Raw genomic sequence first — 72089 nt, forward strand, 5'->3', positions numbered from 1 at the left:
CAAGAAACAAGATCCATCAAGAATTCAAGATAATCAAGACTTCCAAAGATCAAGATAATCCAAGACTCCCAAGATTCACGGATTAGATCCAAGGAGATCCAACGGTGGAGATCCAGCCAGAAAGTTCGATCCTATCAAGACCAAGAGCAAGAAGAGTTCAATCCAGCTATGAAATTGAGATGTTTAGATCAACTACAGTTTTCTCTCCTAGTTATTCTATAATTTCCAGATGTACTATAAATACTGTTATTGTTTTCAGTTAATACACACTTCAGATTTTCTCTTCAATTATCGCCACATTTTCTCTCTCCTCTAGAGATTTTCTCTCTTTCTTGTTTCGCTAGAAACTTGGTTCGCCCGGTGCTTGCATAGCCAGCCCGGTTTATTGCTTCCACGCTGTGTCACTTAACTCTTTTTAGAGACTTCATCTTGTCACAAATCACTTATTTTCACTTGTGCTGAAGATTAAAAGGAAAAATCAACTTTTAAGAACAAGAAAGATATCATCATAACTAAAGATCCAACTTGTTTAAGGGTAGTGTTGAAACTGGGGTGGAATTGAGGAAACCAATTTCAAAGGCTTATGGACTCTGCCTTTGGGATCATTTTCTTATTAATGATGGATTCAGAAATTCGCATATTTTAAGACTTCAATTCCACATGTTTGGTGAATGTCAAATTCTTGCTTACACTATTTATTATATATTGAATCTAGAAACTGAAGCTAGTTATAGCATTTTCCATTGCTCATTTTTATTTTCCTTGAAGCGTTTGGGGAAACGATGACCAAGTAATTAAGACGGCCACTTGGCATCCCTTCGAATATAGAGGCATGGGATCAAACATTCAAACCCATGCCAGGCTCTCTGTGGTAAGGTTAGTGGATCTCACACTTACCCTGCTCTATCCCCACTCTCTAATCCCTATGATGTGTAATATATAGTGGTAATACCCAAGAGAGAGAAGAAGAAGAAGAAATTGGAGAAGAGGTCATGGAAAATTTGTCAACTAGGAGTGTCAATTGGATTGGATTTGGTCCAATCCGATCCACTCCAATGTGAGTCCATTATAAATAGACCAGGTCCAATCCAATTCAATGAATGTTTTGGACCAATTTGGATCGGTCCAATTCAATGTTTAGACCCTCCAATCTGTTCAAATTCATTTTTTATTTAGATTGGCTTCAACCCAAACTCGGTCCATTGACACATATATTCTTATTATATCAATGGACCAGATATTGGCTTTATCCAACCCAATTCAATATAAATTTATCATGGACAAACCATGTCCAATCCAATTTAATAAATATTTTGGACCGAATTGGTACAATCCAATACGTCTTGTTGGTCCATCCAATCCATCCAAATTGATTTTGGACTGGACAGATTCAATCCAAAATCGATCCATTGACACCATCCTTTTTTATGGTACTAGTTGACCTTGCCAAACTCATATCCTAACATGTTCTGCATTTTCCACAACGGAAAGTAGCTCTTAGGTTTTTTGTTACTTTCTGATATGTGAAGTGAGTAGATACTTTATTATAAGGTCACCGGGTTGGAATTTGCCAAGTGGAACAATGGCATGGAGAACCACCTGAACCCAAGTGAGGTTGCCACCTCTAACTACTATATGAAAACAAGTTTTCTAAGTATAATTCTTAATTAATGTTGTTTTTTTACCCAAAATTTATTCCAGGTGGAAAAGTGGTGACCTTAAAATTTTATTAACCATTATCAAAAAGAAGGCAAATAATGACTGTATTTCTTAATGCTGTTCCATTCGAATTTATTTCTTTTTTATTTTTTTTTAAATGTGAGTTTATTTTACACATTTCAGTTGCAAATCAATATTCTGAAAAAGAAAATGTAAGTTGTTTCACTTGTATTTGCGGCAAATGAAATTCTGAAACCTTTTTTGAAAGTTTGATATTATAAATAACAAAAATAATATTATAAATAATATAAATTGTCATTTTTTTTGAAACTTCCAAAAGACCATGCCATCAAAAAAACCATCAAACTACTTTTATCCTATTATATTTGTGGCTTTTGTTTTTTCTTTTAGGGACCATGTGATTAGCAAACTAAACTGTTGGGAAAATTGTAGTTTAAAAGAATAAAAGTCATCTCCACAAGACTCCTTTTCATTTGGCAATTTTTATTCTAGTAGTATTTTCCAAGTATGAAAAATATGAAGTTTTGTATCCTTAGACAGGCTACTCTAAACCATGGTTTTCAAAATCGGACTGGACCGGATGGTTGGACTGGGAAACCCAATAACCGGTCAGGTAACCGGTTTTGTTTCACCCTAAAACCATTTTTTGACTAAAAACTGTTAATTTAGTCAATGACCCGGGCAGTCAAACCATCAATTAGGACAATGTTTTTTGCCATTTTTTTTCATTTTTTAAATCATAATAGATCATTCGATATGGGACTGTTCGACCAGGAACCAGTCTCCAGAACGATTTGCTATCCAGTTCAGTTTTAAAAACCTTGCTCTAAACAACACTAAACGTGTTTCTTCTGAACATACTCAACAAGATGCTTATACAACGGTCTTCAATATGACCATCTTATCTGTCCATTGTCCCATGTATATAGAACATCAGCGCATTCACTGGTAATTGGTTACATACATTGAAGAGCTTGATAATTCACATAATAACAAAACAAACATTTACAAACAAATGATTTTCAAATCAAACCTGCTTTGTGTATATATCAGTTCTCGCCATGGCTCCACCTGTTTCAACCTAAAAGGGAAGCACTCTTAAGTACTTTCTCTATTTCGGTGAGGATTTTGTTTCATCACTTATCACATAAAAAGAAATGCGGCATATATAAAAGCTTTTATATTAACTCCAACTAATTGTTGCTAAAGAAAAACATAAATATAGTTGCATTTACATGATTCGATTATTGAGCATCAATAATTATAGTAAAAATCTTGTATGTGGACCTGCACCATAGATTTTTCTAGAAGAAACAACTTCACATTAAGCTAAGGAGATTGTGATACTCAAACTCAAAGGACGTGATCTATCTTTTTAAAGGGCCTTCATTGATTGATATCAGTGGTTGGTCTCTCTCTTTAAGTTTTCATAAATAAGAAGATAGATTAATGCCGCATAAAAACAATTACCATGTGCCCTAAGGTTTTTCACAAAAGTAATTAAGATTTGTAATCCAAATGAGGGAAAAATCTATAATGTTAGAAAGACTTTGACCAAACAACCCTGATCAGTGAATTTTGATGAAAATCCACCTGATTGATTATTATTTTTATCCGATTGATTGGTTATACGTTCTTCTAGTATCAGATTTTTTCGCATCATAGTCTGAACCACAAAATGAGACATCCATGAATATATAGTACAAATGATATGGTCTAACACAAACTTTGTAAAGTGCACAAAGCTCTTATTTTTAATTCTAATGACAAACCCAAGATTTTAAACGATTGGCAAACAAGGAAAAAAACTCAAGAGCACTCAGAGATTTAGTGCGGCATGACCCATGGCCTATGCCCACGGGGAGGAGCAGAAATCCACTAAATCAAAAAAAAAAGTAGTTCATCTTTGTACACCTAATGGCTATATCTATGTTATTTGTAAGGGCAAACAATGTAATTTGAATATTATTATTAACATCATTCAATTCCCTTTTATTAAATCCAGCATTTAAGGTATTAATTCTCACTCTCCCTCATTGAATTATATATTTAAGGAGTTTTGTATCTCATCATTATATTCCATTAACCAAATCAATACATATATAATAATGGGCAAATTTTTGAAAGCTCCCCTAGAGTTTCTGATCATTGCTGAAACCCCACTTGAAGTTTGATAATTGCAATCACCTCCCCCGACCTTTCTAAAACAATTGAAAGCAGACCCTCTTAGGATCTTCTAACAAAAGGCATGAAAATGTCCAAAATACCCATGTAGTTATTTAAAATGTATTTAGTATGTTAAAAAATATATATTTTTTACAAAGTATCACAAAAATACAGAAAAAATATAAAAAAATTGGGCATATATCTGATGTTATATATTTATAAAAAAATAGAAGATAGCTATGTATCTAATATTATATAATAGTTATGTTAAAAAATAAGTATTGATGGAGGGTGATTTGACCCGACCTCATAGCACGGGTACACGTGGGCGTGACCTTGCTCAAGCGATGACTCAGCATGACAGCACAGCAAACGCAATCGCAGCTCGGTGGGAAGGGCCCACCGAGTTGAGTCTGGCAACTCGGCGGGTTAGGCTACTCGTCGAGAGCCGCCTGGTTTGCGCCTCCTTCCCAAGGCTGAGGCACTCCGAGCTACCTCCAAGCTCGGGGCCCCTTGACCTTTTTTAATGCCTGAGCTCCTCCTAGTGGATTTTAGGTCACTCTCAAGTAGGAACACCACGATCCGCCTCTAAATACCCCCGAGGTAGAGACACCTCGAGCCAGACAGCTTGGTATAGTTTGCCACAGGCAGCTCGCCACTTGCAGGGTAGCTCGGTACAGAGTAGCTCGCAGAAGAGCAGTTTGACATATCACAGGAAGGCCTCCTACCCGACCACCGTACCCGACAAACCTGGAGACTGCACCCACGTCTCTCGTCAGACAGTGTCGTGCCCGCCACCTTTAGAAGATGTCTTACACTTGACAGGTACGCACCCTGCAAGGACGGCCCCGCACGTGCCACCTCAGCCCTGGCTGTAACGGCTACGGCAGGATGATAGTGGCGGTTATACTTGCCCTGTCAGAGGCAGGTGAGCCTGATTCGACAGAGTTCTGTTATAAGTAGCCCAATCCCAAAGGACAGGGGTAATGTCCACATACTCGCGCTATCTGCACTCTTAGCTTTCCTCCTCTCTTTGCATCTTTCACAGAGCTCTAACTTAAGCGTCAGAGTGTTCCTGTCGGGCAAGCCCCTGAGGATTCTTCATCTTCTCCATCTCAGGTACCTTTCAGGATCCACACAAGTGCCAGCTAGGAGTGACTGGATTGGCGCACCATCAATTGGCGTCGTCTGTGGGAACATGCTACAAAAAGCTAAGTTCTCATCCTACAAAAGCTAAGTTCTCATCTTACCAGAGCTAAGTTCTCATCCTACGAAAGCTAGGTCCTCTTCTCCCAAAAAGCTAAGTCCTCACTTTTTAGAAATTGAAGCTATCGCTTTATAGTTTACATTTTTTATGAACTCAAAGACTATGCAGGGAGCTAACAGACTAAGTAGCTATACCAACCTTACTTTCAATTCAAATAAAACCTCATCAGTCCTCTCCGCAAGGTCCCTTCTACAAAGATGAGCTCTTCGTGGCTTCCGCGGAAGTTGGCGGCCAACGGACTACATAGGCACCCTTGTTGGTCGAGCCTTCCAAGGCTCCCGTGTGAGTTGATGACCTAAAGTTAGTAGTGCTGCCCTCGAAGGTCAAGCTCCTAGTAGCTTCTTGTAGGAGTGGGTGACCGGCATTACGAGGCTGATTCAGCGCAATCACAGGTAGCTCGACACCTGGTCAGCTCGGCACCTCACAGGTAGCTCGGCACCCGGTCAGCCCGACACCTCAGGTAGCTCGGCACCTGGTCAGCTCGGCACCTCACAGGTAGCTCGGCACCTGGTCAGCCCGACACCTCACAGGCAGCTCAACACCTAGTCAGCTCGGCACCTGGTCAGCCCGACACCTCACAGGTAGCTTGGCACCTCACAGGCAAAGCCTACGAGCCACATTACTACTTAAGACCCAATCACCTCTTCGGCATGGGCAAAGTCAAGAAGAGTGAACTAAAAGTCGCTCCCAAAGCCTACGGGCTACATTATTGCTAAATACCCAGTTGCTTCCTCAGCATGGGCAAAATCAACAAAAGTGAATTATAAGTTGCCCCCAGAGCCTAAGGGCTACACTACTAAACTGGCGGAGACCTCCTCACCTTATAGGCAGCTCGCTACTTGCAGGCAACTCGCCACATACAGATGACTCCCAAGGCCTAAGGAATTGGATCGGCACTTACTAGCTCGTCGACTTACAGGCCAAAAGAAGAATACTTCCTTCACTAAGTTACTCTCAGCTCGGGAGTGGGGGGCAAATGATGAGGGCAGATTTGGCCCTCCAGTGAAATTGTGACATGTGGCACCTCGTGACAACTAGGCGACACCTAGGCGACACCTAGGCAACAACTTACCAAGTTGATGTCCCACCCGTGGCCAGCCTGGCGCGGCCTACGCGCTGCCTGGCGCGCGGCTTGCGCATTGCCTGGCGTGGCCTGCGCGCGGCCTACGCGACCTGGATCAACCTGGCACATGATCCGACCTGGCCGACCTAGCCGATCTGGATCAGCCCGGCACATGATCCGACCTGGCCGACCTAGCCGACCTGGATCAGCCTAGCACACGACCCGACCTGGCAACCCATAAGACGTGCCCACTGATAAACTCGGCATGCATACCCCACGATCCGTGGAGGCCGGCCCACGTTCCGGAAGTTGGTCAACGTGCATGGCGGTTACCTCCAAGGAGCTCGGTAGCTTACCAAGGAGCTCGTCAAGGAGCTCGGTAGCTCACCAAAGAGCTCGGCAAGGAGCTAGGCAACTCTCCAAGGAGCTCGCCACCAAGGAGCCAGGCAGCTCGTCAAAGCTCGCCACAAGCAGCTCGGCATAACCCAAGGAACTCGGCGTAGCTCCCCCGAGCAGCTCGCCACTTGTAGGGTAGCTCGGTACAGAAGAGCAGTTTGGCGTATCGCAGGAAGATCTCCTGCCTGACAACCGTACCTGACAGATCTGGAGACCTGCACCCATGTCTCTCGCAAGGCGGCGCCTTGCCTAGCAGAGCCGTACTCTACAACAGCTGCCTGCACCCGCTACCTCAGCTCTGACAGCGACGACTGCGACAGAGAGACAGAGGTGGTTATGCCTGACTTGACAGAGGCGGTCACGCCTGATTTGACAGGACACCGCTATATAAGGACTCCAACCCCCAAAGGCAAGGGGAGAGAATGAAAAAATGGAGGTAATCCCTGCTCTCTAGCTCTCTCATTCCTCTAGTATCATCTTCAAGCTCTTGACAATCAGAGTGCTAACTTAGGCATCGGAGAGTCCCGTCGGGTAAATACCCCCGGGCCCCCTGGTTCAGTTCTCGCAGGTTCCTCAGCTCCCGCCGCCTACAAAGAGGAGGAAAGATGGAGTTCTCGCAGGTTCCTCAGCTCCCGCCGCCTACAAAGAGGAGGAAAGATGGAGTTCTCGCAGGTTACTCAGCTCTTGCTGCCTACAAAGAGGAGGAAAGATGGAGTTCTCGCAGGTTCCCCAGCTCCCACTGCCTACAAAGAGGAGGAAAAGATGGAGTTCTCGCAGGTCTCTCAGCTCCCGCCGCCTACAAAGGAGAAAAGATCACTTCATGCAGAGGGCAGTCAAGTTGCGCTACACTAGGGAGCTCCACCATCCTCTGAGTTACAGGCTGCCTAGGAGCAGGTCAAATGACGAGTCCACCAAGGTAGCTCACCACCAGAGAGCTCAGCATAGCTCTTCCCCAGGCAGTTCGCCATCAAGGAGCTCGGCATAGCTCTCCCCAGCTCAGCATAGCTCGGGCAGCTCAGCATAGCTCTCCCCCAAGCAGTTCACCACCAGGGAACTCCACCATCCTCTCCTAGGAGCAGGTCAAATGACAAGGTACTTAGCCAAAAAATAAAAAATTGGTACGTGACCAAAAACGGTTACATCAAGTATTATGCATAAAAAGTAATTTTATTAACAAGGGAAATGGAACACATAATTTAAAATCAACCTAGAAATAAAACAAAGTTTCCTCTTTGGGTGATGGGCTAATGGTTTGGGTCAAATGGATCAATGTAATAGTTAAATAATATTATTTTAAAAGAAAAAATACAAAAAATCACAAAAATGTAAAATTTGTAGAAAATTTTGGATATATCTTTAATATTATATATTAAGTACATCAAATGAAGTTAAGTGTGATAAGCAAAATGTAAATTAAACATATAATTTAAACTACCTGAAAATGGTATTTCCATCTAGGTGATGGTCGAGTAGTTAAATCATCTAGATCAAATGGGTGAACCTATAATGTCATATGTGGATGTATTTATATTAATGTATATTTTTCATAATAATAATAAGAAAAATTATTGTAATTTGAAATTTCTACATGCAATGCATGTGCCATTTAGTAGTAACCCTAAAAACATGATGCATAATAATGGAACCCATATATAAAACAGGTTTACTCCATACCATGGGGGATATGGGCCCAAGCCCTGCACATCTATCACAAGGTCCAATGGAAATTTCCCATCTGCTGCTTCTCTACAAATATCAAGTCAAATCATAGAACGGGCTGCATAAAGAAATTCAAGGCACAAGTTGATCAACATTAATATGGGACAAACATTCAATATGAAAATGTCTACTTTATTAGGTCTATGGGGACTGGGGGCTTACCTTACCTGAACCGACCTACAAAACCAGTATTGATTGACCTTGGTGGAATCAGCTTTGATTGGCCCTGGTGGAACTGAACTTGGCAACTTGCCTTATAATAAATTTCAAAATACTCTAAGGATGTGAATTTGAACTCAAGTGGCAAGTACTCATGTCTAAAAGATCATGGTCTCACTTGACCATTAAACAACTTATACGAATTGATATTTTTCTTCATTTGAATATTTGAATATATATAATAAATAATGTAAAAAGTAATATTTACAAATTTAAATTATAATAAGATTTCAATCATGCATTATTATTTTTTTTGAAAATCTAGTTTAAAGTTTAAACATTTGGAAGTAATTACAAATCAATGTCACAATTTGGAATTAATTATAATTTATAATTTGTAATGTTAAAGAAAACGGCTTATATGGTATACTATATATCAAACTCAACAATATATATATATAGCTATCTAATTTGATTTTTAACGTTATGAAATGTTTTCTTAAGAAAAGGTTATTTCTTTTTTTTTTCTTTTTTAAGAATACCAAAATTAAAAATCCATCTTGACAGAGTACATTTCTGCTTTAAAATCAAACCAAACCAATTCATGCTCACCCATAAAAGAGCTTATTTTAGAATATGATAAAGACTGTCGGACATTTATATACTTGCCCTCGACTAAATGGCAAACCAGACAACATGTGGAGCACTATTTTTTCAAGTCACTTACTAAGCTGATTTGGAGAGGACTCTTGGGTTGTTTGGGTCCTTGGCTGCTAGATTGGTCCCGTTTTTGTTTTTGTTGTTGTTGTTAGAATTATTACTGAAACGCCGAGAACATGCAAAACATTCCAATAATACGACCGACAGGTTGTTCAAAATCTAGAATACCATCTGTCAACCTGAATCAAATTGCACCGCCCTCTGTTAAATTAATGTCTGTCAAAAGTTTGAAATTAATTATATACAGACAACGTCAATTTCCATTTCATGTGACTCGATTTGCCTGTGTTTTTTAGCGAGGGAGTCTTCTTGTTCTTGTTTTATTCAGGAACTTCTCTTCTTCCATTAATTCATCAAAAGATCTTTTAGAAAGAGTGACTGAGAATCAGAGAACGTGCTAGCTAGGTGGAGTGATCTCTAACACAACATGGTTGTTGATCCAGAGTTTAGATTAAGAAGAGAAGAAATTAATCAGTGATTGATTTTGGGTTTCCCTCTTCCAAATGCTAGTGTTCTATATGGATATAACTTTCAAATGGAATATCTGTTTGTCACATTGCCGGATTGCCCATGGCCGACGTCTTGTCTGGGTTGCATACGTTGTAACTTAAAGACGGTCTCAAGTCCCAACCAAATGCTGAACTGGTTCATGATCTTGTTTATAACAGAAAAGGGTTGAGCATGCCGACTGTTATACCAATTAAAAGTAGAATTAACCCACAGAAACGAGAACAAATAATTTACTTATGTTAATGCATGGGCGAATATCCATAAAAGTCTAAAGTAATTAATCTCAATTAGAATTACAGCCCAATATACCTACTCTTGCTAGTTCACAAATAACAAGAATTTTTCTCTCTCAGGGAAACTAGTTAATGGACTGGAGAAAATACTTGTTGCCATGCATGGTATGTATTTGTCAGGTTGAGAGGGAGAGAGAGATATATGAATTAATTAGGATATTTCTTTAGTCCATGCTGTGTTAATAATTTTTCAATCTTTTAACCTTTAACACAAAAAAGCTTGTCTCAAGAGTCAAGGCTTCGATCAGTTCAATGGTTATATTATCATGCCATGAATTATACCCCCCCCTGTAATTTTCTTTTAATATATTAACTTGATTAAACGTTTAGAATTGAAGCCAACTAATTTCAATCTTGCACTCAACCTTTGCAAGTGGAAAACCGTTGAAGATGGGTCCCAAAACCCTAAACGAAATGATTCACCACCCATACTTTGTCTTGGAGGCATTTTATATAGGTCTCTGTTCATGTGGCCAGAGAGGGAAGTGTAGGCGATGAATAAACTGGGTGGCAGGCTAAAAAACAAGTTTCCAATACTTTTCATTGCTATTAATCTTTCTACTGATTACTATACATTGGAACTCTTCTTTTGGGGTCCCTACTTATTATGAACTTTTGAAGACATCATAGAAATCATTCAGGTGTTGTCGGAAATGAGAACCCAATTTCACACTTATAAAAGTGTACAATCCAGGAACTTTCAGCTGTGAGGCACCTATTTAATAATAAATAATCGGGCATCTTAATTATGTAATTAACAAATTAGATCACGTTGGTAAATTTGCCCTAACTAGTAGTTGGAGCTCGCATTTCCTATAATAGTGGTTTAGGATTGATGTTGTTCAAGCTAAGGTGGATGAATAGTAGATGAAATGTCTATATGCTCATTCGGTGAATTGAATTGGATCCAGCGACGTGTGCATACAAATGGTCAACAGAGGCCCCAAGGTGGATCATCGGGGAGGAGTGTTTTGATGCTCAAGTCAGTAAAGGAAAGAAGTGATCGATTAGGCTAAGCTGCTTAGGACAAATTGAACTATTCAAATGATATTAAGAGCTTAAGTGAACAAGTGAATTACGAGAACTCTGCCCACGTCTACCCACAACACACTATCCCCGTGAATTGGGAACATCTCTCTCTGTATAATACTATGTAGGAGGCCGAGATGTTCTCCATGTGTGGCTGCGATGTTATGTGGGTAGATGTAGGCATGAGATCTGGACTCGATCACCCCCGACTTGCATTCTTCACATGTCCCACCTTGTAGGAGATGTGCAATATGATGTTCTTTAACACGAGCTGGGATCTTCTGCCAATAAAATGAACTCCAACCCTCTATCAAATTGATCTAACACCGCACATCTCACCATAAGACTAGGATCCATCATAAAGCGGGACCCGCCATGTATGGGATGTACGGTGTGAGATTATGTTTGTAGAGGGTTGGAGCATGGTTTGTTGACAAGTGATCCAGATTCCTTTAACACTAGTCTGTCTACTTCGATGATTGGCTAAGGGGCACCATGTCATTACTCATTGGATCGTCCAAGCCCTAGCTTGATGACTAGGTGGCAGTCCTCGGCTCGACCACTTGTCAGCTTTTGGTTGGTCCACATGGCAGTAATGCCCAAGCCTGATGATGTGCTGCCACATCAAGGACAATCCAATATCCAAATACATCTTCAATAAGATGTAAACACATCAGCATTTTCAATAAATTTTAAACATTGCACCAATTGATCATCTTTTATTTCAAATGATTTTCATTGAGGGTAGTAAGGGGTGGATTCAAGCCGAGTTGAGCCAAATAGTACCAGGCTCGAGCTCGGCTCGAGACTATTCTATAAGGCTCGAGAGTCAAAAGGTCATAAGCTCGAGCTCGGCTCGACTGGTTTTATATTTTATAAAAATATTTTATTATATATTTTATAAATATTTTATTATAAAAATAAAAATCATATATAAAAAATTATTTTATATTTAAAAAATTAATAATATAATATTTTTATTATATATATTATTTTCTATAATTTTATTATATATTATATATATTCGAGCCGTCTCATGAGTCTCAGGAGCCGAGCTCTAGTTTAATAATCGAGCCACTGAATTGGGCTCGAACTTGACTGAAACTGAGCCGAACCAAGCTCAAATAACTCATGAAAAGTTTGACTCGTTTGCACGCAGGGTACGCATGTGATACGGTCGCAGAATATGTTTTCTTGGATTGATATATTATCCATTACTTGGGCCGAAGCTCTTGATCCCATTACATAAAATATGTAAATGCAAGCAAGACAGAAGAAAGAAAGGGACAGTTGTTATTTTATATATGGTGCAAAGTCGTGCAACTCCAACGGACCCTACACAGTTCATCCCTGCATGCATATGTTGTGGTTGGCTTGTCGGCTCATGAGACCATTATCATTCGTTCATGTACTACATACATTATGACATCCGCTAGCTCTTTGTGCTCTATTTATCTACTTTTTCACTACACACTGTTGCAATGAAATGAGATTCTTCCTTTTTCCTTTTTCTTTATAGTATAAAGTTGACATGCATGTAGAGGACGCATGATAATTGGTCTCTACTACGTAACATGCTCAGATTATTTGGAGCCTTGTATAAATTCTGTTCTTGCCTTTGGTTCTTGATGAACTGAACCATATGTTCGTTTATGACCATTCTGATACTTGGCATAGAGCCATGGACAATCCCATCACTAAATTTGTAGAAGAACTTGCTTGATATTTTGGGTCCTGATCCTTTGCATGAAACCCATGGCGGCTGAATAGAGCAGCTCATAGCTTTGGACGAGAGAACAGCCACGCAACCTCATTGTATTATTGTTCCCTTATTGTTTAAATTTCAAACACAATTTGCAATCGCTAAGCATTTTGTTCTAAATTCATCGTACTAGTTAGTTTCTAAGTCTTGGTGCATATATGGTTATACAAGTAAAATCAAAATCAAGGATAAATCCATATGCACTGATACCAAAAATTTGGTATCAATCAATATGTATCCACTGATATTCTTTTCTATAATTTTCTCAGTTGATAATTGGAGAGATCCTTCAAAATCCACTATTAAAGGAATGGATACTTATATATACATACATATATAGAGAGAAAGAGAGAGAACACATTTTGATTCATTGGGCTACACAATTGGGATGGCCCATCCTCCATACCCATAACCCCCAACCCCTGGTGGCAGTGGGATTAAGTCCCAAGTCTCTCTACTGCGACAAGCCCCGGCAACCAACCCTACCGACTAAAAAAACCCATCAGTTGGCCACTGTATTCATGTTTAGTACATATAATATATACAGAGCAAATAGGAGTTTGTCTAGGTTTTCTAAATTTTTTAAAGATTACTCTTCTTGTATTAATCCAAGAGGAAGGTTTGTAAATGTTTTGGAATACTAGCTTGATCCAGTTGATTCATATGTCAGCATATTTGGGTGGGTAATTAGGTTCATGAACCAAAGGAGATTTAGCATTCGTGTTCTATGGCATTTTCCAAATTAATCAAGAATCTCAAACTATTTTCCGTCAATCAGCTGATCTAACAAGTCACAACTAGTGGCAGAGACTCGGATCGCATGCACCCTGTGCCTAGATATGCCAATGAGAAAACAAACAAGAGAGAAAGGAAAGAAAATTAAAATCACGTGTCGTTTAATGTAGGGTCATGTCACAGATCATCCAAACAAACTCTAATCTATATAAATTATATTAATAGCATTATTCGATGCCAAATTATTCTCTCTCCTTCTCACAAGACCACAAATATAAGACTATTTAAGTTCACCCACAAGGCCACAAAACCTTAACCTTTCTATTAGGAAACTGAATGTAATTAATCATCCTCAGCACTGAATACTATTTTGGATGTTATTTACTTTAAGTTGGGATAGTGACCATGATGATGATGGGTTGTCCCTAAATGTGCCATTCACAGGGCCGACCAAGTTAAATAGCTAGTGTATCAATTCAAGGGGCACCTTACCTTACACCTTTGGCTTCTTGCCCGTAAAGTTAGCCTTTGGAAGCCTCCTCCCCTTATTTCTATACAGTAACTAGCCCCTCAAAATAGAAAAGAGCCATCATAGAGTGCACTCTCATCAAGTCATGAGCATGTCACTGTGTAAATCAGACAATAAAAAAAAAGAAAAAAAAAAAATTCTCATATCCTTCCAATTTGTACCCATTAGGCCACTCTCATTGGGATTACCACTCTAAAGAATAACATTGCAAAGTGTGCCTACGTGGATGTGACAAAAAAGGGCAATGTCAATGCTTTCCATTTAGGGTACTGACTAGAGCACATCTCATTTTTGATGAATGGGTTGGTGCATGGCTGTGCATGCATGTGAAAATGACCAAAAATGCCCTCTTTTTAACAATATTAAAAATTGGCATAGAGGGTTACTTTTGTCCTTTAAAAAGTAGTTTTGACCATTAGTGGGGGTTTATTAATGGGGATATGCCCAAATCACCGTCTTTTCTTCTTCTTCCTTTTCAAACTTATAAGCAATTATTAAGTATTTATTATTAGTGTTAATTATCAAATTCTAAACTAAAATATTGTATTATATAGGATTATATATACTGGCATGTACGAGCACTGTTCATTCTATAGGGTATAAAAACACCTGTGTCATTTCATGGGAGCTGAGGTCATAAAATGGGACCCCGAGTCATATAGAGGCACATATATTAATACAAGGGAGGGTTGTGTGGTAACACAAATTTTGGTTTACTTGGGATCTTCCATGCGTAGAAAAGAAATAATTTATCTGTTAAGTATTAACTGGGTCACTCTATTAACCATGCACGCATATTAGTACCACACGGTCCACACAGCGCGCCCTCACCATATAGCAAAGCTTTCTTCTTGGTGTTCCTCTTAATTATTGCCCATTTGAAACTTAGACCCATAGATTAATATTTCATTAATGTGTATTCAATAAAAAACAAAACAATTAGTCATTCAGTTTAGCTCTTGAGCGAAAAAAAGAAAGCCATTTAATTTAGCAACTTCAACCATTATCAAACGACCCCTAATACGTGGAGTACAGCCCAAATGCATAATCAATTTTGAGAGTCTTAATTTAATTGGCCTTTTTCGATTTATATCATTCTCCACATGTCAGAAATGGATAGCTTATCTAACGAAAAAAGAGTGTAACAAACTACTTAGAAAACTTTTTTTTTCTTGCTTCTACTTTTTCCTCTAACTTTGTCAAGTTTTGACTCTGGAGACTTGTTCTTCTGGGAGCTAAAACAAGTAGATTTAAGTCTTGTTGGTTTGATCTTCCTCCATCAAATTTTTTTTTTCACTTAAAAAAATCGGGCTCGCTTTGATGAACTAAATCCATATTTTAGAGCCAAATCTGGTTAGTTTAGTATTCAAAACTTCATATCATTCTCCATATATAGCTGAAACAGATGAGATTATCTTTATTTTCAAATATAATTTTGCTTGAGTTATTGTAAATATGGAACTAAGCTTCATGGTTCCTTTTTTTTTTGTAAAATGAAAAAAAAAAAGTGAATATAAGAAAAGCTGATTTTCCGCTGGGCATTAAATAGGCCAAAATTTTAGTTGAGGTTGGAAAATGACTTGTTTAAATGAATCAAAACTAAACAAATGTAATTCGTCGTTTCATTGATTATCTTGTGCCCTCATTGATTGATGAGGCTAAAACAAAGGATGCGTTTTCAATTTGAGGGGGGATCTCTCATGTCCTCACGTGAAGGGAGCGCTCTCTTATCTATGCATAGATAGAGACTATTTTTTCTACAGTTTTTTTCCTTTTTATTTTTAAATTTTAGGGTCTATTTGCTTTACAATCAAAATTCGAATTAAAATTGAAATAGGAATGTTTTAGAATAAAAATGGTCTATTTTCATAGTTGTTTAATTTAGGCAGAAATTGGAATGAACATGGAGCGAGAGGGAATGTCTATTCACTCAAATGGGAGAATGCAATTCATCAGGAATGGGAATCCGAATGGCCATTTGATTCTGATTCCACCCCTATTCCCGAAAACCAAACGGGCCCATAATTATTTAAGTTATTTTCTTAACTTTTTGTTCCATCAGAATCACTATTTGGCATAAAACTTATTGCGTCAAATCACTGTCATCCAATCGGGATCACCTTTTAATTTAGTAAGGGTCCCATGCGTGAACAGCCACTATTAACCACTCGATGGGCAGAGTTAGGTGAGATAGGCCAACTGACATGTTAATGGCGTCGGGTCAATTGGGTATGGATGATCAGTCAGCTTCCTGCTTCCTTCGATATATATGCTTCCACAGTCAGTGCAGTGGTAATTAGCTTCTATGTATGGACCCACTAAGACATCCTTCGACAGCCGTTGATTGCATAAGTGGAGGGTGGAGGGTGGAGGGAGCTTATTGCATTTTTCTCATATGGCCAAGGCTATATATGGATCGGATCATATCACCCGAATTGGACTCTTAAACTGGATCCGTGTAACTTTTGCCGGACAACCCAATTCAGATGTAGCTAAACCGGATCCGCTTTGGGCCCATGCGTGGCCTCATTGATTGATTCATATCCAGGTATATATATACCTAGAACCGATCCGAATCATATCCACGTACCAGTCAAAAAAAAATGGTACTTGTTTTTTTAAGGGTAGACAAAGATGGTTGGTAACTTGTTTTTTTTTTTTTTGCTTCAGGTTGGTAACTTGGTATTTAGAACTTAGAAGTTGGTCTCTCTAGAAATGATTGATGCAGCTGGCCGACATGTGGCCACGCAAACAGTCATGATTCGGTGGGAGTTCCCACATTCAAGTTCCCATACATCATCAACCATCAGACGTCTTCTATATAAAATCCATGCAGATAGGTGAAATCGATACCAAATGGACGGTTTGAAGAGGGAACTCATAGTCTCATATCAGGCAACCTCTCTGTTTCTAGCGAGACCACATCGAAGCCAAACATGAAACGCCCTTTACCATTCTGCCTTCGGCTGAGCTAGCATGGACGATTTGAACGTCGATGTCATACGACCGTTCACTTAGGGGGTCCCACATAGAAAATCTCCGACTCCAACATCAGGAATCTTCATCGGATGATCTCATTCTTTTGAACAAACAAAACAAAAAGAACAAAATAAAAGCAGTCATCGTATCGGACGGCTTCTGTGGCTTCACGATAAATCAATCTGCTCAGAAACCCATTTGTGGGTCCAGCCCCATCATCACCATGAACACATGGATCAAGGTAGGTCGCCTGCCAAATCTGAGCTCGCAGTTCAATACATTCCTCATTTCAAGGGCAGTTTTGTAAATATCAAGACCAGCTCCACAAAAAGCAAAGAAAGATCACAATTATGAATTATCATCTCCCTTTATCCCAATAAAATATCCTAAATAAGAACGTCACCAGTCACCTTTCCTCAATTTTTGTAAAGTACCGAGACGACCCGAAACTCCATTCAACCCGATTCCGATACATCCAATAAATTATATATCTTTTTATTAGAATTATTTTTTCACTCCTATTATTCCGAAACTCCATTCGCTTTTTCATTTTGGTAGTCAGGCGATTTCATGTTTTTTCATCTTTGACTGGTACTTACACGGACGCGACCGCGGAGTTAAATCCGATTCTCTCTTCTTCAGAGATTTTCTCCTCTCGGCTCTCGTCCCCCTCCGTTTACTGCGCTCGGTTTTCCGACGACGGGAACTCCGGTTTCTTACCGGAATCCTGTCCGAAAACCGTTCTTTTATCTCCCGCGAAACAGTCTCTGTCTTGTCGGGAAACCGCTTCTCTCCAGTCTTCTCTAACGGCGGTCAACTTCAAAGACACTTTATTTCAGTCCAAAACGATTTCTGATTTCAACTGTCACAACTCTCAACGGCTCGCATTTCTCCGCACCGAAAAGACTAAATAAATAAAGAAAAATAAAAAAGGGAACCGTTCGAAGACTTCGAATTGGATGGAGCTCTTAGGGTTTGGCTTGTCTGGATTTTGATTTCGGTTTGCAGAAGAGTTGCAGATCGGGAAAGCTGTGTATTTCTAGGGTTTGGAACTGATTAGCTTGCGTCTTTGTCGACTGTTTTTAACCATTTTGGGGGAGACGCGAGGAGTTCTTTTTTCTGGAGCTGTACATTGATGGTAGTTCACATACAAGTTTGTCATCTATGATGATCAGAACTCTTGAACGATCGATGCGGGAGGTGGTTCGGAGAGTCTCTCACATGGAATGGCAGATCTTGTTAGCTACGGAAATGTAGAACGAGACGTCGAGCAGGTGAGTCTCGAAATTTCCGCATTTTGTTGTAAAGCTTGGATTTTTTTTTTAATGTTTCTTTTCTTGATTTCTAGCTATCTGTTTCAGTGTCAATCTTGACAGTCAATTGCATTAGTAGATCTTGGTTTGTAAAGTAGATGATGTAGAAGCACTGAAACTTGAATAGACTATTATTTTATTTTATTTTATTTTATTTTTTGATAAGTAACTTGAATGTACTAATGAACTAGTAGGGATTATACTTCGATGATCAAGGAGATAAAATGAGAACTCAGTTGTTCCCAACTTATGGAATATCTCCTGGGCTTCATGGGGAGGGTGTTATGATTATATTATCTAGATATTTAAATGTGATTGATTGAGGTTACTTTGTTGAAAGAGTTCATTGAGTACGCGAATAGTATTTCTTCTGTTCTGACACCTGCGGGAAAATTGTAAGCGAGGTGTATGGGAACAGGACTTACATGACCCCGGAGACTACTGATTAGACATAGAATAGAGCTTGGAGGAAACATGCAAGTGGAGTATTCAAGTAGACGTGGGGGATTTCGGCTATGGGAAGGGGAGAGAATTTATTGATTTATTGATTTTTGGATTTAAAAAATCATTAAATTGATGGATTCCTCAACAATAGAATCAATGAAGTGCCCTCCCAATATGTGGTGCATGTTATATTTATAATACATTATCCCTACAAAGCATTTACTGGGTTCTTCATGATCATATAATGATTTTTATCCCCCTTTCGTTGGCCTCTAAGTAATTCAGATGGTCTTGGGAACATTAAAGACGAAAAAAATGAAGGTATACAATTTCCAGATTCAGCAGAATGCCTGTATGAAATTATTGGAGGTGTGCTAAAAAATTTGGGAGAAGGCACTGAGATGCAGATCTGAGGTTTAGAATATCTACAGAGTTTGAAAATGATAACAAATATGACATACAGTATTCTGTGGGTTGTGGAGATTGAGGCAAAGTCATGGTCATTCCATCACCCATACTGATTTATTTTGAATTCGAGAAGGTTATATAGCAGATCAAGACAAGAGTTCAGAGAAGTAAACAGAGTGAAGAATAACCTGGAAAACTTAGTGCTGGAGATTTCAGATGTGTCCATCACAATGTTCACATTTTATGGTTGAATGGCTGAACTTCTTAACCCTAATAACTTTTTTATTTGACTGCATCTTTTCAGTTTTCTCATCCATACAGAGATTCTACCTTTATGACCTCTAGATGAGAAATTCAAGTTACTTTTCACTACCTGACTACCATGGGAACTTAATGAATCATGACAAATGCATATAGTCAGTCAAGCTGACCAGGAAGCATTATACACTTGAAGAATATTAGGAAAGACCATGACTGATTGGGGACAACAGATTTCATTGTCATTGTTTAATCATGGCCTTTCGATTATTAAGACAGTGACAACTAAATGTGAAATGTCAACTTTATCGTGTAGAATACACTGTTCGGCACATGTGGTCCTTGTTGATCCACTTCAACCTAAAGAGTTACTTTGTTGATTTCTATGGTAATACCATGTCACACTGCATATTTTCTTCTGTAAGCTTTCTCAGGTTTCAATTGATCCTTGTATACAGGCATTAGTTGCTTTGAAAAAAGGTGCTCAACTGCTCAAGTATGGTCGTAAGGGAAAGCCAAAGTTTTGCCCATTCAGACTTTCAAATGTAAGCTTAGTGTCCAGATTACTTTCCTCACGAATTATTTCTTTAGGTTAATAATGCATTTTTTTGTCTACCTTTCATTTTTATATTGTTGAATTGTTATGGATGCTGTTACTAATCGTGATTAGATGTGCTGTAAAGTTTTAAAATGGTTACTGTACGAAGATTTTAAACAATAAAGATATTTAATTGATCATCAATTGTCAGTGCTAAGAGAAGAGTAAACTTCACTTGCTTTTATTTGTCTCCCGTTTATCTATATGTATAGTGAAATAAATGATGGGCTTTTAAATATGATGCGCATTCAACCAGAGCCTTGTATTGTTTATAAAACTAGTTCCTCATGGGAATCTGGCAGCAGTCTATGGATTTTCTCATTTTATGGGTGGTTTGAGAAGGAGAAAACAACCAGATCTTTCAAGGGAAAGAAAAGTCAAAGGAGGAATTGATTGACAGCAATGGATTTATTTAAGGAGTTATCAGTTGACGATTTATCCAGGAGTTGGAATGCAGTAGCAACTTCATCAAGGTCTAAACCTTTAGTTCAGGAGAGTTGGGCACCTTCTACACAGCAAAAGTTAAGCTGAATTTCAATGGGAATTTACTTGATAATGTGGGGCTATTGGGAGTGGGAGGAGCTCAAAGAGATGGAAATAGAAGACTCTTCGCCCTATATTTCCAATCCAAAAAAAAAGTCGATGGCTTTTCTCCTCGTATAGTTAATAAATACATTTCCATTAGTTCATTGAATATTGATTGAAATAATTTTTTACAGGCTTCTTATGTATTTCCAGATTTTGACATCATTGTCAATCTTAGGGTTCTAAGTTTATGTATTTGACAAATTTTTAGGACTCAAAATGATATTATTCTGATTTTGGCTTTTCTGAACCTTTGTTTTTCAAATGAAATATGGGCTCCTGTTAAACATTTACAATGAGTACTGCTGTCTTTGTGAGAAACATGGGAAGATACTAGATAGCTTCTGATGGCCCCTTTGGTTGGCAATAGAGATTATTATCCTAGTATATATTTAAATGTTACACATGCTGGGTGGTGAACAATAACTTTCATTGGTTTTATCTGGAGTGTCTCTTGTGCTAAATTTTAGGGTGGTTTAATGAAACTATATTTCAGATCTTTTAAAATATTTCAAATGGTCGTGAATAATTTCCTGAACGGTTCTGATTGGAAATGTCTAAAATCGATGTTTATTGTTATTTGATGGATAGGTACATATGAGTTGGCTCTGAATTGCTAGACTAGGAGGGCTAGGAGTTCTGAATGTTGTATAGATGGGTTCTTCAGTAAATGTCATCTTGCATCTCAAAGCTTTAAACCATAATAACTAAGGATGTGGGATTTCTAGTTGGCAGATAGCTTTACAAATTTGAGAAGAGACAAGGAAAAAACAGAATAGTTGAGAAGAGGATTTGCCTTTTTTTAAAGAATCAGAAAAAAAAAAGATTTATTAAAAGAAAAGAGTACAAAAGAAAGGTGATAAGATATCACCCAAGAAAGAGGCACATCCAAAAGACCCTTACACAGCGACCATAACCAACCCAAAATACAAAAACCACACATTACCTAAGGACAGCTACAAGCCCCAGACGCTAAAAAGGAAACCCCTAGAGCTGAGACCACCACCATACTGACTGCCGAGCCAACTAAGCCTCTACTTGCAATATGAACACAGCCTCAATCTTTGTCCACTAGAGCATCTTCTTGCCCAGAATCTTCCTCGTCCCAAACCTTGCCTTCTTTCAGTCGAGCTCTTTTATTCAACTTTTCATCCCTTCTTTTCATCTCAAACTCCTTGAAGGCCCTTCTAGCAAATTCCTCGCCGCCCCAAAAACATAAGCCTAGGCCTTTTCCGATTGTTACCTCTCTTTCTGCTAATTTCTGGATAGACATGCCATCTGAATCATCCTTCTTTTTGTCGGTTGTTTTTTTACATGTAAACATGTATTTATTAAAATTTAGATTGTAAGCAGTTTAGACATTTAAAGAACACTAATGTGGACCCCACTAAGGTGGTCCCCACTGTTCGTATGTCAGCAATAAGTTATGATTAGGATTAGTTCTTTATGATAAGATTAGGACTAGTCTTTTATAAGATTAGGATTAGTCTTTTTTTTCAGCTTTATCTTATCTTATCTTATCTTGCCATGTAAGCAATTCAGTCCTTTTACAAGTATGATACTATGTATATAAATTTAAGAGGGGGACGGTTGTTTAAACACATCAACCCAACTCTCTTTTATGAAAATCTCTCTCTCTCTCTTTTCTCCCTCTTCTTTTCTTATTTTTTTCCTTCTCCTTTTAAGTGTTTGTTCAATCTTGGGTGACTACTTGGTATCAAAGCATTCGATCTAGGGTTTCTCATGTGGAATTAATTCATCCGACCACATGAGAATTATTTAGGGCTGAGTTTTTTCATTCGACTGATTCTTGGAGATTAGAAGAAGTCTTCAACAATTGTCCCAGGATTGGAAAGTGCTCCTTGTAATCAGGAAGAACCAAAGGAGAATTAAGTGATCAAGGTTAGGTCTTTGGTCAAGATTGGAGGTGCCAATCAGATTTTTTGGGTTTCTCATCAAGATTGAAGTTGGCGATCAAGAAGATTTTTCTCCGAGATCAGTTCTGTTTCAGAAGTTTCTCGGGTTGATCAGAATCAAGATCAGTTTTGAGTAAACTGAAGTTGGCGATCATAATTTCAGCAAGAATTTTTTGAATCAAGATCAGGTTTTTTTCTCAGAAATTCCTGGGTAAGGTCTTATTCCTTTTTGAGGGCAGCAACAAGGATAGCTTAATCTGTACCATGGGGGGGTACAGATATTTCCTACTGTTTGTTGATGATTATACTCGTTTTTCGTGGATTTATCTCATGCGTTCTCGAGATGAGTTCCAACATTAATCCGAGTCTTTCATTAGATGATTTTAACCCAATTTAGGGTCAAAATCAAAATTTTTAGATATGATAATGCGAAAAAATAATTTTGCAAACCCATTAGCCTCCTATTTGCTTGAACATGGGATTATCCATCAGAGTACCTATCCTCATACACCACAACAAAATGGGGTTGCTGAGAGAAAGAATAGACACATATTGGAAGTAGCCAGAAGCATTATGTTTACCTCCAATGTGCCATACGTTTCTGGGGGGATGTTGTTCTTACAGCAGTGTATCTCATCAATAGGATTCCTTCACGGGTTCTTGACATGAAATCTCCATTTACCCTCTTATATCCTGATAAAGAGTTATTTACCATTCCCCTTAAAACCTTTGGTTGTACATGCTCTGTTCAGATTCTTGGCCCTCATCGTTCCAAGTTTGATCCTAAGGCCTCAAAATGTATTTTCCTTGGTTATGCACAAACTTAAAAGGGATATTGCTGCTATGAACCTACTTTTGGGAAAGGATTTGTCTTAATGGATGTCACTTTCTTTGAAGATGTACCCTATCATCCAAGGGTTTCTCCTCAGGGAGAGAGTAATAAGGATGGAGTTCATTAGAAGTTCCTTTACTTATCCCATTAAGTGAAGAGGGGTGTAATGGGGAGGGCTGTCAGAGATGCAGAGATGTGAGAGTATATCATAGACGATGGAGACAGGTTGACTTCGGACATCAACAATGTAGGACAATCCTAGTTTCCTCTGCAGATCCAAATCCCGATACCATAGTAGCCCCAGTTCCTTCTGCAGAGCCAGATCCAGGTACCACAGATACTACAGATGAAAGACATCCCACCATGGAGCCTTCACCTTCATTAGATGATCTTGATCTTCCCATAGCAGTTCGTAAGGGCAAGCATCGTTGCACCACATGTACAACTCACAGCATTTATCAGTTTTTGTCCTATGATCATTTGTCTCCCTCCTATAAGTCTTTTCTCGCATCCATTGCCAATGTTCCCATGCCTAGAACGATATAGGAAGCTTTGGAAGTACCAGAATGGAAAGATGCAATCAAAGCAGAAATGGATGCCTTCATCAGAAACAATACTTGGGAGATAGTTGATCAGCCTAAAGGTAAGAAACCGGTTGGATGTAGATGGGTATTCACTGTGAAACATAACGCTGATGGTTCTATTGAAAGGCATAAGGCCCGGTTAGTTGCAAAAGGATTTACTTAGACATATGGTATTGACTATTTGGAAACTTTTGCACCAGTAGCAAAGATGACCACTATCAGAGTCTTATTAGCAGCCAATTACTCTTGGCCGTTGTATCAGATGGATGTTAAAAATGCCTTCCTCAACAGAGACTTGCAAGAAGAGATTTACATGCAGTTGCCTCTTGGATTTTATGGTACAAAGACAGGAAAGAAGGTTTGTCGGTTGAATAAAGCCTTGTATGGACTAAAACAGTCCTTCGGAGCTTGGCTTAATAGATTTAGGCAAGCCCTTGAAAGGTTCGGATATGTACAGGCCCAGTCAGACCACACCTTGTTTATTAAGAGAGTGTATTCCTCCTTAACCTTGCTTGCTGTATATGTGGATGATATTGTAGTAACAGGAAATGATAATACTGAGATTGAGTCCCTTAAGCAACTCCTTCATCAAGAGTTTTGAGGTAAAAGATCTGGGAGAACTACGATACTTCATGGGCATTGAGGTAGCCAGATCTAAGCATGGGATTTTTGTTTATCAAAGAAAGTATGTTCTTGACCTGTTGGAAGAAACAGGAAAGCTGGGTGTTAAGCCTGCTGACACACCCATTGAACAAAATCACAAGATCAGTGCAGAGGGTGGAGAACCCCTTGAAGATAAAGCTATGTTCCAATGGTTAGTTGGAAAACTTTTCTATCTTTGTCTTACTCAACTCGACATCAGTTATGCAGTCAGTGTGGTTAGTTAGTATATCCACTCTCCTAGGATTACTCACCTCCTTGCAGTTGAGAGGATACTAGCATATTTGAAGAGGTGCACAGGTAGAGGCATTTTATTCAAGAATAATGATCACAAGAAGATAGAAGTTTTCACAGATGCTGATTGGGCTGGGTGTGTTGATGATTGAAGATCTACCTCTCGATATTGTGCTTTTGTAGGAGGTAACCTTGTCTCTTGGAGTAAGAAACAAAATGTTGTTTCTCGTTCCAGTGCTGAAGTTGAATATAGGTCCATGGCAAATGGTGTAGCTGAGATCTTATGGTTGAGATCATTATTTGAAGAGTTAGGTATTGTTTATGATAAACCCTTGATACTGTACTGTGATAATCAAGCTGCCATCAATATAGCCCATAATTCGGTACAACACGACATGACTAAGCATATTGAAGTGGATCGACATTTTATTAGAGAAAGGGTTACATCTCAAGAAGTATGTCTTCCATACATCACCTCCGACATGCAGTTGGCAAACCTTCTCACCAAGGTGGTTTCAAGGAAGAAGTTAGAAGCAGATCTATGTAGAGAACACTAATGTGGACCCCACTAAGGTGGTCCCCACTGTTCGTATGTCAGCAATAAGTTATGATTAGGATTAGTTCTTTATGATAAGATTAGGACTAGTCTTTTATAAGATTAGGATTAGTCTTTTTTTTCAGCTTTATCTTATCTTATATTATCTTATCTTGCCATGTAAGCAATTCAGTCCTTTTACAAGTATGATACTATGTATATAAATTTAAGAGGGGGGCGGCTGTTTAAACACATCAACTCAACTCTCTTTTATCAAAATCTCTCTCGAGCTCTCTCTCTCTTTTCTCCCTCTTCTTTTCTTATTTTTTTCCTTCTCCTTTTAAGTGTCTGTTCAATCTTGAGCACAACTTGGTGATGGAATTGTTGATCCCCTTTAATCACTCTATTCTATCCCCCATTACAGTGCAGCCCAAAATAATTGTTGTCTCAATGCCCCCCGTTTTGCTAAACCACCAGCTAGCCCATTTGCACTTCTTCGGACCCATTTAAATTCAACCTCAACCTCCTTTGCAATCTTCTCCACTTCCCTAATCACATGTTTAAACGTCCATGGGGTATGTCTTCTGTTTGCTGCCCATGAAATTACTACTTTTGAGTCCCCTTCCACTTCAACATGTCTGCACCCTAGCTGTTTGGCTAGCTTTAACCCTTGCAGTAATGCCAATAGCTAAGCCTTCAGCGAGTTTCCAGTGCCAATCGGTCTTGAGAATAAACCTAACATCCTCCTTTCAGAGTTTCTTAATACTCCTATTCCTAAGAGGCCTAGATTTCCAAAGGAACACCCATCAAAATTCAACTTTACTTTATTGCCTTTTGGTGGTTTCCACTCCAGCCTTACTTTATCTCTTACTCTCGAAGATTGTGCTACTTCGGACCATGTTCTTAGAATGTTTGTGACTGAGAAGACTTGAAAGCTATCCAAGGGTTTTACCCAATGGGCTACTTTCACCTTGATACTATCAATCACTTCCTCTATACTACTTTTTTCCAAGAAAAGTCTATTGTTCCTCTCTTCCCATATTACCCAACAAATTGTTGCCTTTGTTGCTTTTCACATTAGCATCCCTCTTTTCTTTCGTTGTCTCAAGAATTCGTGGTTGAAGAGTCCTGCTACATCTTGAGGGGGAACCCACATGCAGCCAAAGAGAGTACAAAAGAATTCCCAAATTCGGTGCACAAAAGAACAGGATATCATTAAATGAGAAAGGGTCTCACCACTTTCCTTACACAATGAACACATATGAGGAGAAAGGCAAATATATGGCCTTCTTTTCTGCAACATATTGCAAGTGTTTACCTTACCAAGGAATATTTCCTAGCAAAAGGCTTGGATCTTCGGGGGAATAGGCTTGCACCAAATTTCTTTCACAGGGAAAACCCCATCTAAAAGGTTGGGGAAAGCAAGTACTTTGAAGAAAGAGGAGCAAGAAAAGAGGCCGTCTAGAGATCCTACCCAAATTCTAGAGTCTTCCAATGAAGGGTCCAAGTGGATTTGCCCTAGGAGGTCCAATAATCGGATTAAAGACCCACACTCATTTTCCCTTAGTCCCCTTCTAAAGCCCAAATTCCAGTTCACACCGTTTGGACACGGTGTTCCCAACATGGATATAGCTTCCCCCTTGAGGTTAGATAGCTCAAAGAGATCAAGAAATTAGTCTTTTAGTGGGGTTTCCCCTACCCATAGATCTTCCCAAAACAGAATTTTATTACCTTGTCCTACATCGAACCGGATGGAATTGAGGAAAGTAGGGTAGATTTCATGAATTGCTTTCCAAGGAGAAGCTGAAGAACTGTGAGGGGAAACTTTTGCATCCTAGCCATTTCCAACCACCCGATGAATGCTCTCAATCACTTTGTGCCATAGTCTGTCGCCCTCAAAGGGAAACCTCCAAAGTCACTTACCTAGTAGAGTTGTGTTCCTTAACAAGATGTTCCCAATTCCTAAACCCTCTTGTTCCTTAGGTTTGCTAACCTTCTCCCACTTGATCAAGTGGTCCTTCCTTTCCTCTCCTGGGTCCCAAAGGAAATCTCTCATGTACTTCTCTAAGCACCTTTCTACCTTAGAAGGGATTCTAAGGGTTGAAAGGAAATAGGTGGGGAGGTTTGCCAGAGTGGCTCTAATCAAGGTTATTCTTCCACCCAAAGAAATATAATTCCTCTTCCAAAGGGCTAACTTCCTATCAAACCTTTCTACAACTGGTTTCCAGAACCCAACTGACTTGGGATTTTCTCCTAAGGGTAGACCTAGGTAACTGATAGGCCAGCTTCTGATCTCTGCAAATCGTATTAGTTCTCCTTTCTCCAAATTGAACCCTACAATTCCCCTTTTGGTCCAATTTATCCTCAGCCTTGTTACTCCCACAAAATTATTCAGCAGCACCCTCAAATTTTACACCATTTCCTCATTGTTTCCTTCAAAAAAAAAAATATGGTGTCATCTACAAATTGGAGATGGGTAACAATCACCCGATTTCTACCTACCCTCCAACCTCTAATAAGGCCTTGAGCATCAGCTTATGCCACCATTCTGCTTAACACTTCTGCCACTAGGGTAAAAAAGAATGGGGATAGGGGGTCACCTTGCCTAATTCCTCTCCTAGTCGGGAAGAAATCCTTTGTTGTACCATTGATTAGGATTGAGTAGTGAACTGAACTTAAACATCCTTTGATCCAAGACCTCCATCTAGCTCCAAATCCTAGTCTTTCTAATACTTTTAGAAGGACTTCCCAATTAACCAGGTCATAGGCTTCTTCTAGATTTACTTTACACCCCAGCCCCTTTTCTCTACCCTTTCTTCTTTCCACGATGGATTCATTAGCCACCAAGATTTGATCTACAATCTGCCTTCCTTCTACAAAAGCACCTTGGAAAGGAGAGATGATTGAGGGTAACACCTTTTTTAGTCTTTCTTATAAGACCTTTGACAGAATTTTAGTCTTTCTTTTTTGTCGCTTGTTTGTAACGGCAAGTTCCCACCAGAGTCAGCACTTTCAACACCCTCCTTGTTTATTTGTTTTTCTTTCCCTAATTCGGTATCCGATGATTTAAGCTGCAACATAGGCCCTCTTTGTTCACTTCCAATTATCACATTTCCTTTTTCACTTTTTCTCCTATAAACCCGTTTGTAGTTCTTTGTAGGGCCTATCCCAACCAGCCTGAGCTTTAGCCTGGAAAAACTTTTTGTTACGTGCACAATGTTATGGTTTCTTGAACTGCGTTTTTTTTAATATTCACCTCATTAGACATCTCCTTCTCCTTCTCCTTCTCAATCTTTTCCTTCGATCCAAGTCTACACCCAACTTTCCAACCAGCACCTCCTCAAAACATAAATGCTTGCCGATATTACTCTGATTTTTATTACCTTCATCCCCTCCAGCAGCTGTAATCCCCTCTTCTCTGGCTGTGATTTCCTTTTCGGAATTATCTTTGACGAAAGACCTTTTGCTCCCATCTTTCTTTTTTTCCTCCTCCATCCCCATGGACCCCTTAGGACCATCCTCCTCTGGGCTTGACATAACTGTAGTAGTAGAAACGGATCTAAGGTCTTGAGAATCCACCTCTGCACCTCTAAGTTCAGAAATAGTGCCACTCTCTGCAGGCCTTGGCATGTGAGTGCCTTCCAAGTTCGCTCTCCACCTTGGGTGGCTGGCCATCATCAAGCAACTCCCTTGATCCCCAGCCAACCTCTTCTTCCCACTTTTATCATATCTGGTGATTACCCAGACCCACCTCTCCTCCCTTCTCTTTTTAAAATCCAACAATACACACCCTCCAAACTTTTTTTTTTATGCACATTGATCTATTGGGGCTTAATTTCAATCTCTTGTCCACTTTACCTCTTTGCAACCTTCGACGACGATATCTGCTATTTATAAGATGAGCCATGTTAACGTGACGACAACTTTCTCACACCCGTTATCTGGGCCCGCATGCGCATCTTGGGTTGGTGCAATGTCCACTGGCCCCGTAGTAATTGAGCCCCCAGAACTCTCTAGCATTGGATTAGATTGGGCTGGGCCCCCATCCGGTTCAGATCTGAAATTGTGTGCCCCACCCCTATTAACTTTGAAAGGAAATCTCACTCCTCACGTTAACATTACCACTAGATAAATAAACAACACTTTCATTTTCGAGGATTTGCCTTTTCCTGAATGCATAACACATCCAACTATCTATTTTAAAGATGTTTCATTTTCTTATGTCATTGTTTTATGTCATTTTATGAGTTGAACTGTAGTAAATGTATATCAAATCATATATAGAAAACTCTTAACTTTATTTTTCTTACTATTCTTGTATCTGAAATTCACAGGATGAATCATCTTTGATCTGGTTTTCAAGTGGTGGAGAAAAAAAATTGAAGTTAGCTTCTGTATCAAAAATTGTCCCTGGACAAGGAACCGTGAGATAGTTTTGCACTTATTTCATATTATTTTTGTGCTTTATACTGACATTTAATCTAATATGCTGAATCAAAGAAAATAGAGAACAATAAAAATAAATGATAGAAGATATATCACTAAGTTCTTTGAAACTAAAACCTTTCACCGTTTTTTGGTTATATGGTAGTCTGTTTTCCAACGATATTTGCGCCCAGAGAAGGAATACTTATCTTTTTCTCTTATATACAACAATGGAAAGCGATCCCTTGATCTGGTTAGTGCTATTATTATGAGAACCTATTTACAAGTATGTAATTGATTTCTTTTCAGATATATTAAACCAGCATGCTAATGAATTTCAGATTTGCAAGGACAAAGTTGAGGCTGAAGTGTGGATTGCGGGCCTTAAGGCATTGATTTCTTCCAATCAATGTGGACGCTCAAAAATTGATGGATGGAGTGATGGAGGATTGTACATTGATGTAATTACACGTATACCATCTTATGGAGTCTAGTTCTTTAAGTATTATATTCTGTGCCTTATCATAAAATTATATTTCTATGAACTAAACTGCCCCTTTCTGGCATTAAACCCCACTTGTTTCTTAAGTGCTGGGCAAAAGGTTTCAACATTGAGTATTTTGATTTGATTAATGTGTTTGCATGATGATTTTTTTTATAAATAACATGATTTCATTAAGATTATATAAACATCAGATATACAATGAAGTATACATCGCTGAAGAGAGTAATGTTTCTCTTCCCCCTTAAGAAAACATTAAAATCCAGCCCAAAATAACTGAGTTCTGCTTTCTCATTGTTTTCCAGAGTATCAGCCATGGAATTGGCTAATCTTTGAATCCGTTGCACCTCTACCTACATTCCTTGAGTTGGCCACTTAAACTTCTTGATTTCATTCCTAATTTCCTATATATCCAAAGGGCTTCCTCCTAATTCATTAGCCAACCCACCACTACCTTAGTCCTTCTATTACAAGCTCTTCAATCTTCATATCTTTTGCTTTTTGTATCCCCTGAATCATGGCCGTCCATTCTGCTCTTAGTGAGACACCCACCTTTATTGGCCCAGAAAAAAGAGCCTTTATAATGCTCTTCTCATTTCTAGAAACTCCCCCTATCCCTATGCCTTAAGGACCTGGGTTCCCCATGCTACTTCCATCAAAATTCAAGGTAAATTTCTCAATTAGGAGACAAGCACCAAGAAGGCCTTCTCTTTTGTAAAATATCGAAAATATTAGTCTTCTCACGATAAATTTCCCAACAAAAAGATCCCAATTTTAGGAGGAATAGGTTTGCACAAAATCTCTTTGACAGGGAAAAAAGCCAGAGGAAGTGAAGGGATCAATGCTATATAGAAGGATGCATGCAAAAAAAGATCCTGATGGGTTACAAATTCATAAATGGTATTCTGGATATGAAGGATCCAAGAAAACCCCCACCCAATGAATCCAATAAGTAGATGATATCTGAAAGTTCTGACTCCCTACCCCTCTTCTGAAACCCAAGTCCCATTCCCACCCAGCAGATGTAGAAAGGATGGTAAATTTGGAAACACTTCCCCTTTGAAGGTTTAGAGTTGGAAGCAACTAGGAAACCTCTCCTTCAATGGAGCCTCACCCAACCAAGTCAGAGTTTACATGCTGATTTTTACAGCATAGATTTTCAAATTCAGACTATAAGAAATATGGTTTGAAGGTGATACTTGGTTTATTATCTATCCATATAAACAGATAAATGTTTTCATGTCATTATATCCCAAATATGTCACAATATCTCATTATTTTAGTTTCAAATATCTTAAAGTTCTTTAATTGTAAGACTTCAAAGTATTGTTCCATTCAAATTCTTAATGTCCGTTATCTGGTGCTGTTTGTCTTTAGTATATTTTTCTTCTTATTGTTTTCCCTTAATCTAAACCTTGAAAATTAGACAGTCATCGAAAACTGTGGTAGAGCAAACACGAACCTTTTTTTGTTTTGTTTCGCATAATGTGACTTTTTTACAAGTAATTGAAAATTTTTGTTAATTATAAAGGACATGCAAAAAGGAATAAAAGCAAATACTTCTCTATAGTTTACCACTCTTTTCAGCCAAAACAAAGTTCTATCTAAATGTAAAATCTCTGCTTTTAAACAAGTTGAAATCTTCAAGAACAAGAATTGATGAGATAACACTTGTACCCTACATATTTGTACAGAAGATTTTTCATTTCCTTCAAACATTTTGTTTTCGCATAGTAATTTTATGTTTCATGCATCATATTTTCCTTAATTTTAACTATTTGTAATGCATGATCATGGTTTAATGATTATTTTCTTTCAGGACAGTAGAGATTTGACATCTGCTAGCCCAAGCAACAGTTCTGTCAGTGCCACACGAGATATTAGCTCTCCAGAAGCATCTGTTGGTGCCAGCAATAGTTTCCCCAAAAGTTGTCCTCCTGATACTTCAGTGCATTCAGATAGGTCACATGTAGCATCAGATCACACAAATATGCAAGTAAAAGGATCTGCTTCAGAGGTTTTTCGAGTTAGTGTTTCAAGTGCTCCAAGTACATCTAGTCATGGCTCTGCTCAGGATGACTGTGATGCTTTAGGTGATATGTACATATGGGGTGACATTATATGTGATAATTTTCTCAAGGTTGGAGCTGATAAAACTGTTAATCCTTTAAGCATTAGGACTGATGTACTTCTTCCTAGACCATTAGAGTCCAATGTAGTTTTGGACGTACATCATATAGCCTGTGGTGTCAGGCATGCTGCTTTAGTCACAAGGCAGGGAGAGGTTTTTACATGGGGTGAAGAGTCTGGTGGACGCCTTGGCCATGGAGTTGGGGAAGATGTTATTCAACCTCGTCTGGTGGAATCCTTGGCAGTCTCAAATGTTGATTTTGTTGCTTGCGGAGAGTTCCATACTTGTGCTGTTACCTTGGCTGGTGAACTTTATACATGGGGGGATGGCACACATAATGCTGGGCTTCTTGGTCATGGCACTGATGTTTGTCACTGGATACCAAAGAGAGTTTCAGGTCCTCTTGAAGGACTTCAGGTTGCTTCCGTTACTTGTGGTCCATGGCATACAGCACTGATTACATCTACAGGGCATCTATTCACTTTTGGTGATGGAACATTTGGTGTTCTGGGCCATGGCAACAGGGAAAGTGTAACATATCCAAGAGAAGTGGAATCTCTGACAGGATTGAGGACAATTGCCGTTGCCTGTGGTGTGTGGCATACTGCTGCTGTGGTGGAGGTTATTGTGGCACAATCCGGTGCTAGTGTTTCATCAGGGAAATTGTTTACTTGGGGTGACGGGGACAAGAGTCGTCTTGGTCATGGAGACAAAGAACCTCGATTGAAACCCACGTGTGTACCTTCACTAATTGAATATAATTTTTACAAGATTGCTTGTGGGCATAGTTTAACTGTTGGCTTGACCACATCAGGGCATGTTTTTACCATGGGAAGTACAGTTTATGGCCAGCTTGGCAATCCCCACTCTGATGGGAAGCTTCCTTGCTTGGTGGAAGATAAACTTGCTAGTGAATCTGTTGAAGAAATTGCTTGTGGTGCATACCATGTAGCAGTTCTAACATCCCGCAATGAGGTTTTCACATGGGGAAAGGGAGCTAATGGAAGACTGGGCCATGGAGATATTGAAGATCGGAAAACACCAACACTAGTAGAGGCTTTGAAGGATAGACATGTTAAATATATTGCTTGCGGTTCAAACTTCACAGCATCCATATGCCTCCATAAATGGGTACCTGGAACTGAGCAGTCCCAGTGCTCAGCATGCAGACAGGCATTTGGGTTTACTCGGAAGAGGCACAATTGCTACAATTGTGGACTTGTACACTGCCATTCCTGTAGCTCCAGAAAAGCTTTAGGAGCAGCTCTGGCTCCAAATCCTGTTAAGCCATATCGTGTGTGTGATTCTTGTTATGCCAAGCTGAGCAAGGTCTCAGAACCTGGTGGTAGTAATAATAGGAGGAATGCTATACCCAGGCTCTCAGGAGAAAACAAAGACAGGTTAGACAAAGCTGACCTAAGATCATGCAAGTCTGCAACGCCTACCAATATGGATTTGATTAAACAGCTTGATAGCAAAGCATTTAAGCATGGGAAGAAATCTGACACATTCTCTCTTGCTCGATCTTCCCAAACATCCAATTTGTTGCAACTAAAGGATATTGCCTTTTCTAGTGCTATTGACCTGCGCCGAACAGCTCCAAGACCAGTACTTACGTCAGTTGGTCAGTCTGCAATCAGTTCCAGGGCTGTATCACCTTTCTCTAGGAAACCAAGCCCACCTCGTTCTGCAACACCTATTCCTACAACATCAGGCCTTTCTTTTTCCAAAAGTATTGCAGAGAGCTTGAAGAAAACAAATGAGCTTTTGACTCAAGAAGTGCAGAAGTTGCGTTCCCAGGTATGCTAGTCTGATCACATTCACTCCTATTTTTTTCTTAATTAAGCATCAAGTGCAAAACAGTCTCCTTATCCTGTTTTTAATGGACTTGGTTAGGTTGATAGCTTAAGACAACGATGTGAACTACAAGAATATGAGTTGCAGAAATCAACAATGAAAACTCAAGAAGCTCTTGCATTAGCTGCGGAGGAATCTGCTAAATCCAAAGCTGCAAAAGAAGTTATAAAATCCCTTACTGCACAGGTAATGCTCCTATTTATATGTGTCATCAATTTTTTTTTTATGACTGACTACTATTGTAAGAGCACGTCTATGTTCATGTGCAAGTAAGCATTAAACCATATATGATATATGGTATTTAGATTTAGGGCCCATTTGGCGCGTCTTTCCATGCAGTCTTTCGGCTGTTTACAAGTCGGGAAGACCGATTTCGGTCTATTCCCATTTGGCTCGCAGAAGATCTAGCCACCAAAAGACGGAGCACTGAAAAGACGCAAGAAGCCCATTTTGGGCTGATTTCGGGAAGCTTCAAATGAAGCTTTCTGCATCTTTTGCGTTTTATTCTCGTGCGGAAAGACACGGGAAGTCGTACATCTGCCAAACGTACTTCGGGCTGCTCAGATCTTCATTCCAAAGCTCAATGCATCTTTTGCATGTCAGAGCTACGAGAAGATCTTCCCAAAAAGACGCGCCAAACGGGCTCTTAACTTTTATGACTTGCATTGAAACCAGTGTTTTAAAAGCGCAAAGCGCAAAAAAGGCGCAGGGGTCAATTTGCACCTAAGGCACAAGGCGAGGCGCATGCCTTTTTGAAGCAAGGCGCAAAAATACAAAAAAAAAAATCAGTAAATTCAAAAAAATGCCAAAAATAATATTAAACATAATATTAATACAAAATATAAACTTAAATTTAAAAATAATGTTTTAAAAAACCTATTATCTAAGATTAAAATACATAAACATAAGATGGGAAGCATATTCAAATGAGAATTTAAAAATAAAATCAAACATATAAAACATTTTCAAGCATGTAAAACCTCTAATCTCTTTTTCACTCAATTGCATTACTTCAAGTAGCTAATGTAATGTAAAACATATTACATTCCTGATTCTACGAGCCGCCTTTGTGCCATGCCTCTCGAGGCAAGCCCAAACAAGTCCACATTAGGTCTTAAATTCTTACTCTTCACACAAAAAACAATGATTTTGTAATTTTAACTGCTTTTTAAGAAGATATTTTATTAGGATGAATGAATGAACAGCATTACCAAATTGGGGGGTCTACTCCACTCTAGTTCGCTTGCTTGCTGAAGCTCCAAGAACCCCCAATTTGGTAATGTTGGGCGTGGCACGGGGGCCCGGGAGCGGAGCCCCCGGCCCAGCCGCTATGTTCCAAAAAGGCAAAAGAGCGTCAAATTTTCAAAAGGCGCACGCCTGGGCTGAGGCGCAAGGCACATCAGGCACACGCCTAGGCACACCAGGCGTGTGCCTTTTGAAAAGGCTGCACCTAGGACCTAGGCGAGGTGCATACCCTGAAATGCACCTAGGACCTAGGCGAGGTGCATACCCTGAAATGCGCCTCGCCTGTGCACCTAGGCACGCCTTTTAAATCACTGACTGAAACCAAGGCAAGTATCCACTTTATATAGTATAGATGTACAGATTCATTGAAAACCAACTTCTTAAGTTGTAAACAAGTAATGAAGTGTGCCAGTGCTTACTATGGAACCTACTATTCTATGAGTTTATCTTGCATATCTTTTGTAATAGTACTATTTGAATAAATAAACTATCTAGCCTGAAGGAGCATAAAAGCAGTGATGACCAACCATGATTACTCTCTCTTTTCCTTCCTTGAGGTTCATGTTTGAAAATTTAATCAGTGGATAGGAGGTCAGCAAATGCTTTAGCTGACAACCGTGCAAAGCAAGGGGTGAATCAGGAGGTTTTGTTTTGGGCAGTGTTGTAAGTTGTTTTTGTTCAGGGGTCACCTTTCACTTTAGTAGGTGACAGTTGTACTTTGGTCTTTTAGCTAATGAAAGTTATCATTTCCTATAAAAATAATAATAATAATAATAATAATAATCAGTGGATAAGTTGTTGTAATTTGAATTCTATATAATCGAAGTTACCGTTGCCAATAAAAAAATTATGTCATGAATCATGATCCATGTTTTTCAACTGAAATATAATAATCTTTTTTAATTGGTAATGATGAGTTCTTTTAAAGGAATAAATAAGAATGAAAGGGATCTGCAGTCTGCACTCATTGACAGTACAGTATAGATTGAAGTCCTGCAATAGAATTCAGCTCTAGAGATTCTGCTTTAAGACCATTTTGTATTGTGATCAACTGATCTTAAGCATCCATTGGAATATGATGTTTTACCCAACTTATCAAAAAAAAAAGATGAATTAGCCTTTTCAATGGGATCAGGTAATTCCTGTGGACCCTGGCACCTTTCTAAGCCATCTTATTTCAATCACAGAATCATTTTTAAGCATGCTTTTCTGAAAGATCTTGATGCATATTTGGTCACTCCTGTTTTCCCTATAAACAATGCAAAAAATATTACCAATAAAGATTGATAAAAACTACCCAACAAAGAAATTCCTCAAAATTAGAGATTTGGAGTCGAAGTAAAGAAAAAGGAAAAAAAAAGCTTTTTTTTTGAAAAGTAGAAAGTAAAATTCATTAAAATAAAAGCTTAATACAAACATCAGCGGGTGATGAGGCAACACCCAAAAACTCTATCCAATCACAACACAAAGGACACACTGCAATCTCTTCTTAAAAAAAAAAGGAAAAGAAAAAAAAAAACTTCTTCCTAAAACTCCGGAACCCCAAACTCCCGAACCGATGCACGAAGCCCTCTGCCAGACCTAAGCTCCTACCAATTCTGACATCTCTTGCAGTTAAATCCTCAATCTCCACCAATTGAGCCTCTGAACTTCCTTCCTTTTTTATTATAAACTCTCATGATTTTTTTTTTTTGTTGGACCAGGCCCTCTTGTCAATCTAGAGAACATTTTAGTAGCATACACTAAATAAACTTAATTTGCAACTCAAGGTTTCTTCAACACATCCAACTCACCCTCAATACCATCTGAAATTGCAAATCTCCTTTTCCAACCCAAATCAACTCCCAACAACCATTTCAGATATTGAAAAGTCCTCACAGCCTCTTACCACACCATTTTCTCCTTCCTTACCAACATCATTAGGCTGTGTTTGGTTTGAAGGAGTAGGGAAAGGAAAGTAAAGGTAAGGAAACCTTTACAAAACTTGTATAGGTTTCCCTACCTTTTCCTTCAAACCAAAACATAGCCTTTGGGTCACAACTTACTTCCGGGCTTCCATCTTCAACCTTCTCACCTATCTCTCCATCTCCCTCTTTAGCACTTCCACCCCCTTACATCGTCCACCACTTTTCCTCCCAAGTCCACCTTCTCATTCTCTTTCCTCCCTTCTAACCCTGCAACCCACTAAATCACCGAACCTCTCCTCCCTTCCTGAGAAACTCCTTGAAGCTTGACCCAAAACAAACCAAAACTTAAGCTTAAAGTCATACCTACCCGCTGGCTATCCTCCTTATCTGTGTCAGAAAACCCCACTGTTTGCACTTGAATCACTTATCACAGACAGCAACTCATGGTTAACAGAGTTCGCTGCTCAACACCATTGCTTCAAGAGACCTCCAGCTCCAAGAGCACCTTTTCCTTCTCTGCACTATCATATCTGATGACTTCCCAAACCCACTTCTCAGTCTTCCATCTTCGATCATTGAAGCAGACCCTTCTCCTTCCAATCCTTGAAAACTTAACCTTGAAGCTTTTTTCTTTTGAACATCCTCAATTTTTCCATCGAGTTTCTCTGTCTTTATCCCTAACCTTTGAATTTAAGAGGTGGACCCCGCTCCCAGGGCCAACAACATTGAAGGCCGGAAAACGACCCTTCGACAACCTCCTCTGGCCTTCCCATCTCAGTAACCCATGAGTTCAATTCTTTCTGACCTCCAGCCTCCACGGGTCCCACTAAAGAACATTCCTCCCCTCTAAAATTACTTCCCTACCCTTTTGTCTTCCTCTTCTATTGTCTTCAACCTCCAACTGACCTATTACCTTCCCCTGCATCTCAGGCCTCTGTTCCTGAAACTCTAGCCCCCTCTCACCTTTCTCTTCCACAATCCAACATTCTCCTCTCCAACTGCAGCCTTTTCTAGCCCTGAAAAAAGCATATTCTTCTCCTTCCACATAAATCCCCAGCTCGTAATCTTCACCTGTGAAGAAAAGGAAAAATTTATCTGTCCTTGGGTCTTATTGATAAATCTAGTTGCTTATTTCAAAATAATCAATACAGTAGCATGAAGAAATGAGCCTCAAAGAAACATCTAATAGTTATCTTTCTCAAGAAAGGAATATTAGAAAGTACTATATTAAAAATATGTTATTCAAAAGAGCCTCCTAGATTAGTGGATAAAACTAGACCTAATTTTATAATACTTACCAAGTTATGAAAGGAAAAGGAATATCTTCTAACTTTTAAATAAAATAAGACTTGTGGAAACTAGCCTAAGACCAAATTAGTTCTGAAATTTACTAGAAGTAGTGAAGTTAACCTTTTGCGGTAATACTATAATTTACTAAAAGTAGTAATCACTAGTTGCTTTAAATAGTAAATCCCATGAGTTACTAAAAATTAAAGAAACAATTCACTAAAAAAGGTTCAAATAATAACACCATGCATGTCTTAGTGACAATACTTTTTGAAAATTCATCCACAAAATGAAAGTTATCCATTAATGGAAGATGAGCAAAAGGGTGGAATACCAAAATCGGAAGATATAGTAGCTGGAAGAACAACATAAATAGCAATTAAATGTGCTATTTAGTATTTACTTGGATGTTAAAGTTGCAATACAACATAAATAGCTTGATTCTAGGTTCACTATCTAGTTTTGCATATCCAAAGGCAAGCATATAAATAAAATAAATGAAAAAAAGCAATGCTCTCTGCTAGATAAACAATGAAAGGATTAACTTTAGTAAGTACAACAAGAAATGAATTGCTGCAGCAACAACATTTGCCAATAGCAGCTCATTTTTTATTCATCTAACAAGGAAATAATGTTAAGTAAAAAAAATGCAAATTATACTTGGATTATGTATGGTTGATCCAATAATCAGTTGGATGGATCTTCTATGTAAAACCAGAGGAAGGAGTGCCTTCAATTGAAGCACCAATTTATGAATGCAAAAAGAATCAATAAAAAATAATTTGACTAATTCTAAAGGAAAACAATATAATCTTGATCCCCTTGTTCAATTGTGAGGGAGGGAGGGAGGGGAAGTGCCACTGTTAGAGCAAGGAGGGAATAGAGAGTGAGGGGTGATGGAATCCCTATTTTACATCAGATAGAGATGGAGAGGCCACGGAGGGAGGGGTGCTGTTTTGGGTGAACTGAGATGGAGAGGGGAGAACCCCTGCTTAAGGTTCAGTTTGTTTGCAGTATGAATTTCATTTCCACTGGCATATATGCATGGAAATGTAAATAGGCTGAGTGTGAACTGGTTCACTTTTGCTTCAAATTTGAACTTTATTTGAAATAGAAAGAGAACGATGTGGTCCCCACCTTATTGGCAGTAGGAGGATTATTTGTTTTGAATTAGGTCAGAAGCAAGATGCTGTGATCCCCAGTTCCCCACTTTAAATGGGAGAATTAATGTAGGAGGATGGTGGTGCAAATTCTGCATCAGTTTAGATATACAAATTCTGCATCAGTTTAGATATACAAATTTTGCACTGCTAGTGAGTGCAAATGATGCAAAATGTACAAATTTTGTATCAGGTAGGAGAGTGAATCATAGGCTCTGTTTGTGAAGAGTGCAAATACAAAAGTTCTGTATTTGCTTTTTTGTATTTGTACTCTTCCCAAATGAAGCCATAATAGGCTCAGTTTGGAAGGAGTACAAATACAAAGCAAAACCTTGTATTTCGTATGTATTTGTACTGTGCATATTTGTATTTGTACTCTTTCCAAACTGAGCCATAGGCTCTGTTTGTTTGCGATACAAACGCCGAACCAGGGTATTTATGTACCCTGGTTCACATTTGTGAGCGTTTGTTTGATACGTAAAAAAGTAATGATTATCAGAGCAAAAATGTATTTTCTGACACTTTTGTACTCTGAAAAGAGAACTTTACTGTACCTTTTTTTAATACAATTTTGTGTTCTTTTGATAATTAACTTTTTGACCAAAATTAAGGCATTGGAGCATAAGATAGTTGGAGCATTTAATGATGGGCCCACACTTCTGCACCGATTTCAAACAAACAAGATGAATGCAAAAACGGTTTAAAATGTGAACCGTGTTTGCATTCATGAACCGAAAAATAGGTAAATATGCAGTGTACATATTTGCACTTGCACTGCAACCAAACGCAGCCATAGTTACAAACATACTGATGCAAAATTGAACTAGGTGCAAAATTTGCATCCAATTCAGATTCGCACTGAAAACAGAACATATGAAGAAAGAAAGCACTTTTATTGTCCAAAAATCAACATCAATCTTCTTCTCTTCAGTTCCAAAACCCTTGTCAAACCATTGCAAACCCTAATTTCCTGAAAAATGGGGAAAAGAAGTACCTTAAGGCTATGTTTGATTTAAAGGAAAAGGTAGGGAAAAGAAGGGAAAGGTAGGGAAACCTATACAAGTTTCCTTATCTTTCCCTTCTTTTTCCTTCAAACCAAACACAGCCTAAAGGCAAAGTGCACCACCATATCCGTACCCAATACCCATATGGAGCCTGCTCAGCCTCTTAATCATGCATAGGCCCCTATAACATTAGGCTGTTGGCAAGTGCCTTATATATTAAGTGGGCTCAGTATTATTATTCATGATGATCCTTGAATACCACCTGTTTGCCTGGGGAATACATTAACAGCTATGGTGTAAAGGTAAAGTGAATCATCGTCATCATTGTCGTCGTCGTCTGAGCCTTTGTCCTAAGCATATGGGTCAGCTATATGAACCCTGTTTCGCCATTCTATTCTGTTCAGTCCCATGTCTTGTAAAATGTTGAAAAGTGTGGCTGTCATTGGCAAGTGTGTAGCAGATTGGGTGTTTATTCTCCCTGAATTTGCACAAGTGTGCCATTCAGATTTAGGAGTTAATTTTTGGGATGTTCTTGAATTACAAAATTGTAATTCTTAAAGTTTCTTTTGATTTGTTCTTCCTTAGTTTTACCTTAACACCTGAGTAGATTGTAATTATCTTTTTATATTTTAATGAAAATTTTCTTTACTATCAAAAAAGAGCCCCTAAATCATTTCTTACTACAATCCAAGTCCTTTGTGGTCTGCCCTTGGCTCTTTTAGCCCCTTCAACTTGTAATAGATCACTTCTTACTGGTAACACAGATGATCCAGTAAATGTTGTTACACATTTGGTTAAGCTAGTCATGTTTGATCATCTTATTGATGTTGGCCTTTTGCCAATATGGTTGATAAATGGATTACAAACCGCGCCACTAGTCTTGCATGTTGAAATCTACCTGCTTCGTGTTGAAAAGAATGCATTTCTGTACAACTTTAAAAAGGCAGCTACTTATCAAAAAAAAATTAAAAAGATAGCTGTTTCATGAACTATCCTTTTACTTGGACCATTAATCATTTCTAAAAATCATTATTTTATAGGTTTGAGTTGCCTTTTATTGTAGAATTCATTCTCCTTGAATCCATTAATGGGTGTTTTAGAGTGATTCCTGATTTGTATATACTGTGAGTATTATCATCTATCCGAGTTGCATTATCTCTTATTGAATGAAATTTTATGTGCCAGAAATGTTAATTGTTTTCATCTGCGAAGGCTTCTGCATTACTCTTTCATTACTTTTTTTGGCAATACCATATTTTTTTGCTGATTGGGCCTTTTATATACTGTCCAGCTCAAGGACATGGCTGAGAAGCTTCCACCTGGGTCCTATGAGACTGAAAGCATGAAGGCGGTTTACCTACCAAATGGCTTGGATCTGAATGGCATCCATCATCCTGATGCAAATGGAGAGGTCCACCCAAGATCTGATGCAACCAATGGCTCTAACCTGGCTTCTCCTGCAAGAATAGACTCAGGCACCACCAATGGGACTCCAAGTCAGACTCATTTGCCAAGGAACATACCTGGAGCCCATGAAACCAATTCCTGCCTACAAAGCCAAGGAGTTTTGTCCCCCAATGGGATGGATGACCATGAAGATGTAGGATTGCGGAATGGTAGTGGGGATGTACATAGCGGTAGCAATGGTAGGCCTGAGGCTGCTGATGGCAGGGAACCTGAGCCTTTCCAGAATGGTGAGAATAGTATGAACTCTAGAAGTCCCTCTTTGACAGGTAACAGCCATCAAGTTGAGGCTGAATGGATTGAACAATATGAACCTGGGGTATATATAACCCTTGTAGCCCTCCGGGATGGAACTAGAGATCTAAGGCGAGTGCGATTCAGGTACTTTGGCTTGGTTATCTCTATCTAATTTTTCTTGGTAGTTACTTTTCACACAGTTATCATAATTTCTATTAGAGCCTTTTGATATTTGTTGACAATTATGTCAGAAAAAAGGCAACTTTTTGTGGTTGCTAACTCATCATAAAGTCTTAGAGCATTAGGTTAGGCATTAAAATTTAATTCTTCATTTGTAATGTTGCAACTGAAAATGGAAATGTGTCTGCAGCCGGAGGAGATTCGGTGAGCACCAAGCAGAAACTTGGTGGTCAGAGAACCGTGAGAAGGTTTATGAGAGGTATAATGTCCGGGTATCAGACAGGTCATCAGGAGCCACTGGGCAATCAATGCGTAGACCTGAAGATGCCATTTCACAAACTTCTCAACCTTAGCAGCGGAGAGAATGTGCCTGTGTCTTTTTGGATCCTTTTTGTGATAGCTTATGAAGGCTGTGCAGAAAATCCCTGATCAACCAGATGGGATACTGCTTTTTTTCCTCGTGCCTCTTTTGATTTATTTTCTTTGTTCCTTCATTTTATTCCTGGGTCTCTGCCCTTGCCTTCCTGTTGTATTGTATTGTATTGTATTGTATATAAAATCATCCTGTGAGATAATATGGGCAGGAAAAATTTTCCACCTTTACCCCTCATATAGTATACATCTCACCTGTCACAATTTACCCCCAGTCGTGTCGTGTTATTTTAACCTTTTCAATCTTCTTCCCTGACCTTCTGTCTTCCTTGAGAATCCTAATGTATCCACTGTTGGTCCCACTTAGATTTCATACTCCGAATCAAGTAATCAACTAGTTTTCCCATTCTGTGCATTTTATTTTTCGTGGACTGCTTTGCAGACTTTGGTAAATGCTGGGAGAAATGTTTTCTCAGTGAACAGCTCTACAGACTTGACAGAAGCTGGGAGAAATTTGAGCCTTAGCAGTGTCTTCTCGTGGCTCTTTCGTGACTATTGACTATTGTAGGTGTAGGTGCAGTTAGCTGCCTGCCAGCATCTCTCAAGTTAAAAAGGGAGAGAGAGGGGAGAGGAGAGAGAGAGAGAGAGAGAGAGAGAGAGGTAAGGTAATGCAATGGGTCTATTGTTGTGTTGGTAAGGTGATGCTTCGAACTCCATACTTCTATGCGTGACTCTTAACGGTTCCACATTTTGGAGCGTAATGGTCGGAGCCATGGTTTTTAAAACCGACCCGGTGACCGAACCGGTCAGGGGTCCGGTTACCCATTCGACCCTAAGGGTCGGCCTGTTCCAACAAAAAAAAAAAACTAAAAAATTTGAAAAATGGTCAAAACCGTTTGAATGGTTAACCAGCTGGTTCAGTGGTTTGCTGATCAAAATCAACGGTTTTGGGGGAAAACGAAACCAGTCAGGTGACCGGTTCCTGATTTTTTTGGTCTGACAATCTAGTCTGGTCCGATTTTGAAAACCATGGTCGGAGCGGCTTGAGCCTTTAGAGTTGCCATCGGAATTATTGCTGCTGAGGTCCAAACTCCAAATGCTGATTTATAGCGGTTTGCAGTTTTGCACCAATGTCTGGAGAGCTGGATCGGACGTCGTTGATGGTCCCTGGTCAGGGTTGATTGGTTCGACTGTGATTACTGTGGTCGTCTTTTTCTGTAAGTGCCATTGGGCTGGATCATTGAAAAAGTTTCTGATAAATGACATAAAAATAAAGCAAGAAAGTATCTATAGTTCTACACCATATTAATGGATTTAATTTTTGGAAGGTGAAGCTTAGTCGATTATTGGGCTGATTTTGATGCGTGGAATGAGACTTTCTTAGGAATGGTGTGACATGATCTTCCTATGCATCTCCACACCATTGTAATCGGCATTAGCAGTTGGGGGTACTCATAATTTGCCATGTGTTGTATACTTAGAATATCAGGTCCCACTGTTAAATAGCTCCTAGCTATTGGGGCTTGGGGGTACTCTATATATCAGGCTAGAACTCGATCCGAATTTCAGTTTAAACCGAATTAAGCTAGATCCTTGAATCATGGAATAAGTGGCAAGTTGTAGCCGCCCAAAACCCGTCTACGCATGTGACAAGGACCCAAGATGTGATATCAGTATAGCATCATCCAGTTGGACCTTTTTAAGGTAAGGGGGCCCATTCTCACATATTCTTTCTGTCTGTACATATTATTGATTCAATGAACAGTGGGCCGTTTATTGGGAATATCTCTTACACTTATGTAAAATTGATGGAATTCTCGTCACCATTTTTGTAGGGTTTTTTCGGGCCTTGAGGAAATATCGTCTCATGAACAACAGAAAGTATCTGAAGCTCACCAATGGGATAAACGTGAATAAAGCAGCCCAAAAAATGGGGCATTTATCACATGAAGAGGTGCGTGAAACCAAAGCTTTCTAGTTTCTACAGCTCAAGGGTGAGTTGTTGGGTCAAAAGATCAGTTTCCATAAACTGGCACCAGGTGTGGAGAAAAATGCTTGCTTCGACGTCATGCAACATAAACCCAAGACAATTTGTTGGAGTCGGAGCGCTTGCAGCCTCAGACTTTATACTGTGGATGGAGGAAGAACAACTCTAGCTGTGGCGCATCCTATTCAAAATGGGCGATGCTTGCAAAGGACAGTGTCCCTATCAATCCCAATCTTTCAATGCTAAGATGGGCAAGTTGCAAAAGTGCTTCTAAAGGGGCCAGGCTGCTGCCACTTGCAATTGGATCAAACCTTTTTGTGCCCCTCAAGCTATTGCAAGGCTTTGAAAAGTGAAAATCCATTCTCACACAATTTCTGGATTCGGTTTTTTTCAGGGAAAATTATAGTCAGGGTTGTACTTTTAAATTTATGCTGCAGGTTGATTTAGAAACCAACAAAATTCTTACAATGGACACATTTCAAATTTATGTTATGGAAGAAGATTCTACGTCAAAACTGTGAGACAAGCTAGAAAAACTTTATTTAGGAAAAAGTTAAACTACAAATTTATATTTGAAGTGACAATTGTACACCTAAGTTTGTTTAACAATGTCTTGGATAAACTAAGGAACGTTAATGTCAAGGTGGAGAAAGAAGACATGCCCTTTTACTTTTTACCTTACTTTCTGATTTGTACAAAAATTTGGTGATAACGTTATTGTATAGGAAAGATACAATGAAGTTAGAATAAGTCACCAAATTTCTTTTATCCAATGAGGTTAGGAGGAAGCCCATGTATGAAAGTGGGCAAGATTATGCATTGGTTATGTAGAGAACGGGTCGAAAAGAAAAGTTGTCTAATAGGGGATCTAAGAGTGATAGATTAAAGGGCAAAGTACAATGTTACAGATGCAAGAAATTTGATCGCATTAAGAGAGATCATCTTACACAGAAAAAAGAATGGGGATGAATTTGGAAGCGTTGCAATTGCATCAGATGATTTCAAAGACGTTCTCATAGTCTCCGAAGGTATGTACATTTTTTCTCTAAATGATTAGGTTTTAGATTCTGTGTGTTCTATGTATATTTATTCCAAGAGAAAATATTTTTGTGCATTCCAATAGAGGAAAATGGGTGATCAATCTATGTAAAACATCACATATATTGAGATGGTGAAAATCAACATTTGATGGAATGCTTCGCACTTTGGGTGGTGTGGCGTATGTAGGAATCTAATATACTTAGTCGATTGGATTGTTGCAAGGTCTTTGCTACATATAGGTGGAATCATGAAAACTATACACGGTAGTATGATCCTGATGAAGGGGAAAAATGCAAGGACTTGTATTATCTGGTTGGGAGTATAGTGGTTCCTACTATCTCAATGGGATATTGAAAATTGAGTGCACAAGGTAGTGTGGTCATACAATCTCTTTCGTAGATGGGGTAGAGACAAGTGCTATAAGTTTCCGATTACAGATGATGGTGAGAGGAATGTTCTTGTTGGGAGAAAGGAAGGACTGAGGTTCCTCTCTAGAATTAACTAAGGTTATTAGCTAAGGTGTGGTTACATAGGTGCATTGGTCGTTTTTCTGAATCAGGTGAAGCCAAGACCAAGTGATTCAGGTTTTGTGTAATAGGTGGTGTTTTGTTAAGGCTAATGGATGCTTATGGTATTTGTGAACAAGTGGAAGCATAAATGGTAGATCTCCAATGTGGTTGAAAAATAAGCCAAGGTATATGCTAGAGTTGTGTCTTATTTTTTCACTATTTGATTATGTTTTAATCTAACAATTAGTGTGGTTCTTCTTTTAAGTTAAGGAAGGTTTTACATATAAAAAGGTCTCTTTTGTATATAGAGTTTAAATAAGTGAGAAAAAAGTTCTCTTTTTCTTGTTAAAGAAGAAAAAACCAGAGGTAAAGAGAAATATGGTGTTTTTGGTGCAAGACTGGAGTTTTTCTCTTGTCTTTTGTTTATTCAAGTTGAAAGAGAGGAAAGAGCAAATAGGTGTATAAGGGCTAAGGATTAGTTTGAGTTGCAAGCTACAAGGTAACATATATTGTTTCTCATTTTCTTTTATAGTGAAGAACAGTTTTGGTCTCTCTTGTGGATATAGATAATAAAGTCGAACCACATAAATCCTTTTTGTTCTTGGTAGTACTTGCTTTTACTTGTTTTTGCTTGAATTTCGTTATTTTGTTATTATATTAGTTTTTTTTTTTTTACTTAGTTGCTATTTCAAATATTTTGCAATTTTATCTTATGGGTGATTGTTGTGAGGCCCCAACAAGAAATGTCTCAATATAACGTTGAAAGGGATGTGAGGACAATGAGGATGGATTTTGTGAAGACTAAATCCAAATTCGACAAGAGAGTTGTTCAGTTGTACACATAACCCGAAGCTTATTTGTTTATTGCTTATTCCAATGCCATTAGGCAGAGTGCCACATAGGATATGAAGCTTAAAATGCTTGATGGCGACTATGGCTTATGTGGGGAGGAAAAGGATTTTAATCATATATTTAGAAATTGCATAATTGTGAAGCAAACTTGGATGGCGGATACTTTTAATTTTAGAGGGATAGAAGACCAAAAGTCTTCACTAAGAGAATGGTGGTTCAATATAAATAAAGAGGGTGAAACATGTATTCATCCTTTGGTAGGTTTGGAAAAATAGAAATCAAAGAATCTTTAATAACACATCTACCCCTACCTATATGATCATTGAAAGGGCCCTAAACTCTTTCATGGAATACCATGATGCTATCAATAATCAATTAGCCTAATGAGGAGAAAAATTCTAAGACTTGGAAGCACATTAGGTGGAACTTACTTACGATTGGAACGATTAAGATCAATTTTGATGCTTCCTAATGGTGGTATATATTCAATAGCTAGAAACCATAAGGGGAACTGATCGATGTAAAAGCTGATAATCTTGGTGTAGCAACTATTAATTTGGCCAAAGCATAAGTTACATGGGAAGCCCATAACCTAGTTCTAAATTTGAAAGACTCAAAGCTTGTGATTGCTTGCCTGCAACAAGTGACAATCCTGCCTTGGAACCTCAAAAAAGCATCATTCATGATTGTATGGGGAATGAAGGAGTTGTTCAAGAATGGCTAGTTTACAGGCATGTCTTCCATGAGGTGAATCAAGCTTGACTGCTTTGCTCATGAAGCCTAGTCAATTATGCATGGTGTGGTATCTATTCATTTTTGTAAGCTTTCTTGGCATTTGTTCTAGTGGTTTGTGGGGATGTGCTACCCCTTTTGCTGGGGAAGGGGATCTGTTCCTCACACATAAGCGCCTCATAGGCACATCCACCATGCATTGAGAACATCTCCCGTCGGTAATAACTTATAAGTACGAGAGATGTTCTCAATGCATGGTAGGATGTGCGTGTGAGGTCGGTGTGAAGAGCAGATCTGGTCTCCTTTTTGCATGCTTATGTGGAATAAAAACATAAATGATTTATCAAAAAATTATCACAGTACCAAACACCACTTAAGGAGCGGTTAAGAGTCGAATCGGCATTTTGGACCGAATTAAGATAATGCACTCTTTCCTGATCTAACGGTTAAAAATTGCTGATCACATGTGGGTCTCATCGTAGATTCGGTATCCAAACAACCCTTGCTAACTTGGATTCTTCTCATAAAAGAAGCTCTTTGTAAAATGTAAACTATGGAAGGGAGACAAGGGAGGGGCTACTAAAGCAGAAAAAATACCAATCCGACGTGTGTAGTAATCTCATGCGCAATGGACGGCTCAGATGCTAGAGAGGGGCCTTACGTGATTATGGTGAGGGCGACGTAGCACCATTCTGTTTTTTTTTTTTTTCGAAAGCCCACGTACCACCCCGTTCGGAAAAGGAAAATTTGCTGTTGCATTGCTGCCATGCCTCTACGAAGGAGAGATGGAACGAAAATTTGTCTGGGGGAGAAGGAGCAGGGAGAGAAAGAGCGCTGCTTTGCTGTTTCAGACAGGAGGTTATGATCGGTTCAGGGGCACATCTGTATTCGTTCCTTAATTAGTGTTAGGGTTTCTTCTCGCCTCTTCATGGATCTTAATTTCGCGAGAATAAAACCAGGAAGGAATTGCGTTTGAAGGTATTATTAGATTCTTTTCTTTTTTATTTTTTAGGGTTTCAATTTGTATTTCGGCGTACCTTGCATTAATCATGGTTCGTTTTTAGTTAGGTTTTCTTGTTGTTTTTTGATATTATGATTATGATTGATTTTGGATGAATTTCGTAAATGTTTGTCGTATGGCATGCATTCCCCAATCTTCTATTGTTTCTGGTGACATAATCTTTTGTTTTAGTGGTGACATTTGCGTCAATGTTTGGGTTTTGAGATGTCATTCGAACGATAAATTTTTAGGGTGTATGGGAATTTAAATTCTGCAGTCGAATCCGTGAATGCATCAATGCACATGCCTTTCCATGTATTGGCATGAATCCCCTACCTTGCAAGCCTAATGGTTTACAACTTATTCTCCCATAAAAATGTGTTTTTCAAGTAACGCCCTTTTGATCTATGTTGGAATATCTTTCCTCTGTGTTGGTTGGAACCTTAGCCGTAGGACGTTATAGTGCCAAAACTATTTAAATTTGAAAGCTGTGCTGTTTCTCAAATAAATGTAATTTCTAATTAATTTTGTTAAGATCATTTCGTCCTTCTGTAGTTTCGGATATTGGCTTTGGTCAGTATGGAGGGGGTGGAAGAGAGCTCAGGCCATCCCGAGCCTCCAGACCCTGATGCTATTGAAATTGATCCAACTAATCGATATATCCGGGTAAAACATTGGATGTCTTGTTGATAATTTCAATCTTTGGGTTTTTTGTTTTCTAATTAATTGGTTTTATGTTCTAACAGTATAAAGAAGTTTTGGGGAAAGGAGCTTACAAGACTGTGTATCCTTTAAATAGTCTATTTTGAAAAATATTTGATGGTTATCTCAAACTTATCTAAGCTTGTCCGTGTATTTTCATTCCTCGTCATTAGTGTCTTATCCCATCTACTACATGCATTCCTTAATTTTATTATAATTATAGCTACAAGGCGTTTGATGAAGTTGATGGAATTGAAGTAGCTTGGAATCAAGTTCGGATTGATGATGTGTTACAGTCACCAGAAGACTTGGAAAGGCTTTACTCTGAAGTACACCTCTTGAAATCTCTGAAACATAACAACATAATAAGATTTTACAATTCATGGATTGATGACCGGAATAAGACCATCAATATTATTACTGAATTGTTTACCTCGGGTAGCTTAAGACAGTAAGTTTTTCTTCATATGATATTTTGGTTTTTTTATGGAAAATTAATGTTGTTGTTAATTTAATGTGATGCTTGACTTAGGTACCGCAAGAAACACAAAAAGGTTGATATGAAGGCAGTGAAGGGGTGGGCAAGACAGATTTTGACAGGTTTGAGCTATTTACATGGCCATGAGCCACCTATCATACATAGGGATCTGAAGTGTGATAATATCTTTATTAATGGTAACCATGGCGAAGTTAAGATTGGAGATCTGGGATTGGCAACTGTGATGCAACATGCTAATGCACGAAGTGTGATTGGTATGATCTTTTTTCCCTGTTTTCAATTGATCATTGTTAATCTGTAAATGGTTGCAGAAGAAAACTAAGATTTTGGACATATTAACATATATGGTTTCCTCCTATGTCTTACATTTGATGGTTAAGAGAATACCTCGTTTTGTTCTTTCTTTGGGTATTAGTTTATTTTATCTCATTCATAGTAACATGCAGAAGTGGTCTTTGCAGGAACACCTGAGTTTATGGCACCTGAGCTTTATGAAGAAGATTACAATGAGTTGGTCGATATATATTCTTTTGGGATGTGTATGTTAGAGATGGTTACCTTCGAATATCCTTACAGTGAATGTAAAAACTCTGCTCAAATATATAAGAAAGTCTCATCTGTAAGTCGGCATAGTAGAAACTTTATATTTTCCAATAGCCTATGATTTATCACTAAAATTAGTTAGTTAATTTATCTCTAAATAATTTTGTAGGGAATAAAACCTGCTTCCCTCTCTAAGGTGAAAGATCCAGAAATGAAATTGTTTATAGAGAAGTGTTTGGTTCCGGCAGCTCAAAGATTGCCGGCAAAAGTGCTCTTGAAAGATCCATTTCTTCAAGTGGATGGTTTTGCCAGGAATTCTCCATTACTACTTCCTGATATTGTTCCACCCAGATCAGGGGCATTTGGGGATCGTTGTGTGCTCTCGGTGGAGCCTACTAGTATGCAGAAATCACCTCTTCCCATGGAGGTGGATGCTGATGATATTGGTGAACCACCTGTCATCACATTTATTGAGAATTCTGTTGATGGGGGTTCTCATAGTCCATGTCTGGAGGTTCAAAGGACAAATAGGGGCAATTATTTCAAGTTGAAAGGAGAGAGGAGTGATGAGAACTCTGTATCACTAATCCTAAGGATTGCAGATCAGAGTGGTGAACATAAGGGTAAGGATATTCTTTGGTATTCATGTTCACTCTAAGTGTTCATGTTCTTAGGTATTTAGGTGGACACTTAATTTTTCTGCTCTTAATGCAGGGCGAGTGAGGAATATACATTTCCTATTTTATCTCAACAGCGACACAGCCCTTTCAGTTTCTAGTGAAATGGTTGAGCAATTGGAACTAGCTGATCAGAATGTTATGTTTATAGCTGAGTTGATTGATTTGTTGTTGATAAACTTGATACCCAATTGGAAACCTTGTGTTCCTGTTGATCAGCTGGTTCCTCCAAATGGGACCCAAAACCCAGAAGACCGTAGCAAGGATCAATTACTTGAATATGGACAAAGCTCAGCTGGATCATTCCAAAATGGTCTGGTAGTTCCCAACCTATTGAGCCTACCATCTTTCCGTGATTCTTTTTTTGTCAAAGGATCTACTCAGCCAATGCATGAAGTTCATGACCATGGAAATCTTGATGAAACCATGTCTCATGCTGATTTTGGCTTCCAAAATTCACCCATGGCAGATGACCGAAGTTCTGGGGTTTCATTTATTTCTGCATTCTCTACTGAAGGAAATGGAAAGAATTGCTCCTTCACAAGGTGCATGACTGCAGAGTCTGGGTTTATGGATTTTACTGAATATGAGATGAAAAGAGAAGTTCTAGAATCTCTTTCTGGAGTTGAAATAGGTCCACCTCTTGATGACAAAACTGCTATCAACACAGGCAGCGATAACTTGCCAACCTTTTCAAGTAATCCAAGCAATTCTTCCTCAGCGGTTTTAGCTGATGACGATGATGAGGAGGAAATAAGAATGGAGTTGGAGGTGATTGAATTGCAATACCAGGAAGCAATAAAGGACATATCTAAGAAAAGGCTTGAGGCTATTATGGAGGCTAGAAAGAGGTTGTCACAGAAGAAGATAGCATCAATTGAATGATCTGATACTTTAGTTATTTGTTTTGTTGTTCTTCCTTTCAAATGTAGAAAACCCGTTCATGGAGGAGAGTTTATCTTGTCACAAATTCATATTCCTTCTTGTATATAAATTTCACCTTGAGAAAATCTTAGTGTCTGATTTATTGCACAGAGGATATACTGTGATTAGGATAAGCTGTCAAACCTTCTTTAGGAGAATTAATAGTGTCTTTGAGAACAAAACCTTCTTTCTTCTATGCTATCAATCACTAATAATATGATTTGATCATGTGAAATTCAAATTGTGCCAATAGTGGGTTTGCCATTGGAAATTGGGCGTTTGTCATTTCCTTTTTTTATTTCCTCCCCCTTCCCTGAAAAACAATTATTAGGTTTGTGACATGTAAAACATCTGATGAGAAAAACAGATGGAAGTAGAAACTATGACATAAGAAATTCTATCTGACCAGTTTCTTCTTGAAAGGTGGCCCTGTTGGTTTGCACATACTATTTAATTCTCACTTATGATGCTATTTTTATGCTTGAAGGACTCTAGAAGAATAAACTTACAGCTGAGTTGTCAGGATTCAAATGGATCTTTTCCAAGAATGTGGAAGTTGAGTTGTTCTCAAGGACCATGAGGTAAATGCCTACATCAGTTGAGTTAGATGAAAACATTAAAACTTTATATTGATTCTTTTCTCTTTAGTTGTGCTCATAGAATTCCTCTGAGTTGTGCATATCTAGATGCTATGTGTCACCACCTTGCTAGCTGAATTCTTAGATCCACTTTGCTGTTCTTTTCCATTTCTTTTCTCTGTCACCTGCCTTTAGAATTTTTCAGCCATGGCTATGCTGATGCAAAAAGGATGAGGAAGATGACTGACACTCCAGTAGTGTTTTTGTCCCTTGTCTTCTTGGAAGTGCAAGACATGGTTTGAAAGGTTTGAGAACTCCAAATAGTCTTGGGTGCAACATGCAAGTTGGGACAGAATCAATTCTTAACCATTTATCAACAAAACATGAGGCCATATTCATGGGTACTTCTCTCTTAGATTTTGCAATGTTCATTATTTCATATTTTTGTTACTCTTCTACTTTTCAGTTGTTGCTTCTCATCTCTTTTTTATGATTACCCTGGGTCTAATTTCGTTGATATAGGATCTGGAATAGCTACAGACAGTTTTTTGGTCAGCATGCAACTGCCATTGGAATTTTGTGGGGCCACTGAATGAGTTGATTTTATCTTGCCAATTTCATATGAAAATTTTCAGTATCAAAAGGTATTTGTCTTGCTAAGTTTCATATTAAAAATTTCAGCATCAAAAGGTATGTAAAAATCTCTCCCTGGAAATGGTACAGTTTCTTGCATTAAAGCAGGTAGGGAATAGATGTTTTAGGGTTACCATGATCAGATATTTCCCAACCCTAGTTGGATTTAAATCTTCTTTTTTTCCTTTTTTTTCTCTTTTTTTTATCTCATCAAAGGTCCCTGTTGAAGGGGCTAGAAGGGCGAGGGGTAGATGAAAAAGGACATGTGTATAAGTTGTGGGAAATGATTTGAGCGCCAATAACTTAACAATGGATATTGGCATTTAACAGAATGGAATGGCGAAACAGGATTCATGTAGCTTACCCCATATAGTTGGGCTTGAATAATGATAATGATCAAAGCTCCCAAGTTGTATGGATGCACACAATGTTTCTAATTGAACAGTCACAGGCATTAATATATTGAATCAATGTTTCTAATTGAACAGTCACAGGCATTAATATATTGAATCAATGTGTTCCTTTACTACCCATCCATCTCTGCAGAATTATTTTACATTTCCTTCCCAAGTTTTCCTATGCTCCTCTATGCCCTTGATGCTCAAAATTTAGTTCAGTGTGCTTTTGTCCTGTTTCAGAACACATCTATTTTAGTTTCTTTTTTTTTCAGCCAGAAGAAATTCATGTTTAAGTATTTCTTGAATATGTCGAGATCAATTTGTCTGTCACACAAAATGATGCTGTTTTTTTCCCCTTTAACTTTAGTCAGGATTAGTAGGGGTGTTCACGGTTCAGGTAACCGAACCGTGGACCTTTTTTTTGGACCGAACCGGTAGTCTTTCTTGGCTTATCTGTGAGTATCATGCTTCAAGGTAGTTAAGGAGAATATGTAACAGAAACAGATTTAAGCCACTCAGATATGCAGTGAATGGACAGTGGTTGTAATTGGCAGGTTCTGCCAGGCTTGCTTAGAAAATTCCTACTATGATTTGTCATGGAAATCAAGGCAGCGGTTGTGATTGTTGGGTTCTGCTAGGCTTGCTTTGATAGATTCTACTATGGTTTGTCATGGAAGTGAATCAAGAATCAACTTGGTATGCTGAAAGTTGTGGAGTCAATCTCAGGCTGGGTGCATTTTAGTGGCAGTATCGCTTGCTTCTGTGCTCATAAAGTCATAATTCACTTCTTCCTTTAAATCAGTTAAGAATAAGTAGACAAGGAAATGTTGTCACAGTAACGAAGAAGGGGTTGTACCGGTGTCTTGTTATTTCCCCTTGTAATTGCTCTACTTTCTTTCCATCTCTAACTTACCTATTTCTTAAGGGGTGGCGTGTAACTTTTTCTACAAAGCGGCTTTCGTCGTGGGCTTATAATCAATGTTTTAATAAATAACCCGGAACCGGAACCTTTCTGGCCACCGGTTTCCAGGTTGACGGTTCAACTCTTCGGTCTGAATGGGTGGCCCATTCTGATAAAAAAATAAAAATTAAAAACAGTCATAAACCATTGAACGGGTCGAATGGGTTGACGGTTCAACTGCCTGGGTCAACGGTTTTTGGCCATTGACCGAGCTTGGAGTAAAATGGAACCAATTGCTTGGATGGTTCTCGGATTGAATGGTTTGACTGTCTAGTCAACGGCAGTTCGAAAATCATGCTTATAATTGTACTAAATCAACATGAATCTAAAAAATTAAACAAAAACCATGGTTTTCAAAACCAGACCAGATCAGACAGTTGGACTAGAAAAATTAACCAGTTGGGTGACCGGTTCCATTTTACCTTACAACTGTTATTTTGCTAAAAACTGTTGATTTGGTCAGCAAACTGTTAACCTAGGTGGTTGAACTGTTCAAACTGTCTAATGGTTTTGGTTGTTTTTATTTTTTTTAATTTTTTATTTTTTTGTCAAAATGGGTTGTTCGTTCGGTTTGAATGGTCTGGCCGGTTCATTGTCTGGTTTGATTTTAAAAACCTTGACAAAAACAAAATATATGTTGTACGCAGCATATCAAATCCATTTTCGAAACAAATCATGTTTGATGTTGTCATTCACCGTAATTTTCATTTTAATAAAAATCCCTATAGTTTCATGGATTTATTTGAACTTACCCTATAGTTTCCATTTCACTAAAAAACCCCTCTTATAGTTTGCAACATACTTACTTAACCTTTTATTAAGAAATGATGTTTGATTTGCCATCTTAAAATAGTAACCGGTCACCTAAACATAGTGAAAAATGTGTATCAGTATATGATTGTTTATTTCAACCTATTTTTTAATTTAATTATCTTTTGATTAAATTATTCAAATGAATGTTAGGTCCGAAAACTATCATTTTCTACTTTCTTTAATGGAAGGTCGATTGAGTAAATTGATTGTAAACTATAGGGATGCTTTAGTAAAATGTAAATTACAAATTAGGTTTTAGTAAATTCATGAAACTATAGGGGTGTTTTAGTAAATGACTCTATAAATAAAAAGCAGAATAGAAACACACAAGGACAAGGCAACAATTAGGGGTGCCAATGGTATTCAAAAATCTAATTTAGAATTCAATATTCAATATAATCAAATCGAATTTGGATAATTTGAACATCATAATTAGTTGAATCTATATATGACCTAGATCAATTTGATAAATATTCTAATTCGACCAATTTAATTATTATGTAATATATATAAATATTTAAACATTTTTATATAATTTATATATAATTAAATTATATAAATAATTTGTATATTTTTATATTTTATAAAGATAAAATATTTATTATATATATTTATTAATCAAATATTCAAATTGAACCGAATAATCAAATTCGAATATCAAATTTTTTAATTGGAATTGAATTTAGATATTGCATGTTGAATTCAAATTCGATCCCATTTACACCCCTAACTACAATAACAACAGTAGTGAGTAGAGACAATAATGACAACAATAATTTATAGAGCCCAGTAGAAGACCTAATCAACATTATCAATCTAGATATTAGAGTCTGGATCTCCTGCCCACGAGAACTCTACCCACATTTATTGAAGCCATACATGGAGGACATCTCATCCTTTGCATAGTATTATGCAGGGGGAGATGTTCCCAATTCACAAGGGGGTAGTGTATTGTGGGTAGGCATGGGCAGTGTTCTTGTGGGTAGGAGATCCAGAGTCTAGATATTATAGCCATAGCCAACAAACTACTTAAATAGGATATTTTTTTTATGTTGCCCTACTTGAAGATTATTGTAAAATCTTATAAGTTATAACCAACCAATCAATCAGTATCATAAAAGTGGTAATCAATTAGGTAGGGGTACAAATGGATTAGATCATGATCCAATCTGAAATCCGATCCTATTTTGTCAGATTTGGATATACTCTTATTGGATTTTCATATTGGATTGAATTCAAATCATCCACTATCCAATTCAAATAGATCTGGTCCAATCTTACACAGACATGTATATATGATAGAAATAATTGAAGAAAATACTTATATACTTTTTTGTTTTCTTTACATAAATTAATGTATTTTTTTTAATTTCCAAAATTAAATTGAATCAGATCATATTCCAATACCTAAAACGGTTTGAATTCAAATCAGTATTTATAAGATCCGAACATATCTGATCTACTATTGATTCTATCAAATCCGATCCATTTGCAACATACGGTCAGCTGCTATATATTTATCAAATTTAATTCACTAGGGTTTTTGATTGGTCAAAACACATCAAGTATCATTTCTTTCTGGTAGCATAGGTTTTTCCACGACGAAACTGAATCAGATTAACGGATTGGTTCAAACTTCAAACAATTCCCAAATGGATATAATTAATAAATGAATCACATCCTCAAATCTGATTATTACTAATACTGTTGCTGAAAAATATACAAATCTAACTTAGGCCATATTTGTTGGGGCTTAGAAGCCAAAAGCACCCCCAAAAAAGTATTTGGCGAAAAAGCAGTTTTCACCAAAAAAAAAGCCTATTATAAAAAATAGCTGACGGCGGTTTTTATGGTTTTCTTGCATTTTCAAGAAATGCTCTTGTTTTTCATTCCGGTTCTGCCCATTTAAACTATTCTTAATACCCATAATGCCCCCATCAACTCTAAAACCCTTATACCATCTTCTTCCTCACTTTTTCCTTCTATGTTCACTTCTCACCACTTGCAGCGGTGGTGACCTACTTGATTGAATATTGATTCCCACCACTCCATCAATCCCTTATTTATTTATTTATTTTTCCTTTTATTTTGTTTGTTTTGAATCAAATGCCTTCAAGAGTGGTTTTTGCGACAAACTAAGTGGCAAAAATCTCGTTTTAAACCAAGCAATATTGTGAGTGAAATAAGTGTTTTTTTTTCATGAGAAAAAGCACCCCAAAAAAACACCTTACCAAGTGGATTTAATCACGTCACGTTTAAAGACAAGAAGTCCCACCAAATGCAGCTTTAATATAATAGGATTAAATTTGACCTGTTTGAGTAAAGGTGTAAATCAGGCCGTGTTGGGACGGTACGAAATGACCCGTGCAAAGTGTCATGCTTCCCTCCCCTGGGATGCTTCGGGGGGTTGGCCCGGTAATGACCCACAGCCTGAACCCATGTGGGCCCGTGTCAAGCCAGGTCAGGCCATAGGCCTGGGCCCAGCGGGCTATAGGCCATGCCATGGGTCTGGCTTGTGTTAGGCAGTGCTACAGGCCGGGCCTTGCGCCTGGGATGAATCAAGCCAAACTGTTTTTTTGGACATTTTGATATTTTTTTTATTTTTTTGCAAAGTAAACACTAAAATTAAAATACTTCACTTTCCTTTGAGCTTTGAAAACAAATTGGAAAAATAAAAAACCTAACAAATAAATGAAAAAAAAATACTTAAATACTTAACAAAATACAAATTAGACAACAAATTGGAAAAAAATAGGAATTTTATTTCTTGAATTTGAACAATACAATGGTCAATGGATGAATGAAAATATAGAAAATAGAATAAAATATAAAAAATATATAATACAATTATAAATTAAAAATAAAAAATTACATTGTTGAAAAAATAACAACTAATTTTAATAAAATTGAAAAAAATACAATAATTGAAATATTAAGTATACAAAAAAAAAATATTGGCTTCACCATTTTTCTTCAAGTTCCACTTCCACCTGCATCTTCATCTCCTTGATTTTCATCATCTACTTCAGGTGAAACATCATGTGTTGTGTCATGCCCTCCTTTTTCTTGTAATCTATCATCAACATTCAATCAATCATTAAGGCAGATGCACATCTCCAGACTTTTATCATTTATGCAACTTCTTTTGTAAACAAGACTCCAATGGAACTGTAAACATCGGAGGGGTTAGTATATCATGTGACATGGTGGCAAGGATTGGATAGTTTTTTTTCATGTCCTCTTCACCAAGCTAAAATATCAAAATTATCCCATTCTTCTGAGTCGAAGAAATCAACTAAAGTAAAAAAACTTGCTTGTAAATAAAAATTAAGCTCAGTAAATGAACTCGTTGATGAAATTGTAGTAAATTTGTACCTCTTATTTATTAGAGATCCAATTCTGTCTTTTCCACTATTGGAACTAATTGTTTCAGAAGTGAAACTTGCACTTGTACAAGATTTCCTATGCCCAATCACTTGAGATTCATATAAACTATATATTTCAAATAATAAACTATTAACTTCATTTTAATTTCCAATTTCGATATTCATATTTTTATAATATGATTCAAATAAAACTTCTAAACCATTTTTCCTAATCCTAAGATATAATGTTGTAGCTAAGCAATAAAGGGGGTAAATTTTCTCCCAATATTTTTAAATTTATTTTTCATTATTTAAATAATACTTTAAAAGTGTGGATTTTTCCTATATTTTGCAAAATATTCACTAATCATAAATAATTGATTAACTAAAAGACAACTAATTGAATAATAAACACCTGAAAATTCATTAGTTGCACCATAAAAAATTTGTAAAAAATCTTTTATACAAATTGCCATTTCCCAGTCTTCATCAAGTATAACACAACGTGGAATTTTTGCATTATAAAAATTAGTAAGAACTTGTTTATAAGCAATACAACTTTCTAAAATAGAATGGGTAGAATTCCATCTATGTTGAACATCTAATACAAAATATTTATATTTTAAACCATAATTTTGACATAAAATATTTAAATTCTTGTTTTATTGCTCTATAACTTTTAATATATGTTATGCAATTTATAATTTTAAAAATATGATGAGAAATAATATTTAAAACATATTGAATACATAAACTTAAGATGTAACATGCACATCTAATATGAAATAATTTACCATTAAAACATGGTTTTAGTTGAGATTTTGAAATATTTATTGTTGAATCATTATTACTAGCATTATCAAAACTAATAGAAAAAAGTTTATTTTCAATTCCATAAATATGTAAAGTATTTAAAATACTTGTAGCAATAATTGGGCCAGTATGTGGCCATTCAAGCTTAGTAAAACTTAAAATTATTTTATGTAAAAACCATATTTTTTTATCAATAAAATGACTGGTAACACAAATATAACTTATATTAAATTTAGATGTCCAAACATCAAAAGTAATTGCAACTTTAAAATTATGTTTAGATAACATAGAAATTAAATTTTGTTTATATGAATACAAAAATTTTAAAGCATTTGTTCTAATAGTATTTTTAGAAACTTTTTTAAAATGTGGGTTTATAGATTTATAGATTTACATAAAAATTTATCAAGTTTAGTATATTCAACTAATAAAAATGGATATTCAGCATTCACAATATATTTTGATAACTCTTGCCTCATTCTTTTTTGGGAATATTTAAAAGTATAAAAAATCCCACTTCTTATTTGTGCTTGTGATGTTTCTTTCCCTTCTTCTTTCACCACGTGGTGTTTCAAATGTCTACTCAAGTGGCCAATACTACCACTACTAAAGTAGCTAAAGTCACTCCTACATTTTTAACAAACGACTCTCTTTCCCTTTCCTTCAATCTCCTATATTTTAAATAATGTCAAAACCGAGCTAATCAACCTAGTGTTCTCCTTTTTCTTTCCCCTACCTCTAATAGTAGTACCAGGGGTTGGAACATCAGCAATATCAACGACATCCATATCAATGCTAACTCTATAATATTGTGACTGAACATTGGCATCATCAACATTGACCATGTTAGGGAATTGGTGTCGAGAGCGAGAGGAAGAGCTGGCCATTTTTTTCAATTATAAAAGATAAAAAATAATTGAATTGTACTTATTCAGATTGTCGATTTAGAATATCAACTTGATTTCAATAGTTGAAGACTCCAAGTCTTCTAAATTGCTAAGTTTTGATATACGAGCAAGCCTTCTTTTTGTTAAAACTTGAATCAAGTTGAGAATTAGGGGTTGTTTGGCATCATTGTCGTTTCCTAGAGCAACGATGCCACATTGAAAAATGGGCATTTGTTTGGAACCGTTTTTCCATAGAAAATGGTGCTCCAAGCCACACATCAGAAATCGGGAAGCCATGGCTTGGAGCAACGCCAATTTTGGCGTTTCCTAGAGCTGCAGCTCGTTGCTGCCAATAGGGCAGTGATGTGGCATTGATGTGTCATTGGATAATGGGTACCAGTTTGAAAATGTTTCCTGGAGCAATGGTACCAAACAAAAAAAGTTGTTGTTGCTCCAGGAAATGTCCTACCTGGCAACAACGAGTCCAAACAAAAATAAAGACATCATTTTCTGAGAAAACGGTGTTGCAACTACAGCATCGATGCCAAACATATACTTAGAGAGTAGAGAAAGTATGAGACTATGAGAGCATATGTGAGAGTATGATGTATGGAACTATGAAAGTATGGGAATTGGTGTGATGAGAATAGTGGAGGATAACTGAATAAGACTATTTATAGGAATTGAAAATAATTCAATTCCCTAAAATATCCTAAAAATTAACAATTTGTTAGTTTTTGGGAGGGGTATTTTTATTATTATAAAGTCATTTATCACTTTAACTAAATACCTCCATAAATTAGTTGTTATATAGTTGTTGGGAGGAATTATTGTCATTTTATCTCCTCAAAGCCAAAATACATAAATACCCCCATATAGCTATTTATAGCTACTCGGGGGATATTTCTATAACCCTCAAAGTTGAAACTAGCCGTTGGGGGGGGGGGTCTCCATGTTGTGCTATGCTGGCTCGGCCTGTGGACCTAAAACCAAGGTTCAAAGTATCGATACAGGCCGATACGCCGGTATTGGCCTTTATCGGTGCCTTTTGTGTGTGTTTTCATTTATGGTTCAGAGGAGTCGGTTTAAGGCCCAACTCCTCTTTGAACCATGGTCTAACCTGAAATATCCCCTATAGGAGCATATCAGGAAGGCCACGATATAGACTGGCAAAAAGTTGACCCAACCCGAAAAAAATAGTGTTAGGGTATCATATTAAACTACCTAAATGTGAGAATGACCTGACCGACCCAACCCAAAAAAAAATTTGGGTTAGGTTGGGTTGGGTCATGGGTTAACCCATTGACTCGATTGTTAGGTCTAATTGAGACTGTTTATGCATTGTAGAAGTTTCCACTCTTTAATTTTTGGGTAAATTACAAAGATCCCCCTGTACTATGGGGTCTATGACAAAGACCCCCTTGTTCTTTGTTTTGTGACAAAGACCCCCATGTACTATGACCGTGAGACAAAGACCCCTTTTCGTTAGCCTTCCATCCAAAAAGGTCATTACAATATTTTTAATCCCCATACTACCCTTATAAATATTGTTCATCTTCCATGACCTTCCTTCACATTTCTCTCTCTCTCTCTCTCTGTTTCTCTCTCCCCCGATCTCTCTTTTCATCCTTGTCTGTCAATCAAATTAGATTGGCTGTGAAATGAAATGAAACGTTCTTTTGATTGGACATTGTACAAGCTTAGAAAAAATAAATAACAGAGAATAGTATTTTGGATGTATACGATTATGAGGGAACCCTATAACCACCAAAAAGATATAAAAAGAAGGAACAAAGACATTTTACATGACTTCTTCCAATTTCGCAATCACAATGCAGCCTATTTTAATTCTAGGGATTTAAAGGGAAAGTCTGAAGCATATAAGCAAGCAACCAAACCGCAAAAAGATCATATCATTATAAGTTGTCATATCGTATGTAAGAAAAAGCTTGTATTCTTAATTATGGATAGATCATCAGATAGTTGGTCGTGGTCTTGGTCTTGTTCTTGGTTTCCATGTGGCTCACTATGATAAGAGAAAGAAAAAAAACAACAAGTTAGGGTTTGTTGAGGTTTTACTAATAGAAAACGAGATGAAAAGGTGCATTGTAGATGGTGACGACTGTTGATATTGATCGTTATATTATGATGTATGTTGGAGCTCGAGGGCTTGATAGCCCCATCAATTGGCAGACAATGATGAAAAGAGAGATCGGGGGAAAGAGAGAGGGAGAGAAATGTGAAGAAAGGTCGGGGAAGATGAACAATATTTATAAGGGTAGTATATGGATTAAAAAATACTATAACAGCCTTTTTGGACGGAAGGGGGTCTTTGTCTCACGGTCATAGTACAAGGGGGTCTTTGTCGCAAAACAAAGTACAGGGAGTCTTTGTCACAAACCCCATAGTACATGGGGGGTCTTTGTAATTTACCCTTAATTTTTACTATTTAGCCTTTACTCTTTATTGTTTACTCTTTGAATTGTTAAATGTTCAAGTTTTATTATTTTATATTTGGCATTTTTCATGTATTTAATCTTTATTTTTTTTTAATTTAATTATTTTTTTGTGATAACCCGAATTGACCCATGGGTCAACCCTAACCCGAACAATCAGGGTTAGGGTATAGCATTTGGTAACCCACCCCAAAACTCAACCTGACCCGAAATCACCCCGAAGTGTCTTGACCCAACCTGAACCCGACTCACTCAACTCAATTTCCAAATCCACCACGATATGATACATATCGGCTTGGTCGATACATAATATATATATATATATATATATATATATATATATATATATATATATATATTAAAATATAGCGGTCAAGAAAAATTCTCCTTTTTATGTTTTTTTTTATTCCATGTCATTTTTGAAACAACCAATGAGATGCACTTTCCCAATAACCTAAATAATCTCTTCTCCTAAAATTTATCCTAAACTACCTCCCCCACTTTACCCATAATTATCTCTATTTCCTACCTATCTTCTAAATTATCTCTAATTCTTATTTATCTCCACAATTATCACTAATTTAGTAGAGAGTTTATCTCCTAAGTTATCTTTAATTCCTATTTATCCTCTCCCCTACTTTTTATCTATATCTATCTAAAGAAAGTTTTGATTAAAAAATTTAAGAATTATTTAAATATTCTAACAAAATTATATAATAACTTTAGAATATTTATTAAAAACACATAAAATAATTTTATATTTTACAAAATATATCACGAAATTATGTACTAACAATTAAAATTATGTTTTCCCGGATTATCAATTTAAATGCTTTTCAAATAATAGTATGTCAGAACGTTAAATAAATAAAATTCAAATAACAAAAAATTTAAATATTTTATAGATTATTTAAATAACTAAATGTGTATCTTAACTATATTTTAAATAGTTAAAATAACGAAATTATCTAATAAATAATTTTATATTTTTACAAAATATATCAGAAAATTATGTACTAACAATTTAAATTATATTTTTCTTGATCATCACTTTAAATGTTTTTCAAACATTTAGTAACATTTAATAGCTTTAAATAAATAAAATTCAAAATACAAAAAAATTAAATATTTTATAGATTATTTAAATATTTAAATAACTAGATTTTAAATAGTTAAAATAACAAAATTATATAATAAATTTAAAAAAAATTCTTTAAAGCAGAAAAATAATTATAACATAATATTTAAATTAATAATAATTTAATATATTACAAAATTAATAATGAAATTATGTAATAATAGTATAAATTATGATTTTATGGATAATTAAATTCCATAAATAAATAAAAGTTTACATATTATTTAAGTATTTAAATAACTAGGTATTTTAAATAACAAAATATTTAACATAACTAGATTTTAAATAGTTAAAATAAAGAAATTATATAATAAATTTAAAAAATTTCAGAAAAGTAGAAAAATAATTATAACATAATATTGATATTAATAATAATTTAATATTTTTTACATAATATCGTAAATAACTAATTTCACTTATATCAAGTAATAATTCGAGAAAATAACTTTCAAAAAAATAATATTTATTAATAATAATTTTAAAATCTTAATCTTTATTTATTATGTAATTATATATACAAAATTAATATTTATTGTATTTTATTAATTATTTATTGTTTTTGTGATAAATGTATTTTCAATGATTATGTATAAATTTATTTTGTTTTTTTATTTAATATAAAACTTACAATAATTATTGGAGATTAAACTACTATAGTGAAATTTTTAAATTTAATTTATTGTATTTTTGTTATAAATTATTGATTAATATTTATTAGAGATTAAACTATTATTTGAGATTATACTATTTATTGACTAAGTAATATATTTTTATTACTTATTGTATTTTTGCAATTATTGTATCTTTTTCATTATCAAATTTTCAATAATTATTTATTTTTGCTATCAATTTTCAATAATTATTGGAGATTAAACTATTGTTATTTATCAAAGATGAGACTATTAATTTAGCTGAAATTGAGTTTTTATGAGTTGGTTCGGTTCGGTTATAGGCTATTTGGCCAACCAAATTGACCTGGTCAGGTTGGGGAGTTGGGCAGTTAAAAATCTGAAACTGACTGACCTTTTGTGAAAACCGACCCACTCAAGTTGTATCGGTTTGGGTCAATTTTTTGGTTTGGTCAGTCAATTCAAAAGATTAACTTAAAAATTAAATTAAATTTTAAAAATTATAGTGCAATTATTAAAAAATAAATTTAAAAGTTAGATTTATGATATAAAACATTTTATTAGACTAAGAAAAATGGGAAATTTCCCACTTTTTCATATTAAAAATTATATTTAAAATATAAAATATCAATATATATCCATGGTTAGGTCGTTCGATTTTGGTTGGCTTACAAATGGCCAAAGTGAAATTTCCATTTTAGACTACCTTATAGTTTTCATTTTATTAAAACATCCCATATATTTTACAACTTATTTACTTAATCAACCTTTCATTAAAGAGTGTTTGTTTTGCCATTAGGCCCATAATTTTTATTCCAAAAATACCCTTAACACTTTTTTTTTGTACAGAAAACAAAATTAACCAAATATAGCCAATAGAGTGGTTGCCCGTGTCTTATAAAAGGCAAAATGATATTTTTATTTTTATTTTATTTTGATTAAATTTATTTAAATGAACATTATGATCAACACTGTCATTTTCCACTATTATCTAATGGAAGATTGATTAAATCCATTGCAAATTATAAGTGGTGTTTTAATAAAATTGTAACTATAGGATAGATTTTAGTAAATCCATGAAACTATAAAGAGTATTTTAGCTAATGACCCTTTCTATTATTCAACTTTCGCTTAATAAATCCCGCGCACCACATGGGTCTCGGCTAGTAATATTTTAAACCTTGCCTAAAACCCCAAACCCAACATGACCCATTGTGTCGTGCCATAGCACGGCCCGTGAACCATCATGCCTGACCGCGGATGGCACGTCCCAATTTACACCTCTACATTTCTACGTTTTAGCCACAAGACTTAGTACATGACCTTTTGTCGGTGGCATGGTGCCCAGTAGCATAGTACACTATGCCTCAAAGTTCAAATTTCAAAAAGATTGATCTAGGCGTAATTTTAACAAACATGAGGGACGATTTAGAATTTTAGTTATGAATTTTCCCTCGCAGCCACAGGTACCTAAAACCATTATGGCGGGAGCTTCATGCTTGATTTTTTTTTTTCGCACGAAGCAAAATAAAACCTCTCCAGTTCTGTTATGGGCTTGAGAGTCGAGATGGCAAATTTGAGGCTTTAGCAACCATATCTACTACTTTCTTGCTCTATAACTTTTAATATATTTATACAATTTATAATTTTAAAAATATGATGAGAAATAATATTTAAAAGATATTGAATACATAAACTTAGGATGTAACATGCATATCTAATATGAAATAATTTACCATTGAAACATGGTTTTAATTGAGATTTTAAAATATTTATTGTTGAATCATTATTACTAGCATTATCAAAACTAATACAAAAAATGTTTATTTTCAATTTCATAAATATGTAAAGTATTTAAAATACTTGTAGCAATAATTGGGCCAGTATGTGGCCATTCAAGCTTAGTAAAACTTAAAATTATTTTATGTAAAAATCATTTTTTTATCAATAAAATGACTGGTAATACAAATATAACTTATATTAAATTTAGATGTCCAAACATCAAAAGTAATTGCAATTTTAAAATTAAATTTAGATAACATAGAAATTAAATATTGTTTATATGAATAGAAATTTTTTAAAGCATTTGTTCTAATAGTATTTTTAGAAACTTTTTTTTTTAAATGTGGGTTTATAAATCTACATAAAAATTTTTCAAGTTTAGTATCTTTAACTAATAAAAATGGATGTTCAACATTCACAATATATTTTGCTAATTCTTGCCTCATTCTTTTTTGGGAATATTTAAAAGTATAAAAAATCCCACTTCTTATTTGTGCTTATGATGTTTCTTTCCCTTCTTCTTTCATCACGTGGTGTTTCAAATGTCACTCCTACATTTTTAACAAACGACTCTCTTTCCCTTTCCTTTAATATCCTCTATTTTAAGTAATGTCCAAACTGAGCTAATCAACATAGTGTTCTCCTTTTTTTTTCCCTGCCTTTAGTAGTAGTACTAGGGCTGGGAACGTCAACAATATCAACGACATCCATATCAATGCTAACACTATAATATTGCAACTGAACATCAATATCATCAACATTGACCACGTTGGAGAATTGGTGTCGAGAGCGAGAGGAAGAGCTAACCATTTTTTCAATTATAAAAAAAAAATAATTTAATTACACTTACCCGAATTGTCGATTCAGAATATCAACTTGAAGCCTCAAAGTTTCCTAAATTGCTAACTTGAGATATATGAGCAAGCCTTCTTTTCTGTTAAAACTTGAATCAAGTTCAGAATTAGAGAGTAGAGAAAGTATGCGACTATGAGAGTATGATGTATGAGACTATGAAAGTATGAGAATTGGCGTGATGAGAATTGTGGAGGATAATTGGATAAGACTATTTATAGGAATTGAAAGTAATTTAATTCCCCAAAATACCCTAAAAATTAACAATTTGTTAGTTATTGGGATGGGTATTTTGTTTATTATAAAGTCATTTATCACTTTAATTAAATACCCCATAAACTGGTTGTTATATAGTTATTGAGGGGACATTATTGTCATTTTATCTCTCTAAAGCCAAAATACATAAATACCCCCATATAGCTATTTATAGCTATTCAGGGGATATTTCTATAACCCCCAAACTTGAAACTAGCCATTGGGGGGGGTCTCCATGTTGTGCCGTGCTGTTTCAGCCTGTTGGCCTTTATCGACACTTTTTTTGTGTGTGTGTGGTTTTTTTTTTATTTTTTCATATCTAGTTCAAAGGAATCGGTTTAAGATCCAACTACCCTTTGAACCATGATCTGACCTGAAATATGTAGTGTAGGAGCATATCAGGAAGGCCACGATATGATACATACCAGCTAAGCCGATACATAATAATATTTAAACCTTGCCTAAAACCTCAAACCCAACATGACCCCCCATTTACACCTCTACGTTTCTACGTTTCAACCATAAAACATGAATGAGTGTACATGACCTTTTGCCGGTGGCCCGGTGGACTGGTGCCCAGTAGCATAGTACATTACGCCTCAAAGTTTAAATTTCAAAAAGACTGATCTAGGCGTAATTTTAACAAACATGAGGGACGATTTAGAATTTTAGTTATGAAATTTCCCTCGCAGCCGCGGGTACCATTATGGCGGGGGCTTCATGCTTGGTTTTTTTTTTTTCCACGAAACAAAACAAAACCTCTCCACTGCTGTTCAGGGCTTGAGAGTCGAGACGGCAAATTTGAGGCTTCAGCAACCAGATCTACTAATGCCAGAACAAGTCTTCAAGTGTTGAAATTGTAGTAGGCGGCACAGATGGCGAGAGACGATGTTCAGCTCAGTGCGGCGAAGAGAGCTTACAAACATGCTGTAGCGGAGGGCAATCGACAGGAGGAAGCTCGGTGGGCGAACGTTATCGGAGACATCTTGAAGAACAGAGGAGAATACGTTAAAGCTCTCAAGTGGCTACGTATCGATTACGAGGTCTCTTCGAAGTATCTCCCTGAGAAGCAACTCCTTCCCACCTGTCAGTCCCTCGGCGAGGTTTATCTCCGTCTGGAATATTTCAAAGATGCTCTAATTTATCAGGTGCTTTTTTTTTTCTCTCTCTTTAAAAATTAATTTCTTTTGGTTATTTTCACATAGAAATTTTATAAACCAGGTGCCCTTTTGAAAGTTTCTCTCAATTTATAGCTTTTAACTTGTTTTAGTATTGGATTCATTGAAGCCCTAATCTATCTAGTGGTTTTGAATTTCGCTTACAAGTGTCTGTTTTTTCTTTATCTTGGTTTTAATTTTGGACCAAAGAAAGCCCTTCCTATTAGGTACTGATATGATTCTTCTTTGAATTTCATTTTATTTCTGTCTAATTCCACTCTGCCTTTAACTAATGTCGCATGTACCCTTTGAAAATTTTATCTACTTTGCAGTTTTTCATTTTTTTATTGATTTCCTAATCTATAACAAACCAATTTGTCCTCTTTCAATTTTTTCTTCTTTCTTCCATTTCCTTTAAAAATTGTCTTCAAGGAAGCTCTCTGTTATCGGTAATCTCTTGCCCTTCTTTAAAATGTTCCATTTCCTTCTTACTTTTGGATTCACTGGAACTCTATTATGTCAGGTCATGTTTTACCTACGTGTTTTTAGATCAACCTTAAGGTTTAACTTCACTGCATGTAATATAACAGAAAAAGCATTTGGAGCTTGCCAAGGACACAAGTGACCTCATTGAACAGCAAAGGGCCAGCACCCAACTTGGCCGGACGTATCATGAATTGTTTTTAAGATCTGATGGTGACCACTTATCTGTGCGGAATGCCAAGAAGTATTTCCAATCAGCTATGAAACTTGCTCGGACTCTCAAGGAAAACCGACCACCTAACAAAACCTCATTCTTCCTCAAGGAATTTATTGATGCCCATAATAACATTGGCATGCTTGAAATGGATCTCGATAACTTGGAAGAAGCCCAGAGAATTCTTCTGGATGGATTGGAGATATGTGATGAAGAAGAGGTGAATGAATATGATGATGCACGCAGCAGGCTTCACCACAACCTCGGGAGCATTTACATGGAGCTAAGGATGTGGGATACAGCTAAAGTTCATATAGAGAAGGACATACAGATCTGTGAGAAAATTGAGCACTACCAAGGAGAGGCCAAAGGCTATATCAATCTTGGTGAATTGCATTATAGGGTTCAAAAGTATGAAGAAGCGATTAACTGCTACCAGAAGGCTCTTAAAATTGCAAAATCCATGGAAGATGAAGATGCTTTAGTTGATCAGATTGGTCAGAATATTGAAACTGTAAAAGAAGCAATAAAAGTAATGGACGAGTTAAGAAAAGAAGAGCAGAATCTTAAGAAGCTGACAAGAGCTATGGCCATGGCTAGAGGCACTCCAGGTGAAAGAAAGTGCTTACTAGATCAGAATGCATCCCTTGATCGTCTCATTGAAAAGTCCAGCATGATCTTTGCATGGCTGAAAGTAAGTTTGTATGCTTTGCTTTCTATACCAAATTTGTCAACCTTTCTGGACTTCCTCAACTCCCTTCAGGAATGCTCCTTCATGACATAAGAAGGCTTTCTAAACATGTTTGTTCTCTAATGGTATACTATTCTTAAAATTTGGTTACTTTCTAAACGAGCTAAATTATAATGCATATAGTTAAGTTGCAATCTAACATGCCCAACATCACATACAACTCTTCCTTTTATATTGAAACATAATTTCAGTTCTCTGGTAGTTACTGTAGTTTGAGAGCCTTTGAAATTTATAGTTTAGGGTAGTTAGCGACTGCTTTTTCAATTTGTTTTGTTCTTTTGAGGATTGACATAGCACTGTTTCTTATTATGGTATCTTGTGTTTTAGCATCGCGAATTTGCAAAAAGGAAGAAAAGAGTAGCAACTGAACTCTGTGACAAGGAGAAGCTTAGTGATTCCTTTCTGGTGATTGGAGAATCATACCAGAAGCTCAGGAACTTCAGTAAAGCTCTTAAATGGTACAAGAAGAGCTGGGACACATATCGTTCAATTGGAAACTTGGAGGTAAGTGCCATTTAAATTCTAAAATTTCCCTCTTTTTTGGATAAAATCAAGTATCCATAGATGATCTTGGGCCTTGGCAAGTGGCAACTGAAAAAGCTTATCTAGCTTGATGATTTACATGAAACTCAAAGATGCCATTAGAAAATTGGCTTGGTATTCTTTAGTCATCTAATATCACTAATACATGGTCATGGTGTCCATTAAGAAGACTTAATTTATATGTGCTTATTTCTGAAATACTGGTAATTCCAGGGGCAAGCATTGGCCAAAATTAATATTGGAGATGTCTTAGATTCTGATGGTGATTGGGCTGGTGCATTAGAAGCATTTGAAGAGGGTTACAGGCAATAAATTTCTTTCTCTTGGATCATTCAATTTACTTGTGAATTGACATTGTTTGTGGCCCGAAATTACAAGATTCATTAACTTTTACTGAGTTTAATGGTCAATCATGCTTAACTTTCATTCTCTCTTCATTTGTCAACAGCATTGCAGTTAAAGCAAACCTACCTTCTGCACAGATTTCTGCACTTGAGAATATGCATTACAGTCACATGATACGTTTTGACAATGTTGAAGAAGCCAAGTAACTTTTATTTCATTCAAGCGTAGTTGACTGGATCTTTTCTATTGGATGGTCTGTTTCTGAATGAATTATGCTTATTTGTAGGAGGTTGCAACTTGTTATTGACAAGTTGAAGTGCTCAACCAAGAAAGACAATGAAGCATGTATGCTAGATGGGGACTGCTGCTCTGAAACTGAAACAAAAGGGAATGATGATCTGACAGATACTAGATCCAATGCATGC

The 72089-nt window shown here is 37.0% G+C and overlaps 3 protein-coding genes across 10 annotated transcripts in view; all 3 read left to right on the forward strand.

The window, feature by feature from the left end:
- Positions 1–17520: 17520 nt before the first annotated feature.
- LOC104590345 (Regulator of chromosome condensation (RCC1) family with FYVE zinc finger domain-containing protein) lies at positions 17521–43383 on the forward strand. 2 transcript variants are annotated; one of them, XM_010248973.3, is made up of 9 exons: positions 17521–18281; positions 19889–19975; positions 29709–29798; positions 29966–30052; positions 30141–30260; positions 32121–34232; positions 34329–34475; positions 42184–42737; positions 42964–43383. In XM_010248973.3, exons 1-9 carry the CDS (start codon positions 18234–18236, stop codon positions 43124–43126), a joined length of 3408 nt encoding a protein of 1135 aa, XP_010247275.1. In that variant the 5' UTR covers positions 17521–18233; the 3' UTR covers positions 43127–43383. The 2 variants fall into 2 exon arrangements, with proteins under 2 accessions (XP_010247275.1, XP_088744188.1); XM_088888062.1 differs by having other exon boundaries at positions 32126–34232.
- A 5436-nt stretch (positions 43384–48819) lies between these two features.
- On the forward strand, positions 48820–54307 carry LOC104590343 (putative serine/threonine-protein kinase WNK6). 7 transcript variants are annotated; one of them, XM_010248969.3, is made up of 8 exons: positions 48820–49244; positions 49822–49932; positions 50013–50050; positions 50192–50419; positions 50501–50721; positions 50929–51086; positions 51180–51633; positions 51725–52839. In XM_010248969.3, exons 2-8 carry the CDS (start codon positions 49846–49848, stop codon positions 52570–52572), a joined length of 2034 nt encoding a protein of 677 aa, XP_010247271.1. In that variant the 5' UTR covers positions 48820–49244; positions 49822–49845; the 3' UTR covers positions 52573–52839. The 7 variants fall into 7 exon arrangements, 2 of the variants coding, with proteins under 2 accessions (XP_010247271.1, XP_010247274.1); XR_016076603.1 differs by lacking the exons at positions 48820–49244; positions 49822–49932; positions 50013–50050; positions 50192–50419 and adding exons at positions 53099–53192; positions 53385–53590; positions 53712–54307 and having other exon boundaries at positions 50488–50721; positions 51725–52538; XR_016076604.1 differs by lacking the exons at positions 48820–49244; positions 49822–49932; positions 50013–50050; positions 50192–50419 and adding exons at positions 53099–53192; positions 53395–53590; positions 53712–54307 and having other exon boundaries at positions 50488–50721; positions 51725–52538.
- A 14595-nt stretch (positions 54308–68902) lies between these two features.
- The window catches only part of TSK (tetratricopeptide repeat (TPR)-containing protein), a 14133-nt gene continuing 10946 nt past the window's right edge, over positions 68903–72089 (forward strand). Inside the window, exons 1-6 of the mRNA XM_010248968.3 lie at positions 68903–69319; positions 69919–70719; positions 71104–71280; positions 71533–71624; positions 71768–71866; positions 71951–72089. The exon at positions 71951–72089 is cut by the window's right edge and continues 325 nt beyond it. Coding sequence (XP_010247270.1) covers positions 69047–69319; positions 69919–70719; positions 71104–71280; positions 71533–71624; positions 71768–71866; positions 71951–72089 — 1581 coding nt within the window. The 5' untranslated portion in view covers positions 68903–69046. The remainder of the gene's footprint in view (positions 69320–69918; positions 70720–71103; positions 71281–71532; positions 71625–71767; positions 71867–71950) is intronic.

This window comes from Nelumbo nucifera, chromosome 5 (assembly GCF_055504915.1).
Source record: "Nelumbo nucifera cultivar China Antique chromosome 5, China Antique-T2T, whole genome shotgun sequence".
NCBI lineage: Eukaryota > Viridiplantae > Streptophyta > Magnoliopsida > Proteales > Nelumbonaceae > Nelumbo > Nelumbo nucifera.

Bases quoted from the DNA above. Each gene is read 5' to 3' on its own strand.
- LOC104590345 (XM_010248973.3), top strand. From the start codon at position 18,234: ATGGCAGATCTTGTTAGCTACGGAAATGTAGAACGAGACGTCGAGCAG. The intron at 30,261-32,120 runs GTAATTACACGT...ATTTTCTTTCAG, and splicing joins ATGGAGGATTGTACATTGAT to GACAGTAGAGATTTGACATC. The intron at 42,738-42,963 runs GTACTTTGGCTT...ATGTGTCTGCAG, and splicing joins CTAAGGCGAGTGCGATTCAG to CCGGAGGAGATTCGGTGAGC.
- LOC104590343 (XM_010248969.3), top strand. From the start codon at position 49,846: ATGGAGGGGGTGGAAGAGAGCTCAGGCCATCCCGAGCCTCCAGACCCT. The intron at 50,420-50,500 runs GTAAGTTTTTCT...TGCTTGACTTAG, and splicing joins ACCTCGGGTAGCTTAAGACA to GTACCGCAAGAAACACAAAA. The intron at 51,634-51,724 runs GTAAGGATATTC...CTCTTAATGCAG, and splicing joins TCAGAGTGGTGAACATAAGG to GGCGAGTGAGGAATATACAT.